The 72,089-nt window shown below is 36.6% G+C and overlaps 1 protein-coding gene across 1 annotated transcript; it reads left to right on the top strand.

The window, feature by feature from the left end:
* The first annotated feature begins 44,000 nt into the window (after positions 1-44,000).
* LOC131062365 (protein SUPPRESSOR OF npr1-1, CONSTITUTIVE 1-like) lies at positions 44,001-71,671 on the top strand. Its single transcript, XM_057996001.1, has 4 exons — positions 44,001-44,092; positions 70,126-70,225; positions 70,346-71,049; positions 71,161-71,671. The coding sequence occupies exons 1-4, from the start codon at positions 44,001-44,003 to the stop codon at positions 71,669-71,671; spliced, it is 1,407 nt and encodes a 468-aa protein (XP_057851984.1).
* The last annotated feature ends 418 nt before the right edge of the window (positions 71,672-72,089 follow it).

Below are 72,089 nucleotides of genomic sequence, written 5' to 3'. Positions count from 1 at the left end.
TATTTATTTAATTCTTAAAAACAGCCTAATTATGTTGGCCATTTGGAGGAATTGATTATGTGTTTCATTGATGTTTTGTGATTGATGTCATCACTAGCTGTTTTGGCTCCTTTACTAGTATCCTTTTGGTCCCGATAGGTTGATTGGTTTTTGGTTGGTTAGATCATGATGATCCGGTATACTCTGATATATTTTAGTTTATGGAATTGGCTTAGATCTTCTATTCATGCTACTCAAATTCATGATCAGTTAGTTTGTTTTGATTTGGTGATCGAATGATATCCTGTATGCTAGTAAGCTTGGTTTCTTGATCCGGTGAGGGTTTCACCGGCAAAACTTTGATGTTATGCATAAGTGGTGTTGGTGCGGCTTCTAGTAGAGATTCAGGATGCTGATGGTGATCGTGTTCGAGACTTGGCTGATTGGGATCATTGCTTTAGCATTTGCAGACCTAAATTGGGTCTGATTCTATCTAGGTTATGGACCAGCTTAATGTAACATGTTGTTTGGTCTTCTTGATGTGTTTCCAGGATGACTTATGGGTTGGATATTATTTGTTTGGTCTTTGGCCGACATGTTCTATAATTATTTAATTGCTTTATTGTTTGGTGGCCGAACCTATTGTTTGTGGTCGAGGGTTTGTATATATATGATGTAAGATCTCATTGTAAGATCATGTCGGAATGATAGGATGGTATAGGAGCGAATAATCTAATAATATTCATGTAGAGGATTTGGTCGATCATTGGTGATCGAGTTGGGTTTATGTAAGAGGATTAAGTCCTCTGCTATTGAGCTTAACCGGAACTATATTCAGGCATGGGAGATGCTATCATTCCAGTTAATTCTTCCTTCCAGATTGTAGTTTGGATTTTTATGTAGTCAGTGAGACTCCTTTTGTAATGAGCAGTGTGTTCTAGGCTGTTGGCCTTCTTGCAAGTGCAAGCCCCTCAATTTGTAATCACATACTTACTGCAGAAGTATTATTTGACTATGGGTAGGCTTCCCATCGTGGTTTTTCCTTTTATCGGGTTTTCCATGTACAAATCTTGGTGTCATGTGGATGGTATTTATTCTCTAATTGTTGCTTGTGCTTAATTATTATATCTGCTATTTCAGTAATTGGTTTATGCATTTTGTTATTGATCTTATGTGTTCGGGTATTAAAGTTTTAACTGCATAAGGTTCCGGTAATTTGGTGACAGCTAATTCACCTCCCCTCTCAGTTGTCTTCTGGTTATTTGAACTATCTAACAAATTACATGTTTCATTTTCATGCATTGGTGAATGTAATCTTATGAGGCTGACCTAGATATGTTCCAGTGGGTATAAATATGATGTTATGTAATCATTTGTAGAGGCAGAGGAAGTAGAACTTAGAATAAGGATTGAAATTTGCATGTTGTGATCTGGTTGATTCTTAAAGTCTCGATTGGATTGTATCTGGCTTGAAGCTTGCATGTAACCAGTTAATAACCAGATGTTCTTTGATGATAATAAGATGATTGTTGTATGATTGTCAAAATTTCTAAGGCTTTGATATGATCTGTTTATGTGAATTGGTTATGTTTTCTTGCTACTTTCGTTGTGTCTCTCTTGCTGCATAAGTCGGTTGACTCTTTGAGGTTTTTTACCAATTATGGCTGCATCATATTCCTAGTTGCTATTGTAGAGCATGAGGAACCGCGGAAACATCACTATTTGGATTATCATCCAACACAACAAAATCCTTTTCTTTCTTCTCATGTTGCTATAGCTGATCTTTGTATAACACCTTCTCATTGAATACAACATCCCTACTTCTCACAATTTTTTCAAATTTTCATCCCAAAGCCTATACCAAATTCATCAATGTCATATCCAACGAAAAAACATCTTTTTGATTTTGAATCTAGCTTGGTTATGTTTTTAGAATATACACGTGCAATTGCTTCACATCTGAAGGTTTTGAGAAAAGAATAGCTCACCTTCTTATTTGTCCATGCTTCCTCTGGAATACCACAACCCAAAGGAGCTAAAGGACCTCTATTAATTAAATATATAGCAGTATTGAGGGCCTCTGCCCACATATTTATTTAAGGAAGCCTAGCATGCAATCTCATGCTCCTTGCATGCTTCATTATTGTCATATTCATGTGCTCAACCACTCCATTTTCTTATGGAGTACTTGGAACCATTTTTTTCCTATGAATTCCATTAAAGGAACAATAATCCTCAAATTCTTTGTTGCAATACCATTGTTATCATATCTGAGACATTTTAATCTTTAACCTGTCTCATTTTCAATGATTCTCCATTTCTTAAATGTTTCAAATATATTGAAGATTTATGCCTAAGGAAATAAATCCAAACCTTCCTAGTTGCATCATCCATGAATGTAACATAATACCAAAAGACATTGAGAGAAGATACCTCATGAGCTAGTCCCCATACATTTGTATGCACAAGCTCCAACTTTTCATCTTTCTTTTTCTTGCCATCCTTGAGAAATATAACTCTCTTTTGTTTTCCATACACACAACTTTCATAGAAATCCATATTAATGCATTTCAAACCTAGTAAAACCCTTTTAAAATGAAGTACCTTCATACCTTTTTCACTCATATGTCCAAGTTTGTTTTTCCACAATGTTGTCTTAGAACCTGCAGCAACTGTTTTAGCCTCTTCATGCGAATCTGCAACAATTGTTCATGAATATGTTTGGTTTTTCTCTGCAACAACTAAAGTAGAAGGAATGGTATGACTTGTACAAAGATATAAGGTTCCTACTTTCGTACATTTTTCTACTATCAAGTCACCTCTTAAAACCTTCTAATTTTTATCATTAAAAGTAACTATGCAACCTTCATCACCTAGCTGCCCTACTGAAATTAAATTCCTACCCAGCCTTGGAACGTGCCTTACCTCTTATAGTAGCCAATGATTCCCATTCTGCAACTTAATATTAATTATTCCCTTTCCAACAATCTCACAAGGTTAATTATCTCCCAAATAAACCAACCCAAAATCCCCTTGGACATAATCAAGAAAATAACTTCTATAGGGTGTAGCATGAAATGAGGCCCTTAAATCTAAAACCCATGAATCATCAGCATTATCTAAGGAAAGAATCAAAGCATTATCTTCAAATTTAGTACTTATCACATTTGCCTAAGGGTGAGTTCACAATAATGGTTCTCACTTTCACCCACGAAGGAAAAATGTGATGGTAGGAAAAACAATTCGGAGGGGGTTTGAGTGAAGTGGGGGTGTTCAAACAAACTACCCTTTGGGGTTCACTTGAACCCCCTCTTTCGAGCGAACCATCTTTAATGCTTATTTATGTCGATTTTTAATTATTTTGGTGGGGTTTTCTTGAACCCCCTTTTATTTGAACCCCCCTAAAAAAGTGGGGGTTCGCTCGAACCCACCTAAAAAGGAAGGGTTCACTCGAACCCCCCTTCATTCGAACCCCTTTTTTTATACTTCTCTGAAACTTTCTACAAATTTTTGCAGGTTTTTGGCCTTCAAACCTCTAGTTGAAGGCTCAAATGGAACAATCTTCACAAACCAAAATGTAGTATGGTAGTCATTGAAACAATCTTTCCGATGACTATAGTTTTATTACATATTGAGTTTATTATGAACTTGTTTTTTCAATTTTACCAAACATAGGTGTTTCACCGAACATGAATTTCTTTGTTCAATGTATTGGGAAAAATAGTAAACTAATTTAAAAAAAATCTGAAAAATATCTATGCCCCTAGGTATTGATGTCTTCTTTCTAACAAAAAAAAAAGAATTTTGATATATATAGAACAAGTTATATGTGTTCAAATGTACAACTATGTCTAAAATATATAATTAGTCGGACTTCAAAACTTAATAAAATGAAAAATATTGAACATATCACTATCAAACCGACTACAAACCTTGGATATTGATGTTACAAACCAAAATTTGAAATAATTGGGTTTTTATCATTTATAGAAAATAAGTTATGTGTTTTGAGAGGCACATCACTCTTAAAAAATGTAGTTTGCTGTAAAAAACTACTTTTTGAGGGAGATGGACAAATTATAAAAAAAATCTTCAAAAAAGTTTGAAATATATATATATATATATATAAAATCTATAGACAAAATGCTACAAATGACCAATTTACATCATCTTCAAATTCTTAATAGTTTAAAAATTTATAGTTGTCAGAAGTTGAAGATTATTTTAAAAATGTTCATCTTAGTGTCAAAAGTGGCAAAAAAGTGGGAACCATTATTGTGAGTTCACCCCTAATAATTACCTTCTTGTTTGTCTCCTTTATTCTTCCAAGACTAGCAATCTTTCTTCAGATGACCTAGTTTCCCATAGTACTGGCAATCTTTCAGTCCTCTATATTGGGATCTCTTGTGCTTTGGTTTTCCTCATGACTTCGCATGGCCTCCAAAACCTTTTCATCTCTCCTTTTATTTACTCTTGCTTTCTGCATTCAAAACTCTACCTGACGTAGATCCACCTGAGGTTTTCCTATGAATTTCCTCACTAAAAATAACACCAACAACATGATCAACTTTCAAGGTATTTGAACCAGAAACAAAGTTACTAACCATCATTACCAAACCATTCCAGCTTTCCGACAAAGAACATAATATCAAGATAGCTCTAACTTATTTATCCAAATTTACCTTTGGAGAAGACAACTGATTGATAATCATATTAAACTCATTTAAATGATCTGTCACAAATCCACCTTCAATCATTTTTCAGATTAAATAGATGCTTCATGAGAAAAACCTTATTTTAGGCTTAGGTTTTTTCATACAATTTAGCCAGTGTCGACATCAGTTCTGCAATCATTGTTGCTTTTGTTATATTGAATGCTACAAATGATGCCAAGCATAACCAAATGGTTCCCAGTGCCTTTCTATCCATAATATTCCAATCCTCATCACGTATTGTGCCTTTCTTGTTTGTTCCTTCTAACTACCTCTATAAATCCTTCTGATAGAGATAATCCTCCATCTGCATCTTCGATAGCTAATAGTTCTTCCCATTGAATTTTTCTACCTTCAATTTACCCTCATCTACCATTGCTCCCACTTAACATTAGACTCCCACACAACTGTGAGACCTTCTTGTAGATGATAATCAAACACAACCAACTTGGACACCACTTGTTAGGAATTGCATGCAGAAAATATCAATTATATGCAAATAAAGATTAAACAGAGGAATGAAAACACATAAATAATAATTGAGAGGAGACAATTTTAACGTGGTTCACCCAAACTCAAGCTACGTCCATCAAACAGAGAGTCCAATATTATTATTATCCAATAAATCAAACTGATTATAACCAACAATCCCTTGCAACTCAATACCATTGCAAAATGCTACAAAATTCTCTACAAAAAACCCTTAACCTTAGCCATTTTATCAAGAATTATTTCGGTCACAAAATTAGGGTTATAATATGTCAGCCAATAGAAAAATAACACCTGACGCCTTTATAAAATAATAAAAGTCATTTCCCTTTGACCCTGCCTTGGGGGTTAAATAATTTGGGAGGAAATTGCACTATAGAAGGGGAAAATTTAACCTCTGAGTCTGAGTAGGCTCCATATAACAACACCTTCAATTAAGGAATCATGTTTATTATTTGTTATTATCATGTTATTGCATTGACACTTACAATATTTTCATGTAAAGAGCATATCACCACCTTTAAATGAAACTCGATGAGAGGGTTTCATATCTAATAGTCAAAGTGGCACATGATTGTAGAGAAGGTTGTTATAGGTTACATTAATGGACAAAAACACCTATAATAGGGTTCCCAACACCCCTATCTACTATTTTGGACTGGATTTTTAGGAGAGAGCACTTAAAAGCTTATTGACTACATTCCTGCTTAACATTGTCAATTTTAGACAGGTTCAAACTAGGGTGCTCAACACCCATGTCCAACAATTGTTCCCCCATTTTTAGATCAAGGTTCCTCTTTTTATCTCTGCGCTAGATTTGGCTTATTGTGTCTATAATTTAATGGTATTATTGAAATTATCACTCATTTTTTAATCATTAAGTCTATATCTCATTCACACACTTCACAATGTCAATTCCATTATATTAAAGGAATAATATGGATAAGTGTTCAACTCTCTTATCATAACTATTGTTTTACATATTCATGTTCCAATGCTATTGTATGGACAATTGAGATTATAGTTTGCATCCACAGGCCTAGGAACTCATTTTCATAAATATCATTTAGGTGAACCTAATGTGCCCTACATTTTTAAGCATTATGATTTATTTGCTATCTCATAACATTTAATTTGTAGGTTAATTGAATTGTATGCATTTACATAGCAATGTTGGTTCTTTGATTAGACATTTCTATTGCACATACATGGAATGTGTTAGTGTAATGATGAAAAATTAGAGTTTCACCAATTAAGGTAGCAAACCCCTTAATTTTTGCTTTAAAGACAATCACATTAAGGAGGAGAGGAATCTAATAGATCTAGCCTCTCTAAGATTAATATTCTAATTAGATTCTTAGTTCCTTGACAGGATTTTTTCTTCCTTAGATTGAATTGAAATGTTGAAAATACAAAAATTAGGGTAAATGGATGAATATTGAAGAGTTCGGGCATAAATGGTGAGATAAAATCGTTGCACAGAGCCACAAACTTGGATTTGATCTAAGGAATATTTTTCAGATTTGCTTCCTGAAATTTGGCCTAAATTCTCAGGATCATGCTAGTGGTCATACTGGTCCTCTAAAATTTCTACCGTAAAAAGGGGAATTTGTTCATCTCTACGGATATTGGCCATCCTCCTTAACGCAACTTTGTACTTGTTCTTGCACATAGTGAAAAGGGGAAAATTATTGGGAATAGGGATTTGCCTAAGTCAAACCCCAAATTAGGAATTAACCTTGAATGAATAATTGCAAATATTAAAATAAATATTGGAAAGATATATCTCATATTTGCAATTGTTGATGGTGATGCTTTGCTTCTTTAAATGTAATCACATATCTTGTATGGAATGCCACGAACATGAAAAAACCATAATTAGACACACATGCTTGCATAGGAATGATGTAATTTTTCTCCAGAATGGTTAAATGAAGAATATGCAACCTTGAAGATCTATGAAAATGCTTGACAATGAATGCTTCATGGATGCAAGGAATTGATTTCTCTATTGGATTGCTTGGATTAAATTAGGTTGATCAAATGTCTTTATATATGAGTATCTAGGTAAATTACCAATTAGGCCGACCTCCAACAGTCATGGGGAGCCACATAGATGAATTCCCATGAGAGAGATAGAACCCCTACTCCATTTCAAAATTAGGCCCTATTAAGAGGGACCATGGCATTGGGTGCCATGGTCTTTATAAAAAAGGGACCACAATGAAGCCTCATGGAGAAGGGTACCCCACTAGGGAATCAATCAGTGTGTGTTCATGGTATTAGAACTGAAGAATAAGCACAAAATGGGCCTAGATAGGAGATGAGGATAGGATACGCTAAAGTAGGGGCACAAACATGAGATGTAAATTGGCCTAGTGACAATTTATGATGCTACATTTAGCCCCCACATTAATGGGACTATGAGCTTATGAAAATACTCCCGGTAAAGTAGATGAAAGAGAGGAAAGAGAGGACAAACTAGGAGCACAATCACAAGGAGTATAAGAAATCACTAATTTCAAGGAACCAAACCCCCAATATTAGGATCTTAGCTCACTCAAATGCATGCAAGGGCACACAAAACAAGACAAAAACAAAAAGGGAAAACAAATGCAAACAAAGATAAAAGGAAAAAGAGACACAACACAAAAGCTAAAAACCAAAAACAAGACCTCAAGTCAACTAGCCGAAGATAGCTCGATATCAAAATGTCTCAATAACTAATATCATTCCTAAAATGCCATCTCAAGAACACAAGCTATCACATAAAAAGAGTCTAGATGTGCTTTTCTAGTTCCATTCACCGTTATGCATGTGTGCATGTGATGTTTGGTTTTAGGTGTTAATCCTTGAATCTCGTATAAGATTTTGTTTTCTTTGGTTTCAAGCATGCGATAACCTGTGTAAGACATAAAATAAAAATGTAAATGGTGTGTCTGGCATCAAGAACATCTCATATAAGAGTTTGTTTTCTCTAGTTTCAAGAATATGTAAACCCGTGTAAGACAAATATATGCCCGGTTTCAAGGACATCTTGTGTAAAACTTTGTTTGCTCTGGTTTCAAGAATGTGTGCCCCATATAAGACATATATGAATGCTATATCTGGTTTCGAGCACGAAGCATCTCATTTAAGATTTTGTTTGCTTTGTTTTCGAGAATGAACATCCTATTTAAGACATGCAAAAATATAGCACTATATACTACAAAGAGGGCGATATGTATGCCCCACTCTTGAGATGTCAGCATAGCCCTATGTTGATGTCTTAAGGAAGCTAGAAACAAGGATACAAACCTTCAACACCAAGGAGATATCCTTTAGGAAACAATGTTCATAAATTCAAGCTAAAGAGGGATTACTCTTATAAGCAAGGATAGGGTAGTTGAAAAAGAGATATCTTGCAACAAGTGTAAAGGGGTCCTTGGAGGAGAAGAAATATTTTCTCAAAAGACATCTACCTCCAAGAGGAGTTTCTTGAACAAACATAACATCTTCTACCAAAAGAAGGGAAGGAGAACAAGAATTCATAACTTCCTAGGGTTTGACACAGTTTTGACCCAAAGTGAAGGGTTTGTTTATAATATATATACATTTCAAAGTGAAGAAAAGGTTGTAGTAAAGGATACACACCTCTTTCATAGGATAGAATCCTTGAGAAAACAACAGTTTCACACAAGGAATGACATCAAATCATAAGCAAACACCACTCAAAAAAGGGAAAGTGGATCCTTAGAAAGGATAATAGATATCAATTCCCCCAAGAATAGGGACAATGAGAAGAATTACACAACCTCTAAGGAGAGATTAGACATAAGAAAATGCACAATGTACTCACATGAAGAAATATCAATGCAAGAAAAAACATTAATATATGTAAAATGCAACTCTAAAGAAGAGGTAATCTTCAAAGAGAAGAAGAGAGAACTAGAATGAAGGATAACAAATTATCCCAAGGAGAGATTAATCATAAGAGATATATCATTCCATACAAGAAAGAACATCAAAGTATGAAAAATACAACCCCTAAAGAGAATAGTGAAACCTTAGATAAAGAGAAGAAAAAGGATAAGATTCAAGAATGAATTATGTTGTTGCCCTAAGTTTATTATATTTGAAATAGCATCACCTCTTATGACAAAAATCCCCCAATTAAGCTAACTACTAGTTCCATAGGGTGAGGAGCAATATGGAGGGTTAATGTAGTGCTAAGACACTACCTCTTCACCAAGGAAGAGTGCAAGTTCGGTTGTAAGAGCTATGCGAGCCCTATCATATAGGTCTTGAACAAATGTTTTACATTTTCTAAGAGAATGAGAATAACTATGATGAAAAAGACAATATTCATCTCCTTTCTTATGCTTGTGATTAATTTTAATGATGTTAGCTGTAGACGTCTAAAAATGGTCAATGCTTACGGAATCATACTTTAACATTTGCGCATTTCCTCATTTTAGGTTTTTGTGTCGCATTAACATTTCTCCTATGATTCGCACTTGGTCTTTATCATTTGTGAGCGTTGAGTCATTCTTCTGCATTCTTCATTTATCTCGCTCTCAAATTTGGTCTTGTCGACAACAATCTCCAGTCATGATTTTGATCGATCTTATCCTGTCGCATCAAGGTGCATGCTCATTTGTCATCATTTTGGACATCGTCAATCCTAATTAGGGTTTTTTCCTCTATCAATCTTGTCATCTTGTGATCTATTTGTCATCAATCGTTGTCCTCTTTTCAATCTTATCATCATGTGATCGATTTGTCATCAATCATTGTCTTCTTTTCAGTCTTATCATCATGCGATCGATTTGTCATCAATCGTTGTCTTCAAATCATTCTTGTCATCTTGTGATCGATTTGTCATCGATCATGGTTATTTTCAATCTTGTTGTTTTGCAATCTATTTTGTCATCGATCCTTGTCCTCTTGTCAACTTTGTCATTTTGAGATCGATTTGACATCGATCGTCGTCTTTCTCAATCATGTCAATTTGGATCAATTAGTCATTGTTCCTTGTCAATTGGCACATTTATCAATAAAATCATTTATCACATTGGTCCTTTCTTAATCAGAATCATGATCGAGTCAATTATCTTTCATCAAGACCTAATTGTCATCCTTGCATTGCTAATTCATCTTTTAGGGTTCCATGATTTAATCATTTAACCCTGTTTGTCATTTCTCTAAGTCTTCTCATCGCAATTAAATGTTCATTTAATTGGCTAATTATTCCTCTTTTTGTGAATTAATTAATAAATGACAAATTATTAATTAATTTACCTAATTTCTCCTAAATTCCTAATTTCCTAATTTTCATCAATTTCTAATTCCTATTTTTCATCAATTTCTAATTCACCTAATTTCAATTCTCTCCTATTTTTCTCCTAATTTCATGGGAATGACATTCCAATTTGTCATAATTTGTCATAATTTACAATCAATCAATTCTTACATAGCAATTTGTCATAAATTGCCATGAATTATCAATCAATCAAATTTTGTATAGAAAGTGCATAATTTGTCATAATTGACATTCTTGATTTGCAATTTCCATTTGAATATCTTCATGCTAATTTGATCTTTTCTCCAATTTGTTTACAAATTGGATGAATTTCTTCAATCCCAACTAATCACTTCTTCAAATCACTTTGTCAAATCAATCACCCTTCGAGTACTCTTGCGCCACTATCTTGTCTACTTGCTTTCATCTCATGTGTATGCACTTGTAGGTGAGATCCACAAACAAAGGCTATTTGAAGAAGAAAGAAGGAAAATGGAGCCGCATGAAGGAAGCATTCAGATCTACATTTGGTTTGCTTAGTTTTTAGTTTTGAATGTTTTGCTTTCATGTCTTTATTGAGTGTGTTTAGGATTGATCATTGCATTTGAGCTTTTGTGATTGAGCTAGACTAATACTATTTGCTTTGATGATTTCCAAATTTACTAGCTTACATTAATTGGTGAACCTGATGTGAACTAAACCCCTAATCATGCTTTTGAGTTCTTTTGAGATGATTTGCAGGTCAAAAACCCAAGAAACAGGGTAATGCAGGGCTTTCTGGGGACTTCTGCGCCTGTATGAGACAATATGTGCCTGTGTGAGACAATCTGCGCCTGTGTCAAGGACATTCTGCGCCTGTGTCAAGCATTCTGCGCCTGTGTCATGCATTCTGCGCCTGTGTAAGTCTAGAAACAGAGGTAAAAAAAGCAGTGTTTTTACTTGAAAATTGTTTTGTTTTGCATTCTGTTTCTTCTTTTTGGTTTTTGGTACTGATTCTCTGTGCAGCACCTTGGCATTATGCATGGCAAAAGACAACAAATGAAACTACTAACATGTTTTATGCAGGTTCGATAGTCGAAGACTAAACATATCAAACTTCTGACTTGGGTTTTGCAGGTTGCCTTGGACTACAACTAAACTTTGTGTTTGCAATTAATATTTAGGCACCTAGTATGATTTCTAAATAGGATGGAATGAATGTATGTTTTCTTTGACTGTTGAGTTTGACATTGGAGTAGGAGAGTATTCTCTCATCTTTCTTAGGGTGATCAGAAATCCAGATCTTCAATACCATGCTCATGTTTTTGATTGTGTGTCACCTTTAGAGGGCCTGCCTTCCCGACCATTTGCTTTTGCAAGCAAGTGACAATCGTGAGAAGGGAATGACCCAAAGTGAGTACGGCTAGAATACCTTGGCATTCTAACTCACTATAAATAAATACCTGATGAGCGAAAGCTTTGAAGGAAGGGTTACGTAGGAATTGTAGTTACTTGGGAAGTGATGACCCTTGAACTCTTTCTCATATCAACATCTAAGTAGGACCTCACGATCTAAATTGTGCTTGCGCGACTACATTTGTTTGGTATCTTGGTGGGCTTAATGTATCAATCACGCTTGCGTGATATCAAGGAGTAACACTTAACAGAAATCCTTACTAAACACCTTGTTTTTAGAGGCCAAAAAGCCTTCTAGTTGCTTGAGAAGGACAAGTTCCGATACTTGGAAGAGATACTAAGTTCGCCATGGGGAGATTTCCATGGGGATTGATGCTTGGCTGCCCTGAGAAGTGAGTGCCGTGGAGGGGAGCCTGTGGGGTCAAGCATCTATGTATTCTCCTTGAATCCCATAATGAGTCTACCTCTCAAGTACCTAATGTCCTTGCCTACCATAAGAAATGTGGGAATGAGCATGATTGTCTTGAGTCTAAGTTAAAATATCTTGTCTTATTTGCTTGTCAAAAGTTGAATTGCATCTCATTTCAAAAACAAGACAAATTGATTCAAAACAAGGTTAAACACAAGAGCATTTCATCCAATAAAGTTCAAAACACCTTCAAACATGGTTGTCAAACATTTTTCAAAATCTTGTCTCAACATTCATGTCACTTAGATTTAGGTTCATCTTAGGTTTGCATTTTCCAAATTCATTGTCAATTACCAAGGTTAAGTTTCACCTAGGTCATACTCCTTTGCATCCATTTGCATGTGTCCTCTTGCATTTCATAATTCAAACTTAGGTTGACATTGTCATACATTTGCATTTGCATACCCTAGGTCTCTTCATTAAGTTTAGGTCATTATCATATCATATTAAGGTCATTTGAATAGTAATTGTCCCTTTGCATATAGTGTCAAAGCTAGGTTTTGTCATACTTGAGTAATCCAAATCTTTGATAAACCCTAAGTCATTGTTAGGAAGTCTAGACCTTATCAAACCTTTTGTCCTTTTGTCATCAATGTCATTTCGTCAAACCTAGCTTAGTATCCAAGCATATAGGGGAGACATTGTCATCTTGTCCTTTGTCACTTGGTCCTTTTGTCCTTTGAGGTCTAGACATCATTTCAATTTCCTAAGGGTCTCTTTTAGATTTGCATTTCAAAAAGTTTGTCAAAATCTTCAAAAACAACCAAAAACATAGATTGCATTCTTGCCATAGATTGCATTTTCATCTATTTAGTTTGCATTTAGCTGCATATCATATATTATCCTTGAAAATTTACAAAAATATTGCATTTGCATAAGTGACATGCCTGTTGAGACAAGGTCAAAATCTAAGAAGATGGGCGAACCAACGTATCAACCCATTGACAACATAGCAAATTCGCAGTTTCAAACTAGTCAAACAGTACAAATTGAAGGTTCATCAAACACATCATTACCACCATATGGAATGGTTCAACTTGGACCACCTCCATTATATGAACCAGTATTTGTACCCATGAAACCAGGACATGGGAGTGTTCCACCAACACCAAAAGGAAATGCACCTTTCAATTGGAATCAACCAAACCTGCAACATGACATTCAAACTCAAACATTACATGAGGAACAAACTCTTTCACAAGGATTTGGTTCAGATCAAGGCATTCAACAAGAAACAAATCCAAATGTCCAACCAGATTCTTCATCAGATTCTGATGCTTCTGATGATGTTGATATGTTCCTTCAAGATCCAAAGTTGACAAAAAAGATGGATAAATTCTTGAACAAGGTCTTTAAGATGTTCCTGCAAAAATATCTTAACATGATGAGTAATGTGGAATCCTCAAACGAGCAAATTAATGTGCAAATGCAACAAGGCAGTGAGCTGTTAAGTTTCTCTTCGCATCCAAATGAAGAAAATGTGCAACAGGAACTTCAACCTACCTTGATGAGTAAATGTGCTTCAAAGGCATTGACAGTTACTATTCCGCAAAAGTAACCATTTGAGACAATAAATAATCCATTATTCAACACAACACCTGTAACACAAGATCAAATGAAGACCACGCAAACATTGACAATTGTCCCTCAACAAGAAGTGGTTCCTTACATGCATAAAATTGGATCAAAATCTAAGATGCAAGAAAGCTTCACGACTGGAATGCCTGATATCACCAATGTCCAAAACAATTCCACAATGCAACAAAGTTCTTATGTCTCGTTAAGCTCAATATATTTGCCAAACACTATTGTGACAGATCCTTCGATAATGGCGACACAAAGAGCTATGGATAGTGGTTTGCACCAACAACAAATGTTGCAACAATTGAGTAATACACAAACGGTACAATCGAATGTGCAAACAAACAATGCACAACAACAACAATATCGCATTTGACAACAAATTGCAGTGCCTTTTGCTTCATTACAAGTTAATGCAAACTTGCAACCATCACAATGGATTGGACAAAGAACACAACAAGTTAATGCAAGTGCCATACCCCATCTTAAGGAGAAACAACAAAAACCACCTAAACAAAGTTTTTTGCAAATGATGGGATTTACACCGCAACGACAACAATTGGCACAAAGTCAGCAAATTCCAATTCGTCAGCATCAACAACAACATGTGCCTCAATATGTGCCAAGACAAACAAGTTATCATACTTCACAACCGCAATTGGCGCCTGTGCAATATCAACAACACCCTCAATTACAATATCAACCTAGGCTATAAGAAGCACAGTAACAAGGTCAATATCAAGGCATGGCACAACCACAACAACAAGAGGTGTACCAAGAACATTATATGCCGGAGACACCAAAGATGACAATTTTAGAGTATCAACAACCAATCGGAAATACGATGTATCGACAAAGAGTACCCACTGGGATTAATGATGGACCTCCAAAATCTGATACAATTGCGCAACAACTTGAGAAGTTGCAACGACAAGTTGACACATTGGAAACCAAAGGAACAAAGAAGCTATATACGGATCAAGATTTATGTCCTAATCCATTTGACAAGAGCTTATACATGCCTCCATTCCCTAAGCATTTTGAGGCACCTACTTTTGAGAAATATAAAGGGAATGGCAATCCAAAAGATCACATTCGAGCATTTTTCACGGCATGTACCGAAGTGAGTTATGAAGAAACATATTTAATGCGCTTATTTGCACAAAGTCTCACGGGACAAGCCATGGATTGGTATTCACATCTGCCGGGAAACATAAAGACTTGGTTGGAGCTGGCTCAAAAGTTTATATCTCATTTCACGTTCAACATCGACAGTGACGTGACCATGTCAGATTTATGCAAGACCAAGAAAAAGCAAGGCGAACCATTGGTGACTTTCTTGCAATGATGGTGAAGCTTGTATAGTCGTTCTTCCCTAGATATACCTGAAGAACAACAAGTGAATCTGTTTATCCAAAATTTGGTCCTAGAATTGATGTATGAACTAAAATGAAAAGTCCCAGTACTATTGAGAAACTCATTAAGAAAGGGATGAACATTGAAACTGCTCTTGTAGCTAAAGGAATCATTAAGCTTAATAAAGACAGTGACAACACAAATAATTCAGGGGACCGAAATAGATTTTGGTATAAAAACAAGAATGTCACTAATGATGGTGTTGTTGATGCAAGAGCGGTGAATGCAAATAAACCCTCATTCACAATCAAAAAATTGAGTGTTCCTAATATGTCAACTATGGAACAAAATCAAACACCAATGAGCAATGTTACTCAGCAGCTGCAATACCAACATCATACTCAACAATACACTCAACAATATAATCAACAACAAGGTCAGCAACAAAATCAGCAACACAAACCTTTTCGATCGAGGGATGGACCTCCTCGATAGTTTACGCCATTGGGAGAGCCTATTGAATCAGTAATGAAACAATTAATACAAGTGAAATTCATCAAGCTACCAGATATCAAGGCAGAACCAGTGGTAAAACCGCATTGGTGGAATGATAATGCATATTGTGAGTACCATCGATCAAAAGGACATAAAACCGCATCATGTTTTCAATTGAAACATATGATTCAAGACTTATTAGAGCAAGGAGTAATTGAGGTAGATCCACCCAATGCGACCTCTAACACTGATCATACAATTTTCAAAACTCCTTTGCTTGATCATGACAAGGGTAAAGCATCTTCTTCAAACTCTACCCAAACAACAAATTATGCAAACACTGGTTATAACAATGTCATCAATTGTTTTCAAGCATCAAATGAGTATGTTGCCACCCTAAGAATAAAGGGACAAGATCCTTCTTGCGCAGTCACCACTTGTCGATCCAAAATAGTCCTGAAAGGAGCCCTTGCAATTCCTCCCAAACCAACTCCTGCGAGTCAGTATAATCTCTTGGATCATCTAGGAAAGGCACCTACACATATATGGATCCTTGAGTTGTTGAAAATGTCCCCCATGCATCGTGTAGTCCTAGATAAAGCTTTAGTGGAGTCCACTATCTTGACAGACATTGATGTTGACCAGTTTCAAGCCCGAATTGGACATCTAGCTGTTTCCCAAAATGTTGTATTTTCTGATAATGATATCTCACCTGATAAGCTCCCTCATAATGATCCTTTACACCTTGAAGTCTTTGTCCATAATTGCAAAATCCGATGAGTCTTGATAGATGGCAGAGCGGGTCTTAATATTTGTACCTTGAGAGTGGTCATTGGCCTTGGTTATATAGAAAATGACATTGATGCTTCCAGAAGAATAACAATCAAAGCATATGATGATGCTGAGCGCCCATCTTAAGGGATAATTACATTACCTATCAGAGTCAATCCAGTGACAGAAAACACTTTCTTGCAGGTCTTAGACCTCGATCTCCCTTACAATATGATTCTTGGTTGTCCATGGATCCATGCAATGAAAGTAGTTCTGTCCACCTATCATCAATGTTTCAAATATCCTTACAATGGAACTGAGATAACAATTCCAGGAGATCCTAATCCATTTCAATTTTGTGCCACTCGAAAGGATTCCCCTCAGCAGCAAGTCCCAGTCAATAGAAAGGCCCACTCACACAGTTATGTGGATCCTAATGAATTGTTAGAAGCTGTCAAAGGAAAATTGAAGATACAAGACCAAGGATGTAGAGAATATTCCATGGATCAAACATTCCTCATCGAGAATTTACCAATATCTCCAAAATCATATGGCAAACCACATTTGTTGCAAAAGGAACCTAAAGTAGTCATTCAATATCAGCCTCCCACTACATTTCCAAGATGGGGTGAGCTTGACAAAGAAACTTTAGATGATGATGCCATAGATTGGCTTTATAAAGATCCAACTGAGACCCCACCTGTCAGGTTGCTAGTGGAATGGTACGACAAAGGATTTACTATGCTGCAGAAGAAAGGATATGATGGTTGCAGTGGCTTGGGCCCGAATAAGAAGGGAAGGCTAGAACCTATTATACCCAAGATGCGGCCTCCAAATTTAGGGTTAGGTTTTGTGCCATTGCGAATTGGATCCTCATCTACCAAAATGACCATGTGTGGAAAAGGGCGTAACTCTGATGATGAAATAACACTTGAGGATACCCGACCTGAAACTGATTCCAATGAATGGGAGTGGAGTTCTTTTTCTTCTAGCTCCTATGCCCTTGACAATATTTTCCTCGACCCCGATAATTTGCCTATGGAAGACAAACATGAAATAACTCCCCTTCCTAAAACATGTCCTAATGCTTGGATAGAGTCATTCTGGGACCCAAGCTCCGAATCGGATACCAACAGTTCAGACAGTGATACTACAGATGTTTACATCTTTACCATCTCAGTCGTCTCCCTCCTTAAAACCGATGATGACATGCCCCTCATCTATCTCCAGCTTATCCAACATGACCAATAAGAACCACTCACACTGGATTGTTTTCAAAATGACGAAGCAATTGCAGAATTCCTTGGACTACGGGAAGGATACCACAAGGTGATCATAAGGTAGGATTTGCTATTGATTTGGATTCCACAACATATTTTGGGGAGTCAACTCCCTCTTCCAGTCATCAAAATGAAAAAAGAAAAGAAAAAGAAAAAAATCAAAAGAATAGGTCTTTGAGTGAAAACCGTAAGGCACTCTTTGATCATACAAAAGTAAAAATAAAAGACGTACCTACGGGTGTGTAGCATCCTAAAATTGTGACACTTGCAATTTTGACCGCATTTGGGTCTTCACGATGGCGACGCAACACTGAACCTGAATGGAGACCCCGAAACTTGTTCATGACATCAAAAACTGCATTTTCCAGCACCCTGGCCTAATCCTCCTTGCACCCTACTATCCCTGGAGGTGGGACCATGGCGCCCAACGTCCTGGTCCCTGGCCCTATTTTGGGCCCGGTCCCTTTTGGGACCTCGGGTCTTTATGTTTGCAATTTGGAAAATAATCTTTCCTGGTCGGCCTAAGGTCGGAAAAATCAGTCTATCAACCCTAATTGGCAAGTACATAAACTACATTTCCTCTCCCATTTTGGTAAAATGGAAAAAAGGCGGAAGTGACATTCAAACATTCAAACATTCAAGCATTCAAGCATTCAAGCATTCCTTCAAGCAATTGATCATTCTAAGTCTCCATTCAAGACTAAGTGTTGCATTCAAGACAAGGATTCAACCATTGAAGAGGAGATCACATACTACAACATACAACATACAACAACATCTACACCTTCGCATGTAAGAATACAAACATTCTTACAACAAGGTACTAGTACTTGTTTTACATTACAATCATTTACATTTACAGCATTCTCATTTCTTGGTTAATTCCAAAACTGGGGTTTGACCTAAGGGAAAACCCCTAATCCCTAACCCCCCAATCGTCCTCACTTTTCTGTGTGTAGGTTGCAGGTACGCAGCTGAAATTGAAGATCTGGAATCCTTGTGCAGAGATGAACAGATCCCCCTTCATTTCGCGGATTTTTCGGAGGACCGTGTGCACGCCGAGCGCCATCGTCCTGTCAACTTTTGCTCAAATTTGCAGGACAGCGCCGTCTTGACATTTTACTGCTAATTCTAGGTCTGCAGCTTCATCCTATATCCCTATCTCAGTTTATAAGTGAATCTTTCTCACTTTTCATGCATTCCTAGCTTAATCCTTCTATCTACATTCTTTACAAAAGAGGGTAGCCTTGCTGTCTTAACCATTGAAACTCATTTAGAATCCAATCTTGCATTGAGTGGGATTGGATCTTGTGGGTTTCAACCCCTCTTTTGAATGTAAAGTCTCTCCTAAGTGAAAACCGTCAACCCTAGTGACCTCCTTCCCCTCTCCTTGGAGTGGTGGGGGGAACACTTAGGGTTCGCTCGCGATTTTCTGCTTTACATTTTGGTGAACCTGACGTGAACATCCTTTCTGATTATTCATGGTTAGATCTGAAAATTGGATGCCTTGATTACATTTTCATGTTTGTTATTTTGCAAAGTTTAGAGGTTAATTGCATGAAAACCCTAAATTTTCTTTTTAGTAATTGAGCTTGTGAAATGTCTAAATGTTAATGCTTGTTTCAGATCTACCCTTCTATTACAAATTATCAATTCATATTTGTGCTTTAATTCTAAAAATTAAGTGGTTAAGTGTCAAAACCCTAATTTTTAAAACCCTCTTGATTCAACCTTTGACCGACAATTTCACTAATCAAAACATCTCCAAATCAGCTATAACTTTGGATTCTGCAACAAAATCATAATATCTTTTATCCCTGAAAATTTGGAAAAAATTTGCGAGGACCGTGTGCACCCTGAGCGCCATCGTCCCCGACATTTTTTCCGAAATTTCGGGAGTTAGATCTTACTGTATTTTTCTGCTAAAATCCAGAATTTTGGCTGATTTTATCAATTATAACACTTTCAAAATTAAGGTCAAAGTTGGTCTAGTGATTGCTTGGATTAAGGCTCCTAATCATTCAAAAATTGGTGAAATTGAAATTTTGTGTCAAAATTGTGTTCTTACTGTCCTAAATCTGAAAAGTGTGTTGGCATTCATTCAAAATTTCAGTGCTTTATTCAAATTCTTGCAATTTGTGACATTTGAAATTAAGTGCTTAATTACAACAACTTTGATTTCCACTTTCAAAATTGAATTTTGGGTGAAATTGAGTCAACTTTTAAAATTCAAAACTTGCATTGCTTTTGGTATTCCCTCTAAAATCATAAAATTCAAAATTTCAGTTTCCCTCTCTTTTTCAAAATTCAAATTTTGCATTTTTCGACAATCTGGGTAGGGTTCAATTTTGAGATTGCAACTTTAATTTGGCCTATCTACAGATCGTAAAATCACTCAATTTTTTCAGATTAGCTCTAAAATCATCATAACTGTCATCCCTGCAAATTTTGAAAAAAGTTGCGAGGACCGTGTGCACTCTGAGCGCCACGGTCCCTGACATTTTTTTCGAAATTACGGGAGATTGTCGTGATTGCATTTAACAGCTTAAATCTAGGAGATTGGCTGATTTTACTGAAATTTGCTACCTCAAAATTCAAAATCTTCTTTCCCTCTCTAGTGCATGAGTTTTACAACAATAAGCCCTACTTACACTATTCCCGTTAGACGAAGCCTTAGAATTAAGTCTTTCCGAGGTTTAATTACTGAGGAGATGGAACCTAATTTGAATAGCCTTTTTAACGAGGACATGGGTAATTCCTCTAATCCTCCTAATGATGAAGAAGCTCTCCATGAGGTCTCTGTAGAACAACTTTTGAAATTGGATAACCAATTTGATGATTTTTGACAATGGATGTCTCAAGAATACCCCGATAGTCAAGCTCTTCCTTTAATTGAAGGTCTAAAACATATGCTTCAAAGTGATAAGAATGGAATTGATATTTTGCGTGGTATTGCACACATTGTGGATTCGAATATGATGCCTATGAAGAGTTGTGCCGAAACTTTAGGTTATACACAACCTTCCACTCAAGTCAATCATTCTATTCCTTTGACAACTTCTATTGCTAGCATACCTACCTTTACATCAAACATAATGACTACTTCTATACAAGACATTCCTCCTATGATCACCAGTCATGGGGGCAATCCTTCTTCTTCAATTAACCCTCTGCCTTCATTTAATCCGACTTCTTCATTCATTCCTTCAATGAGTGTTCCTATTACATCTCCACAAATGAACATGACGCAAGGGGGCAATTCATTCAACCATTCCATTCCTCCTTGTAGTGTTCCTCTTTTCCAATCCTCTCCTATGACTGATTATCATAGTGTCCCGCCAGCTTACTCTTTACCTTCTTTCAATAACATAACACCTCCATCTCAATCTAACACATCTAATATGAACTCTTCGACTGAGGCGACCATTAATAATCTTGCACAAACTGTCTCTTCTTTACAGCAACAAATTGCCTCTATGAATCAATCTAAGTTTAGTGTGCCCACATTTGATGTTGCGAGCCCACTTTCTCTTGACATTGTTCGAGCTATCCCTCCTAAACATGTTAAGACTTTTCAAACAATATGTACCGATTTTGCTTATGACCAAAGGTTGCTTGCAAAACTATTTACTAGGACATTAAGAGATAGAGCCCTACAATGGTATTGCTCGTTGCCTTCTTATTCTATTACTTCTTTCGAACAACTTGCAAATGCTTTTATTCAATAATTTCAAAACAATATAAGTCCTAAAGTTACTTTGATTGATTTAATGCATTGTAAACAAGGTGTTAAAGAAAAAGTGACTGATTTCATTGGTAGATATAAGCATTTGTATGCTCAAATTTCTTTTCCAGTGCCTGACAATGATATTCAAAGAATCTTTATTTCTAATTTACAAAAAGACATTAGAGAAAAACTTCTGTTTTCTGAGTTTACTTCTTTCCAACAGTTGTGTGCAACTCTTCACAATTATCAACTGACTGTGAGTCAAATGGAACAATCACATCCTATGGCTCCAAGTGATAAGGGTGATAGTAGTCAACAACCATTTGGAAAGTTTAAACCAAACAGAGAGACCATCAAATTCAATGAAAACATCATCAACAACAATGTGAATGCAGCATCAGGTGTGCCTCCTATTTCTAAATTTTTCAAGAAAGAAAGAAAGTTTACTCCTTTGAATGAATCATTGCATAGTATTATGAATAAGTTATTGGAACAAAATGTGCTTACTCTTCCTCCTATAAGACAAATAGATCCTGCAAAGATTAATTCACCTTATTTTGATAACAAATCTTTTTGTCAATTTCATCGTCAACCTGGGCATGATACTGAAAAATGTTTTGCTTTAAAGGGTAAAATTCAAGATTTGATTGATAATAATACTATCTCTGTTTCGGGAGTGAATGATAAAGGCAACACATCTGTAGCTCCTCCTAACCAAAATCTTCAGATTTTTACTGATCCATTACCTTCTCATACCTCTAATGCAATTGAGGCTAATGATTCTTCTTTCTCATCTGATGGTCTTGTGTCTATGACTCCGAATGTGATTAACTTTGTAGAGCAGCAAGAAAACCCTAAAGAACCTTCCATCACATTTGATTCTAGTGAAACTATCAGGGCACCTGATGGTCCTTTATACATAGTTACAAAAGTCAAGAATACACCTTGCCGTGGAGTGCTTATTGATCCTTCTTGCATGGTTAATGTTATTACTGAAGAATTTCTTTTTACTTTGCAATTGAATCAAGTGATCTATGACAAAACAGATGTGGTTGTGAAATTATTTGATGCATTTTCTTCTCCTGCAATTGGTTCTATTACATTACCTATTGAGGTCCATAACAAATCCCTTGATGTGAACTTTGCTATTATTCCTTCATCCGAACAATTTCGTGTGAAGCTTAGCTATCCTTGGCTATCTTCCATGAAAGCTATTGCTTCTCCTATTCACAAGTGTTTGAAATTTCCCCATAATGGTGAAGTTGTTACTGTCAATCATAGTCTCTTTAAACCAGCTGAAAGAACTTCTAGCGTTCCTATTGATTATTTTTGGCCTAAACAATTTCAATCTCTTCCACCGCGAAGTGATCATCTTTTTAAATCTTATCAAAAGTGGAAAAAAGATATGATCCTATCTCTAATTGAACCTAGAACACCCAAACTCGACATTCCTATCGTTCTTGAGAAGGAAGTTCTTCCTTTGAAAGATAAAACTAATGTCTTTCCTCAAAAAATTCCCAACCCATTCCCATGGATGTGACTATGTCTATGTCTAATAAACTTTCTAAAAGCAGACCTATACCTCCTCGTCATGATGGACTTGGTCTCCTTCCTAAACCAACTATTCCTCCTTTATATGGAGTAGTTCCTCCTCCTTTCTCTTATGGAGAGAAGAGACCTTCCTCTTCTCCTATTATTCAGCCTAAGAGACCACAACCTAACCACCCAAGTAATAAGGATGAGAACATTCCTCCTCCTTAATCTTCTCCACTTCCTACTAAGACTAGACGAAATCGTTCTGCACATGAACGCCAATGAAAACGTCATCTTAGAGCTCAGGCAGCTGCTTCTCAAACTTTGCAATCTCCAAAAACACCTTCAACAAGCATTATTCCATTTTCTCCAAAATCTTCTAAACATAAGATGCATGATGGTCTTGATCCTGTGCGAGTTAAAGATCCTTTTTTTATAAATCTTGATGATGATATAGATGAAAATGTTATTCATGATGAAAATGTTACTTCTCTTGCTTCTGATAGTGAATATGAACTTGTTGATATTGATAACCATTTATCTAACGAATTTTCTAAAGCACTTATCCTAGCTCCTAGACAAGAACAACGTGGCTTGGAACATGAACATAGCCCTTGTTTGGATCTTGTGATAGCTCCATCTGCTGTGTTGGATGTTCCTCCTCTAGCGTGTTCCCTGCCTTCCCGAAACATTGATCAGCAAGATCGGGGGGTAGATGACGTGCTAGACTAGTTCATTAGCATAGCAAATTCTCTCCTCCTCTCTTTTGTTACTTCTTCTATGTGTTATTCTCATTCTTCTATTTGTTGTCCTTATTGTTGTCTACTTGACGACGATGCAAAGCATTGAGATCTCTGTTGGTCTATCTCATGTTGACTCAAAAGACACATGTGTTCCCTTCTTCTAGGTGGCCTTCTTTGATTGGGGAATGAAGAACAATTATGCATACATACATATGATATACATGAATTATCATACAACATACTGACCTCGAGGAAAGCGAAGTCACCTCGTGCTTCGTGTTTTGTGTCTATTATCCTTGGGTTTATCTCACACTTGGGGGCTAAATCCTTGTGATAACGTGCTCCTTTCCCTTCTCATTTCTTATGTGTATCACTACCTTAAAGCAATCACCCCCGTTGAGGTGTGTGCGATCGCTTTAACGTAGGGGGGCATACACCCCGTCTATCCCTTCGGGATACTTGAAAATTTCTTGGCGAACTTAGCTTTGCCTTGAAAATTTTTGGTATTTCTCTTGCATGACTCATAGTGAGGGAACCTTACTACTAACAGTCATGGTTCTCCCTCATGATCTTCCCTTTTACTTTGTCAATTGAAGTCGTAAGATCCTTAGTCCACTGGGGGCTTGGTGTGTCTTGCCTCCTTGACGTGGTGAAAGTCTTTCAATGTTGTTTCCTTGTACTTTACCGGAAGTATGAGTGTACGCTTATACTCCCGCTAAAGTGGGGGCTAAATGTAGCATCCTAAAATTGTGACACTTGCAATTTTGACCGCATTTGGGTCTTCACGATGGCGACGCAACACTGAACCTGAATGGAGACCTCGAAACTTGTTCATGACATCAAAAACTGCATTTTCCAGCACCCTGGCCTAATCCTCCTTGCACCCCGCTGTCCCTGGAGGTGGGACCATGGCGCCCAGCACCCTGGTCCCCCAGGACCATGGCGCCCAACGCCCTGGTCCCTGGCCCTATTTTGGGCCCGGTCCCTTTTGGGACCTCGGGTCTTTATGTTTGCAATTTGGAAAATAATCTTTCCTGGTTGGCCTAAGGTTGGAAAAATCAGTCTATCAACCCTAATTGGCAAGTACATAAACTACATTTCCTCTCCCATTTTGGTAAAATGGAAAAAAGGCGGAAGTGACATTCAAACATTCAAGCATTCAAGCATTCAAGCATTCCTTCAAGCAATTGATCATTCTAAGTCTCCATTCAAGGCTAAGTGTTGCATTCAAGACAAGGATTCAACCATTGAAGAGGAGATCACATACTACAACATACAACATACAACATACAACATACAACAACATCTACACCTTCGCATGTAAGAATACAAACATTCTTACAACAAGGTACTAGTACTTGTTTTACATTACAATCATTTACATTTACAGCATTCTCATTTCTTGGTTAATTCCAAAACTGGGGTTTGACCTAAGGGCAAACCCCTAATCCCTAACCCCCCAATCGTCCTTGCTTTTCTGTGTGTAGGTTGCAGGTATGCAGCTGAAATTGAAGATCTGGAATCCTTGTGCAGAGACGAACAGATCCCCCTTCGTTTCGTGGATTTTTCGGAGGACCGTGTGCATGCCGAGCGCCATCGTCCCGTCAAATTTCACTCAAATTTGCAGGACAGCACCGTCTCGACATTTTACTGCTAATTCCAGGTCCGCAGCTTCATCCTATATCCCTATCTCAGTTTATAAGTGAATCTTTCTCACTTTTCATGCATTCCTAGCTTAATCCTTCTATCTACATTCTTTACAAAAGAGGGTAGCCTTGCTGTCTTAACCCTTGAAACTCATTTAGAATCCAATCTTGCATTGAGTGGGATTGTATCTTGTGGGTTTCAACTCCTCTTTTGAATGTAAAGTCTCTCCTAAGTGAAAACCGTCAACCCTAGTGACCTCCTTCCCCTCTCCTTGGAGTGGTGGGGGGAACACTTAGGGTTCGCTCGCGATTTTCCGCTTTACAGGGTGAAAACCTCTCTGAGGCGCCCAAAGGTGGAAGAGTGGACATACCCCTATCAAGTCAGGACAAATCAACATTGCTTGTGGAAATGACCGAGGAAATCAATTTGGGTACACCTGACAACCCTAAGGTCATTCATTTTGCTACTTCTTTATCAAAATAAGAAAAGATAGATTTTATCAATTTCTTTCTTGAGAAGAAGATCAGCTTTGCATGGTCCTATGCAGATATGCTTGGCCTCGATCCAGAATTAGTCCTTCATCACTTGCCATTGAAAGCAGATGCCAAGCCTATCAAACAGAAACTTAGAAAGATGCATCCCCAGGTGGCTCTTTTAGTCAAGGTGGAACTGAAAAAATTACTAGATGTGGGCTTTATTAGACCCATTGATTATGCAGATTGGATTTCAAATTTAGTACCAGTTAGCAAGGTAACTGGGGGCATCAGAATCTGTACAGATTTTAGGGATCTCAATAAAGCATGCCCTAAAGATGATTTTCCACTGCCAAACATAGACATCATAGTTGACAGGACTGCTGGATATGAGATGCTCTTGTTGATGGATGGTTTCTCCAGCTATAACCAAATTCGCATTGCTCCTGAAGATCAACATAAGACAACATTCACTTGTGCTTGGGGTACCTATTGCTGGAATGTGATGCCCTTTGGTCTTAAAAATGCAGGCGCAACATATCAAAGAGCGATGACGACAAATTTTCATGATTTCATGCATACTTTGATGGAGGACTATGTTGATGACCTGTTATGCAAATCTGTCACAAGGGATAGTCATTTAGCCATCCTGGGCCTAATCTTTGACAGAATGGTGACCTACAAGCTCAGACTCAATCCAAAGAAGTGTGTCTTTGGTGTCACAGCTGGCAAATTACTAGGATACATTGTTTCTCACAAAGGCATTGAAGTCGACCCTGCCAAGATTAAAGCAATAATGGATATGCCTCCTCCTTCCAATCTCTGGCAATTAGGAAGTTTGCAAGGAAAGCTCCAGTCAATCTGCCGGTTTATAGCTCAGTTGGCCGACAAATGTCATCCATTCCAGCACCTATTGCATAAAGGAGACACTTTTAAATGGACTGAGCAATGTCAATCAGCCTTTCAAGCTCTCAAGGATTATTTGTTGTCACCACCTATCCTAATGCCTCCTATAGAAGGAAAGCCATTTATATTGTATATTTTTGCAACCGAAATGGCACTAGGAGTTCTCTTGGCCCAACAGGATGAGAATGGCAAAGAGCGAGCTGTTTATTATATTAGCTGGACACTAGTAGGCTATGAGCTGAATTATTCAACTATTGAACGGGCATGCTTAGAAGTGGTATTTGCAACACAGAAACTCTGACACTATATGTTAGATCACCAAACATTACTGGTTGCAAAAATTGATCCCTTGAAATATTTGCTTAGCAGAGCAGCTTTGACAGGTCACCTAGCAAAGTGGGTTATGATCCTCAGTGAATTTGATATTGAGTATATGGAGCGAAAGGCAATAAAAGGGCAAGTCATAGTAGATCAACTTGCAGAGGCTCCTATTTATGATAATCATCCATGTTGATAGATTTTCTAGATGAATTAGTCTTTGCTCTTACATCTTCTAATGAATGGAAGTTATACTTTGATGGGTCCCATACCAAGTTCGGGTCCGGAGCAGGCACATTGTTTGTCACCCCTCAAGGTGATGCTATTTCCAAATCCTACATAATAACTTTTCATTGTACCAATAACATTGTAGAGTATGAAGCACTGGTCACAGGACTTCGAGTAGCGGTCCACTGGAACATCACGCATTTACAAGTCTATGGAGATTCTCAATTAGTCATCCGACAAGTGAATGATGACTACGAAACAAAAGATGAAAAGCTTATTCCTTATAAGCATATGGTAGATTTCTTCAAGACCAAATTCATGGTTATCCATTTTAGTCAGGTTCCAAGAATGCAAAACAAGTCAGTAGATGTGATGGCTACGATTGCTTCCATGTTGAATATGCCCCATAATATGGACAAATGTGAATTTTTGGTTGAACAATTGCTTGTCCCTTCTTTTGACATTCCGATAGTAGATGTGATGTGCGTTCTTGTTGGTCCTAACTCCCCGTGGTACAATGATGTATATCAATATTTGAAATCCCAAACCTTACCACCTAACCTTTCTGCTAACCAACGCCGAGCCTTCATTTGACAGACGACCAAATATGTCATCATCGCCGACACCCTTTACCGCTGTTCCTTTGACCATACCCTCCTCAGGTGTTTGGATTTTGACAAAGCACAAATGGCTTTACACGAGGTTCATGATGGTATATGTGGGGGCCATTTCAATGGTCTAAGCTTAGCCAAAAAGTTGATTCGTGCTGGGTATTATTGGCCCACTCTGGAAAAAGATGTTCGCGATTTTGTTAAGAAGTGCTACAAGTGCTAGATCCATGGAAATTATATTCATGCACCAGCCTAAGAGCTTCATTCTGTCATATCTCCGTGGCCCTTTTCTCAATGGGGATTGGATCTTATTTGCAAGATTCACTCGACATCTGCAAATGGACATAAGTTTATCATTACAGACATAGAGTATTTTACAAAATGGATCAAGGCTTTCCCCATGACCTGTATCACTGGTGTCCAAATTTCAAAATTCTTGTTGAATTATATCATATGCAGATATGGAGTACCCCTTGCCATAGTCACAGATAATGGTCGACCTTTCAAGAATAGAGATGTCAAGGAACTCTGTGAAAAGTTTCATATCCAACATCGTTTCTCTAGTCCATACTATCCACAGGGTAATGGTCAAGCCAAAGCATCAAATAAAACCATTATCAAGATCCTGAAAAAGGTTGTCAATGATGCTAGTCGAGATTGGCATGTACAGTTGAATCCAACACTATGGGCCTATCGTACTTCTATCCGCACACCTATTGGCGCAACACCTTATTCCTTGGTGTATGGTGCAGAAGCCATTTTACCCTTGGAAGTGGAGATTCCTTCCTTACGTGTTTCCTTGCAACATCTGATTGATGATGAGACACATAGAGTCTCTTGGTTGCATCAGCTTGAGATGTTAGATGAGAAACGTCAGACAACCCTGACACATTTGCAAGCATATCAAAACCGTCTCCATCGCTCTTATAATAAGAAGGTCAAAGGGCGACACTTCGAAGTGGGAGATTTGGTTTTAAAGGCAAACCCCAAGAATGCACAGTCTACTGACATCATCAAAGGCAAGTTTGAACCTAATTGGATTGGGCCTTTCATAGTGATTGCAGCTTATGGCTCGGGGGCATATCAACTTGCTACTCCAGAAGGTGAACCTTTGTCTGATCCAGTAAATAGCATGCACCTTCGCAAATACTAGGCATAATTTTTTATCAGCATTTCTTCAAGTATGATCCTGAAAAAATACAAAAAAAAATCAAAAAAGAAAAAAAAAGAAAAAAAATAAAGAAAATACAAAAAAAAAGTGAAAAAAACAAAGAAACAAGTGCAAAAAAGTAAAGAAAAATGATTCGCCCTCTAGTGAAAACCTAGCAAACAGGCGCTTTGGGCAAGTACCATGGTGAAAACCTGGCAATCAGGCGCCATGAGTAATGAGATCATTGCTCTGTCATCTGTCATGATTTCTAGCTATGCTTTCTCTCGGCCGGTTTATCATGTTTATCTTTGTCTTGACCCAATGTTCTATTTTAGGCCTGTTATTGGTCAACATCATTGTCTTACATACTCCAGTTTCTTGTACATATGTTTTGGTCCCGGTCTATATATGTCTTTCAGATGCGCATTGGGTGCGTTCCCCTTGTCATGATCAATCACTGGAACTTTTGAATTTAAAAATGTCTTGAAATAATCCAAAAAAATTAAAAAATGTCTTGAAATAATCCAAAAAAATTGAAAAATGTCTTGAAATAATCCAAAAAAAATTGAAAAATGTCCTGAAATAATCCAAAAAAATTGAAAAATGTCCTGTAATAATCCAAAAAAATTGAAAAATGTCCTGAAATAATCTTAAAAAAAAAATCAAATAATGTCCTGAAATAATTCAAAAAATTTGAAAAATGTCCTGAAATAATTCAAATTTTTTTTTTGAAAAATGTCCTTAAAAAATCCCTAAAAAGTCATAAAAAGTCCTAAAAAAAAAAAAATGAACACAAAAACATTGTAAAAACTCGACAAGCAAAACAAATAAAATATCCCCTTTATGCATCGATAGATCGTTGAGCATACATCCAATGACAATCCATCACGCATTGTGCTTTAATGAAATCGCGCATTAACAGATGACCTTTTTTCAATCAAATCAAACATTCAAACTGATTAAAATTGTCTTATCAATCAAACATCCACATCAACCTTATCTATCCTTGTCAACATTATCATGGGTCTTATATAGGGTGTGGTATACTTGAAACCAGACTGTGTCCTGTCTTAGACGGGGTACCACATGTCCTAAAACCAGACATCATGATCGTCCTATCAGCACTTTCAACTTTTGACGATGAAGATCAAGATGTTTGTTTGACTTGTTGAAATTAGCGAGTCTTATCATTTATTGATTTATCTTCGATCATGTTCCTGTGTTGCTCGATGATGTCACTGAGTGATTTAGAGTGACCGGGATGGTTCATGGTCCCTTTATTTCTTTTTGTTGTGATTGTTGTTTGTCTGCGATGTGTCTATCTTTTGCAAAAAGGGTTGCATTTCAGCTTTGGCCTTCAATGCCATGATGCTACGCATCCATTTTGCTACTTTAAAATAAAGGTTCTCACCTACAAAGTGCATTACTGAAAGCAAGTTTTTCTTCGTCTCTAACTGTCCTCTATCTCATTTCTTCTTACTAACATTTCTTCCGTCAGTTCAGATAGTCAGTTCGGTCTAGTGCTCCGAACACATAAGCTGCATCCTGCATCCATTGGTTAGTACATTTGCATTATATCAAACATCACATCAAGCATCATATCAAGCATTTTATTCATTTCATATTATAAATGCATCAAAAATACATAAAAAATATATCCATACATGTTCCACAATGGTACATAAACAGTGCATAAGTCATCCATACATAGAAAACAACTATAAGTCATAACATATTACATCCCATCATATCAATGCATATCATATCACATATCACAATAATATCGGAGTAAAAAATTGGACTTTCTGTCTTAAGTATGGCCCGCAGGCTGACTACATAATATCAAACTACATATGTCATCTGTCTGTCATAAAGGAGCACGTGCCTCTGTCATTGGGTGCTCCCTCTGTCCTCCTCATCCTGGACATGTCTCATGGATGATGTCCCTCCTGTCCCTAGTCCTGGCTGTGGTGGTCTCATAGATCCACTCACCCCCATGCTGCTCAATGACCTCCGAGAGCGTGCCCTGCTCTCTATCCTCGATCGTGCCCGATATGAAGCTGCTCTCTGCTCTAGTGGAATGACACCCTCATATAGTGTCCTCTAATGGCGTATCTCCTCTCTTGTCTCTACCAGCATCTGTGCCATCTCCCGTGCAATGGCATCCCTAATCGACCCAAAGTACTCAGTGACTCTCTGTTCTTCCCATTATGTTTGAGCTATTGCTGCATCTCGAGCTGCTGTGAGTCTGGCTATCTCTGCTCTGAACTGCCCGTGCTCTGTCCTCAAGATGGCATTCTGTCTCTCTAATGTCGCAATATGATCCTGCTGACTCGCTATGGTAGCCCTGCACATCTCCATCTCCTCTATGCTAGCTGTCTTCGGCTTTATGGGTATATCCTGCAGTGACTCCTGATCAGCTGAGTCTGGCTCATCATTGTCATCCCCCTCATCCTCATCGCCACCCTCATCCTCCTTGTCCTCATCATCTCCCTCCTCCTCTCTTGTGAGTGGGAAGTCCTCCTGTCGCCTAGGTACTGGAATATCTGGATCTGTCAATGGCACTGGCCGTCATCGTGCAAACCATCGCTCATACTCCTCTGTCGTCCCGGCGTCTGCCACATCTGCCCTCCAATTCCACTATCTCTGTTGTAGCTGTGTGAAGTCAGTATATGCTACATGTGGCTAAATCATACTCCCCCACTGACTCATCTCTTTGTGAGATCGGGCAAAGTATGCAGTCCTTCTAGGTACATCCTGCCTCTCTCCCAACTATCGTCTGACTCTCTCTCGCAGGTACATCTCAATCACTCTCTTGCGATTCACTGGTCGCCCAATCAGGTATCTCTCTTGTCTGCAATATGATAGCTCATCATGATCATTTGACCATCTAGGGCAATCAAGATATGTCCTCCATGTGAACTCTCTCAGTCTGTCTAGCTCATGTCGCCAATACAATATGTTTCCAAACAGACCCTATCTCAGTGCTTCTCCATAGCAATACACATACGGTCGATGTGGTACTACCTGTCTCTCTGTAATCGGTCAACATATGGCTATGTGCTCAAATGCCCATACCTATAACAGTGTGACTCCACAGCTCAAAGTCTGCACTCCCTAATATGCTATCTGATGCAACTAAAAATATAGCATAGCCAATACACATGGTCCCCATGTGTACACCGTCCCCTCTGTCGCCATCTTCTCTAGCACTCTTCCCCTTCCAATAGGGAATCCATGTCCTCGTCTGTCTCCTGCTAATAAGCATGCTATAACCACTGCTATCACCACATATCGTCGATCATACTTTGATGCCATGGTTTCCAGCCAATCTCCCTCTCCACGATATCTAGATCATCTGCGTCGCACTCAAATAACCTGTATAACGCATCTCTCCCTGTCACTGGATCATACTCTACCATCTCCCCATGTATCGGAATGCGGAGGATGCGCCATACATCCTCTAATGTCACAGTCGCCTCTCCAGTCGCCAGATGGAATGAGGAGGTCTCCGAATGCCATCGCTCTGCCAATGCGGTAAGCAATCCTGTGTTTGCCCTAATCTCGGGCATAAATGTGATATAATATATCCCAAGTCCTGCTAAGGTATCTCTATCCGTGCTCCTGAGTCTATGTCATAACATGAAGCAGTCTGGTCGGTTCTCCCGTGTGATCAATGGATATTGTCGACTCTGCATCACAATTGGGGCATATTTTGTCAGTATTAGGGTTTTCTCCTACAGGCTGCATTTCCTTGTTTCATGGCCAAATCAGGGCGTTCTTTATCTATTTTGACCTATCCTACCCTTCTCCCCTCTTTTCGGATCATTTGCATGCCGTTTCGAACCAAAATTGAGTTACTAATGCACAACTGCGCCTGTGTGCTCACTCCTGCGCCTGTGTAACATAACCTGCGCCTGTGTACCCTACACAAGCGTAGAAGACCTCACACAAGCATAGGATTCACCTAGCAAAGTGGGTTATGATCCTCAGTGAATTTGATATTGAGTATATGGAGCGAAAGGCAATAAAAGGGCAAGTCATAGCAGATCAACTTGCATTGGCTTTATAAAGATCCAACTGAGACCCCACTTGTCAGGTTGCCAGTGGAACGGTATGGCAAAGGATTTACTATGTTGTAGAAGAAAGGATATGATTGCTGCAGTGGCTTGGGCCTGGACAAGAAGGGAAGGCTAGAACCTATTATACCCAAGATGCGGCCTCCAAATTTAGGGTTAGGTTTTGTGCCATTGCGAATTGGATCCTCATCTACCAAAATGACCACGTGTGAAAAAGGGTGTAACTCTGATGATGAAATAACACCTGAGGATACCCGACCCGAAACTGATTCCAATGAATGGGAGTGGAGTTCTTTTTCTTCTAGCTCCTATGCCCTTGACAATATTTTCCTCGACCCCGATAATTTGCCTATGGAAGACAAACATGAAATAACTCCCCTTCCTAAAACATGTCCTAATGCTTGGATAGAGTCATTCTGGGACCCAAGCTCCGAATCGGATACCAATAGTTCAGAGAGTGATACTACAGATGTTTACATCTTTACCATCTCAGTCCTCTCCCTCCTTAAAACTGATGATGACATGCCCCTCATCTATCCCCAGCTTATCCAACATGACCAACAAGAACCACTCACATTGGATTGTTTTCAAAATGACGAAGCAATTGCAGAATTTCTTGGACTACGGGAAGGCATACCACAAGGTGATCATAAGGTAGGATTTGCTATTGATTTGGATTCCACATCATATTTTGGGGAGTCAACTCCCTCTTCCAATCATCAAAATGAAAAAAGAAAAGAAAAAGAAAAAAATCAAAAGAATAGGTCTTTGAGTGAAAACCGTAAGGCACTCTCTGATCATGCAAAAGTAAAAATAAAAGACGTACCTGCGGGTGAAAACCTCTCTAAGGCGCCCAAAGGTGGAAGAGTGTACATACCCCTATCAAGTCAGGACAAATCAACATTGATTGTGGAAATGACCGAGGAAATCAATTTGGGTACACTTGACAACCCTAAGGTCATTCATTTTGTTGCTTCTTTATCAAAACACGAAAAGATAGATTTTGTCAATTTCTTTCTTGAGAAGAAGATCAACTTTGCATGGTCCTATGCAGATATGCTTGGCCTCAATCTAGAATTAGTCCTTCATCACTTGCCATTGAAAGCAGATGCCAAGCCTGTCAAACAGAAACTTAGAAAGATGCATCCCCAGGTGGCTCTTTTAGTCAAGGTGGAACTGAAAAAATTACTAGATGTGGGCTTTATTAGACCCATTGATTATGCAGACTGGATTTCAAATTTAGTACCAGTTAGCAAGGTAACTGGGGGCATCAGAATCTGTACAGATTTTAGGGATCTCAATAAAGCATGCCCTAAAGATGATTTTCCACTGCCAAACATAGACATCATAGTTGACATGACTGCTGGATATGAGATGCTCTCGTTGATGGATGGTTTCTCCAGCTATAACCAAATTCGCATTGCTCCTGAAGATCAACATATGACAACATTCACTTGTGCTTGGGGTACCTATTGCTGGAATGTGATGCCCTTTGGTCTTAAAAATGCAGGCGCAACATATCAAAGAGCGATGACGACAATTTTTCATGATTTCATGCATACTTTGATGGAGGACTATGTTGATGACCTGTTATGCAAATCTATCACAAGGGATAGTCATTTAGCCATCCTGGGCCCAATCTTTGACCGAATGGTGACCTACAAGCTTAGACTCAATCCAAAGAAGTGTGTCTTTGGTGTCACAGCTGGCAAATTACTAGGATACATTGTTTCTCACAGAGGCATTGAAGTCGACCCTGCCAAGGTTAAAGCAATAATGGATATGCCTCCTCCTTCCAATCTCCGGCAATTAAGAAGTCTGCAAGGAAAGCTCTAGTCAATCCGCGAGTTTATAGCTCAGTTGGCCGACAAATGTCATCCATTCCAGCACCTATTGCATAAAGGAGTCACTTTTAAATGGACTAAGCAATGTCAATCAGCCTTTCAAGCTCTCAAGGATTATTTGTTGTCGCCGCCTATCCTAATGCCTCCTATAGAAGGAAAGCCATTTATATTGTATATTTTTGCAACTGAAACGGCACTAGGAGTTCTCTTGGCCCAACAGGATGAGAATGGCAAAGAGCGAGTTGTTTATTATATCAGTCGGACACTAGTAGGCTATGAGTTGAATTATTCAACTATTGAATGGGCATGCTTAGCAGTGGTATTTGCAACATAGAAATTCGGTTGTAAGAGCTATGCGAGCCCTATCATATAGGTCTTGAACAAATGTTTTACATTTTCTAAGAGAATGAGAATAACTATGATGAAAAAGACAATATTCATCTCCTTTCTTACGCTTGTGATTAATTTTAATGATGTTAGCAATGGAGACATTTATAATTTATAGTTTAATAGCTAGTTAAGACAATGATAAATCAGATTTTTAATTTGATATGTCACCTAAAAATTGAAGTACAGTAGAAAATGGGTAGCTATGGGATGGAACCAACTAGCCATGCGATATTGTAGATTGATGCTTGCTGATCAATATTATTAGTGATGCTTGATGTGAAACTGTTATGCATTTTAAGATTCAATGACAATATAGTGTAATATGATATCAATGCTTAAACAAAAAAGGTATGGTCCCTTTAGAAAACATAATTTTTTTGATAATTATGCATGGAAATGTTTTTTGTTTACTTTATTCAACACTTATACAGTAGGGATGTGAAATAGTAACTAAACAACAGTACAAACCTAACACTTATTCTAGTAGGGATTCATGGTCGAAACCTTCGAGGTCAACTAGATGTGGTGGTGTAGCTAGACCAGGTTCTTTCCAAAGAATTTGTTGACTGTAGACTCGGCAAGACATATTAGAAGAGAAAGTAGTTGGTTTAGTACAAGGTTGAATGTATACCTTGGTAGAAATCCAAGATGGGATTTGTTCATTCACTACTCTTTGAAGCCTTGTTGCCATGAAATATTTTTTAACCTTTGTCAGACTTGTGGACCATAATTTTCTAAGAAAAATCTATTTAGATAGTTGGTTTTCCATGATTCAAGAATGACCTTAAATAATTTTGAATAGAAACAAGATTTTGTCAGAAAGACAAGATCATCATAGGGGTATGGACCGACAAAGAATTGGTCAACAAAATGAGCATAGTTGGCAATCCATTCTTATTGTGCTCGAATGTGTGAATATGGGAGCACTAGCCATTTTGTGGGGGGATTGGTCTATGGGGTGAGGAGGAAGATTCCCAGAGATATGTTAGGGTTTTATCATCTGCATCATTTGGAGAGTAAGTTGCAAGAAGACCTTGACTTGTTAGTGTGCGATGGGCCTTCAAATAGTTTTCTTTATCATTTTCATAATTTTTAACAATTTGATAGTGTTGATCTGTGTTATAATATCCAGGCTCAACTGTGTCCATATTTGTTGTCTGGATTTGATCATTGTGAGTTGTCCATGGCCATCTGTATCATACTTTAGATTAAAAATCTAATATGTGATGTGAAAGTTGAAGTATGAAACAGAACAAACAAAACATTGTGATTTAGTATAGTGATGCCTAGTGATGAAAGTGAAACAGTGATTGTTGATGACAAACACTTAGGTATTTTGATATTTAATGGCAATGTATCTATGTAAGATGTCAGTGATGCTTCAATAGAATCGACAAAATGTTTGTTTTGTTGACATCTATGTATGGGCATATTATTTGACATCTTACTCATATAGTACTATAGAAACAATGTGAAACAATAATTCAATTTGTAATGAACATCAAGTAAACAATAGAAAGAACATAAAACTGGAAATGAATTGAACATCAAGGAAAAAATAGAAAGAGTAGAAAAGTGGAAATGAATTGAACGTCAAGGAAACAAAAGAAAGAATACAAAACTGAAAATGAATTGAAGATCAAGGAAACAATAGAAACCATGAAGATGTGACACCAATCTATTTGACTTGTAATTGAGATAGAAATGCCCCATTTATACTAGGATGACCATCATTTGGATATTTGATTCACCCAAATAATCATTATGTTACTTTATGCATGAATGACCATGGAGGTAGTGTCTCCATAAAATGACAACCATAAAAATTTAATGAGACCTAATGGATGATGAACAATTTATTCCATATAGTCTACAATTTCACTGTATCGCATGCATATTGTGTCCATGTAGTCTTCCATTTCATTGTATCACATGCATATTGTTCTTTAATTGATCAAACTCATACACAAGAATACCAACTTATCCATATGGAGTATTACTTTATTCTATAGACATTTCTAAATATAATATTAATAGGTTTAAATGGATTCAAATTTAACACTATAGTGATGCCTGATGAGCAATGAAAATAGTGATGGTTGATGAAAAACAATTATGTATTAGGATATTCAATTATGATATATCCATGTGAGATGATAGTGATGGTTCAATAGAAGTCAAAAAATGTTTATTTTGTTGACAGTTATGTATGGGCATATTATTTGATAGCCTACTTAAAGAGTAGTACAGTAATGCTATGAAATAGTAATTGAAATTGAAATGAACATCAAGGAAGCAATAGAAAGAATACAAAATTGGAAATGAATTGAACATCAAAGCAATAATAGAAAGAATACAAAACTGAAAATGAATTAAGCATTGAGGAAACAATACTATCCACGAGGATGTAAAACAGTAAGGGTATAGAAAACTAAAAATGAAATGATCATCAAGGAAACATAAGAAAGAACATTATGTGCAGATTGTAAGTATGTAATGATATGAAACAGTATGTAAGGGTTAAAACAACAAACTAAAAAATAAGGATGTAAAACCGTAACTAAGGGTATAGAAAACTAAAAATAAAATTGAGAAGGAAACAATATGATGAACATTTTGTGAAGACTGTAAAACTACGAGGTTGTGATGCAATGATGAACAAAATAACCATTTTGTCAAAAATAAGGATGTACAATGTTTCCTGAAACATTAAGGGAGACTAGCATGATTGTATAATAGTAAGGATCTGAAACAGTACGGATGTATATCAACAGAAGTGTTTGAGGATATATAACAACAAGGGTCCACATAAAAAACATATCCTTAAGGTCATCAAACAGTAAGCAAGACTTTAAAAAATGAAGGGTAGGAGGGAAAAAAAGCATGTGTTTAGAAAATTGAAAAGGAAAGAAACGGCAAGTAAACAGAATTAAAAACTTTCCATTCTAGACAACATGAGGATGGAAAATAGTACGTATTCAAAAAACTGAGAACAATACAAATATGAAGGAAACAACAAAAATATATTTACTTAAAACTAAGAATAATACGGTTATGAAGGAAACAGTGAAAGCAATAAGAAACATTTTAAATACTTAGAACTACTTTGAATTTGTCCTCCTCTTCAATGGATGTTGTGTCTTGTGAATGACTTAAATGGGATGAAAGAGATGCTTTCATGTATACTTGCATGTTTGAAGCTTGCTGTGTTGGTGTGGCATATTTAATGTTTGTACTCTTATCAATTTGAATTTTGAATTTCCATTGAATTTTTCAGAGTTTATCTCCGATTGTTGCTTTTACTTCTAATTTGATTACCCTTCAATGAAAAGTGGTTACCTTGAACAATTTAATTTGTGGATGCAAGTGGGTTTATGTTGAAGTGACTAGTAGCTATGCGCTTGAGCTAGAAAGATGGAACAAGGTGGTTGGATAGATGGGACAAGGTTGTGCAACAAAGTGTTAGTCTGGTCATGTCGTAGTAGGCACAAGTTGTCTTATTACTTGCATTGCATCACCAATTGTCATGTATTATTTTGGGTCGATGGACACCCACGTGGCACTATTAAGTTTGTAGTTTTTGTTGACTTGGGTGGTGAACCTCATTTGACTTTTACGTCATGTCTATATGTGATTCACACGGATATGGTATTTTGGATTATACAGCGCACTGTTGGGCACAACAGAACTTGTAAGTGAAAAAGACAGGTGGTGTTTATGTTGGGCTCACTTGAATGACCAAACAAAAATATACTGTATGTTTTTATTAATACATATGACGATAGAAATTATTTACTAAAATGTGTAGTGTTTGTTATTAATTATTAATTGGTTTTTCTTTGGACAACTTTTCAAACCTATACTGACACGTATTGGCGGTTAGGTAAGTAAGTTTGGGCACCTAACCAGCCCACTAATATCACACGCTTTAGACCCCACACATGTTTTGGCTCCTCTCCCCTAGAATAAGAATCAAAGGTAGTTTAGATAGGTTCATTTGTACCTCGAACCAACAAAGAAAATAGAAAAAAGACTTCTTTGTTTTTTTAAATAGGTTTTAATTCGTTACAAATGGATTTTAGGTTGCTGCATAGATGTTTCTTGTTTACACTGCGAAATAAAAATGCTTATAATTTTCCGTACTCCTTAAGCCCTCTCGCACAATTTCCCTCATCTTTCTTTACAATAGACAGCCACTACTTTTGAAGACAATTTGGTTTTTTTTGGAAGTAAAGCAAACACGACAGAAAAGACACGCATATACGTGATGGAAAATGGGTGAAGCCAAAAAGATGGCGTATCTCGCAAGGTTATCCCATTGCGTTACAAAAGACAGTCACTAACTCTAACGTACGGTGAATTAAAACCATTACTACAGAAAAAAGACAGACATGTGAATAGGTATTGTAGCATCCTTTGAAGCTTGCGTATTGCATGCGATGAGATTCCTTACTCTACAATAGACACTAAGTTTTTCTGTACCTGGTGGAAAATTGGCATGAACCGGTCAAGACAAAAAGATGGTGGTGAGTCCCTTCCCTCTAAGTTTCACCTAATGTTCTTGCATAGACACTTACCTAAGTTTCTTGCCCTGTTCAAAATTCCATCTAATTATAAAAGCAAAGTTTTCCCCGCTTCTTCAAGGAAAAGCTAGCCTTATAGAGGACGTCGCTTAACTGCTCTCGGATAGGGCAAAACCCGAAGATTTATGGCGTCTTAGTTTGTAACCTACATAAGGATTGTCATGTGCAATAATTTGGAGATGACTTTAGTTCTATAATAATAATTGAAAAAAATATACGTAAAGATGTGCATTCTCATTAAAGGAGAGAGGAGAGAGGCTTATAGTTGAGGGTCTAATAGGGAAGTTTATCATTAGTCATTGTAGCTAACGTCGTGTACCTACGGATCTTAAATGGTATATCGAATTGCAATGATTTTTTGTTGTTGTCTTCCTATGCATCTTAACAACTTATGACTATTGTTTTGGCTTCAAGATAGTGACGCATGTTGTGGGATCTGTTATAATGTGTGTGAGCGTCAAAAAGTGGTCATTTCAAAGTGTCACCTAATACCTACTTAAAGACGCTCCAATAATTGTGCACTACAACAACCTCAAAAATGACCAATACTTATGCATAAATGCCCCATTAGTCATGCACTATAGGTACCAATAAAGTTGCACGAGTCCTCAAATCAAAGTCCAAAATTCTAACTATTGTGGGTAAAGTGAGTGGAATTGTCTATGCAAGCAACAAAAGGGTTTTGACAAGGCAATTTATTGTATTTAATAATTAAATTAAAAATCAGAGAAGCGAAGCTAAAAATTTCTCCTAATCAACCTTCTAAGGATGTGGAGGTGTTTAAATCCAAAGAAGAGGAATCTTATGAGGAAGTCGATGAGGAGTTTGATTATTCCTCAGATTCGGAATTAGATTGGTCCCCTATGGCTTTGGAGGAGGTTGCCCCCTTTCCTGCTATCCAGAAGGCTCCTAACCCCAACTTGACCCTTTCTACTTTGGATTTTAAGGTGCTGAAGCTAGAAGAAATTATTGAGAAGAAAAACTTGGTTATTAAATTTTTCTTTGCTCAATTTGATTTGGCTATTACGAAGATTAATGGACTTGAGGCAGCGACTAAGGCGAGAGCTAGGGTAGATAAATGGGCTATGGAGGAGAAGGACGAACAAGTCTGGGAAGCCACTAGTAATATGGATAGGAAATAAGATAAATGGGACAAAATGGAGGGGATGTTGAATGACTTTAGTGACAAGATGTCTTAGAAGAATGAAAGAAAGGTTGTGATGGAGCTAAAAGAAAACTAGGAGATCGTACAACGAAAAATTGAGGATATGTTCGAGATGAGCCTAATAGCATCAAGTCTTTCTAAAGAATTATTTCATTTGATAGGATCATAATTCACACCAAGCACTAGCTACCATTCCCAAACCAATGGAAATATAAATACTAAATAAATGGTTGAGGGTACTTAAGAAACAATGTTTAATGCTAGCAAACTTCCTAGATCATGTGGTTGCATCTACGTGAATATTGCTTTAATAATTCACACCACAAACCCATTGAGATGACACCTTATAGGGTTATCAATAGTTATGATGTATTGTCCTTCATTGATCTATTTCTCACAGATAGTAGAGTAACAATGTAGGGACCTAATGGAACACAATTAAGAGATATTGAGGGTACTAATAGATAACTTCCAGCAAACATAGAATTAGTAAAAGACTTTACGCGAATAGGAAAAGGATAAATTTGCATAAAAAATTTCCTTCATTACACAAACAAAAGAGACTAAGATAATTCATAGTATTGAAGAAGTCTCTACATTTTACATATTTAAAAGAAAAAGAAAAAGAAAAAACCTTATCACTTGCCTCAAGTTAAGAAAATAGATATACTTAGAGACTTCTCCACATAAAGATAAATGCTTTTGTGCTTATGTTTGCATAGATGGTTACTATATGGATAGTTATTATACACTCACACTAACCTTAGATCCAAGTTAATCATAAAAAAATAGAACTTAACCAATGTTCACACATTATCCATCTCTCAAATCGTTAAGTATATCTTAAGATCTAATTTATGGTTGCATACATATATTAGGTTAGTTTGTCATGTGAATTTGATGGTTGTATTCAAAATTTAAATTCAATTTCAACTCCAAGCCACCCACCTTCAAACTATCTCAAAAATTATTGATCGACAAGTTAGGGTTTAATATAAAGAGAAATATCTAGAATTCATCCATTACTAAGATGACCTCACTCCATGTAAGTATCAGTCATTATTTAGCCCTCCACATTAGCTCTTGCATTAACATATGATTAAATCTTAGCTTTTCAACTAGGTTACTACTATATATGTTGCATTGCACATCATCTACACCAAGTCTCAAATGTTAATCATTAATATCATTAGACTAAATTTGTACTCCTCTTGATAAATATATATACATTTTACATTATTGTTAATCATCAAACTAAATATTTCCACTCTTAAATTTCTTAAAGTTTAAAATTCATAATATAATTTAATATAATCTAAATTTAAATCAATTAAATCATACTAATAAATATAACCATTAAACTAAAATTTAACTTTAAAAAACTCATTTATAAAGACATTTAGCACATCTAAGTTCAATAGCTATATGTACTCATATCTAAAGATGTGTTTAGGCCAGGTTGCGATTATTTTCTGCACAAAATGACAATTCGTACAGTTTCAAAAATCTGCAAAACACAACGGATTTGCACTGAATTTTTAGTTGGTCAATCCTCATGATCTGTCTCCATATTGTTGTTAAATCACAGAAAAATTGAAAAAAAACAATTTTTTTAATGTAGATTTGGGTTTTTCTATAAGATGTGGAGAAAAGTCGCATGCACGTGGTGGGAAATGGGTAAAGCCAAAGAGAAGGCGTATCTCGCAAGGTGAAAAGAACGCAAAAGACAGCCACTAACGCTAATGTACAGTTTGTAATGAAGAAAAACAGAGGAAAAGACACAGCCATGTGAATGAATAGATAGGTCTGGTAGATCCGTGGCTCTCCTTCGTAACACATGGGTTTTCGGTTCCTACGTCGTTCTCACCTTTTCTAAGTGGCCAACAAAGTAACTTTCAAACCTCTCTTCCGTTCATTCCTGGTTTTAATCATGCAATTTCTCCGTTTGTACAGCTTACAAGTCGGTCTTCTCCCTATTTTCCTCGTTGCTTCTGGGTACTAATGAACCTGCCCGCTTCTTATTCTATCTATGTTAACTGCAATCTAGTGCAATTCACTCTTCTCTTCCTCTTCCACATTTCTAAAAGTTCACTAAGCATTCGAGCTAAAACCAATGGCATCTTCATCGTCATCATCCCACTCACAGAAAAGTATAGATCGTGGCTTCTCAGGAATTGAACCTCCGGGCATGAGGCGAAAGGTTTCTGAATCGACAACACTGTATGATGTGTTTATCAATCATAGAGGCTCTGATTCCAAGCAAACTCTGCCTCTTCCGCTCTACGAATCTCTTGAGGAGTTAGGAATACGGGCCTTTCTTGACAAGGAAGAGATGGAACTTGGTCAATCCTTTCCTTCTGCCATTGAGACTGCTATCAACTCTGTGCTAGTTCATATCGCTATCATCTCCAAGAGATATGCAGAATCCCCGTGGTGTTTGGAGGAGCTGGTTCTCATGCAACACTAGACTGAAGCTAAGATTATTCTTGTTTTTTATGGGGTGGAACCCTGGGAAGTGCACCACATAGAAAAGGGAGCGTACGCTGATGCATTCAATCAATACCAGAACAAATCCAGGTACTTGGAGAAGCTTGATGAGTGGAAGGAAGCTCTTCGATCTGTTTCATTTACCGCAGGTCACGAAATAAAAGATTTGAAGTAAGATTTCTTTGTTTCCATTCTACTTTGATTTAAGCCTTTGCAAATAATATTTGGTTGCTTTTAATAAGTAAAATTTATTCTCATCAAATTCCCCTTTCCTTTTGTGAAGAGATACTGACTCCAAAAGGATAGTAATGGCATTGCAAAAGGAAGTTCAGAGGGCAAAACCTTTGCATGTGGCCAAATATCCAGTAGCACTTGACAAGCTTGTACACGATCTTGAAAGGTGATGCCTTGATAAGGTTGTACAAGATTTTGAAATCCGGCGTGGACCTAATTAAAGGAAAGGGAAGGCTGAGATCGTTGGCATTTTTGGAATGGGTGGGGTAGGAAAAACTCCAAATCTAAAACTGCCCCTGTTCTTATAGTCAGCTGATCAAGACAATATAACAACAGAGAAAACAACTAACAGCAATAAACATTGCTAAGATAAAATAAAACACAACTCATATTAGAACAGCACACACATTCTATATTACTCCTTAATAAAAAGAATACAAAGATTCCCTATAAGTAGAGTTTTCCAACTTCACTAGCAAAAAGAATTCAAAGTCTCTGAAAATAGAACATGCATGGCATGCAATATTTGGTGAAAAAGAAACCAACAGTTCTAAAGAAATCTCTAATCTAAGAGTAGTCTAACTGTATGCATAACATACTTTATTTGCATGAGAAATAAAAAACTATTAACTAAATTAATCTAGCTGCATGTTAGTGTATGGTGGTGGAGGCTAAAAACAATTATGAGCTACATGGAGCTGCATGCTCGAGCAGCATCAGTTATCAACATACTCCCCCTTGATGTTGAGAGGGCTCACAATCTTATCTCGTAGTGCTAAAACCCGAGCTTTTGCAACTGCTTTGGTGAATTTATCCGCTAGCTAATCCTGGGTGTTGATGTGCTTCAATTCAACATCCTTCTTCTACACCAAATCTCGTATGAAGTGATACTTCATATCAAAATACTTTGTTCTGCTGTGATGAACCGGATTCTTAGCTAACTTGATGGCACTCACATTGTCACAATAAATTACCATAGGCTGAATTTGTTTTTCTCCAATTTCTTCCAAAACTTTTTTGAGCCAAAGAGCTTGTGTACCGGTTGAGGTAATTGCAACATACTTTGCTTCTATAGATGAGAGGGCCACAATGTTTTTTTTTCAAGCTCCAAGTAATTAATCCAAAACCAAAAAAGAAACAATTCCCAGATGTAGACTTACGGTCATCCATACTACCTCCCCAATCTGAATCACTAAAGCCTAGAAGATTGAACTTTTTTAGAAGAGTAGTAATGAATACCAAAACTTAAATTCCCTTTCACATACCTCAAAATCCTCTTGGCTTCCTTCATATGTATTTCAGATGGATTTGTCATATGCCTTGAAACAAGTGAAACAGAATAGGCAATATCAGGCCTCGTGTGGGTTAGAAACATCAAGCTCCCCACAATACTTTTGTAAGTTGTCTCATCAACTAAATTAGCACCATCATCTCTACATAACAAAACTCTATGAGCACTTGGAGTGGAGGTAGGGTTACAATCAATCATATCAAATTTCTTCAGCATATCCTGTGCATACTTTGTTTGACAAATGAAAATCTCATCTTTACTTTGATAAACCTCCATTCCTTGAAATTATTTCATCAGACCAAGATCTTTCATCTCAAATTCTTTCATCATAGTAGCTTTGAATTCATCTTCAATCTTAGAACTACTACCCATATACAAAAGATCATCAGCATACAAACTTATGATGAGGATATCAATAGCTTCTTGTTTGGAGTAAAGGGTAGGATCAATCTTACTTCTCTGGAAGCCATTCTCCTGAATGTATCCATCAATCCTAGCATACCATGCTCTTGGTGCTTTCTTGAGGCCATACAAAGCCTTCTTCAACCTATAGACATAATTCTCTTTTCCTTCCACTTCAAAACCTTGTGGCTACTCCACATATACTTCCTCTTCTAAGTACCCATTCAAGAAGGCACTTTTCACGTCCATATGATATATGCTCCACTTCTTTTGAGCTGTTAATGAAATTAGCATTCTTATGGTCTCTTGTCTTGCTACCGGTGCAAATGTCTCTTCATAATCAATTTAATACTTTTGTGTGAAGCCTTTAGCAACTAATCTTGCCTTGTGTCTTTCAACACTCCCATCATTGATAAACTCAGTCTTGTAGACCCATTTGGTGCCAATATTTGTCTTGTCATGCGGAAGTTATATTAACTCCCAAGTATCATTCTTGTGAATGGAATCCATCTCTTCTTCCATGGCTTGCACCCAAACCTCATTAGTACATGCATATTCAAAACATGATGGTTCAAAAATCAGCCTTGGCTAATAAAGACAAATTCACTGTCTCACCTATTGGGTTTTCTTCATGTACTTGATTTCCACTCTTCTAGTAGATATCACTCAATCTCCTTACATTCCTTGTAGAACTTGGAGAAGAAGTTGGACTTGAACTTGGTACTGAAGAACTTGATGAAGGGCTTCTTGGTGGAGTTAAACCACTAGATACAGAAACATTAGTTGGTTGCTCATGATCAATATCAACAATTATATCATCATTCAAAATAGATTTTGACTTCTCAACATGGCCTTTTTGATGACTATAAACTCCCCTTTCATCAAAATTCACATCTCTTGAGACAATAAGCTTGTTAGTGATGGGATTATACAATCTATAAGTCTTGCTTTTCTCACTATACCCAATAAAAATACATGACTCACTCATTGTATCTAACTTCTATCTATTCTAATAAGGTACATGCACATAAGCCAAACAACCAAAAACTTTGAAATAATTAACATTAGGCCTTTTTCCATACCAAGCTTAACAAGGAGTCATATTTTCTAGTGCACTGGTGGGGCTACGATTGAGGATGTACAACGTTGTAGCAACTGCATCTCCCCAATAAGAATTACTCAATCCCCTGGTTTGTAACATGCACCTTGCTATTTCAACCATAGTATGATTCTTCCTTTCAGCTACTCCATTCTATTGAGGTGTGTATGCAGTAGTAAGTTGCCTCTTGATGCCATTAAGATCACAATAACTCTGGAAAGCCTTTGAGAAAAATTCTCCTCCATGATCTGTCCTTAAACATTTGATGTTGCATGCTTTCTCATTTTCCACAAGGGATTTAAACTTCTTGAATGTATCTAGGGCTTCATCTTTGGCCTTCAAAAAATATACTCAACAATTTCATGAGTAATCATCAATAAAAGTGATGGAATATGATGACTTACCCAAACTCTTAGTCTGCATAGGACCACATATATTTGAATGAACAAGTTGAAGTGGGTGATGAGCCCTCCATGCATTGCCCTTTGGAAACTTTTCCCTTGCATGCTTTCCCTTAGCACAACCTTCACAAACGTCCTTGTGTTCCTCAACCTTGGGCAAACTGGAAACTAATGTATGTGAGGTTAGAAACTTCAAACTATGAAAATTTAAATGTCCATACCTGAGATGCCATAACAAACTTAAATCCTCATAAGCCATATTTGCCAAACTGTTGTTATGTTCACCAAACCTCAAGGGGAACATCCTATTTCTTATCATAGGAACAACAGTGATCACCCTATTACCCTTATTCTTATCATAGATAGTACATGTCTTATTCTCAAAGACTACTTTATAATTTTTCTCACATAGCTGCCCAACACTTATCAAATTGTGCTTCAATTGCGGAGTATAATAAACATCATGAATACTCTTTATACCTTCTTTTGTTTGGACCTCCATAGCTCCTTTTGCAGCAATCTCCAACGATTTTTCATCACCAAGCTGGATCTTGGATTTGAAACTTCCATCCTTTGTTGAGAACAACTTCTTATTCCCTATCATATGGTTAGAGCATCCAGAATCTAGGTACCAAACATGTTTACTAGTATTTTTACCCTTGGCATAAGATAAAAATAAGTGATCAGGAGGATTCTCACTACTTTCTTGAGCATAGTTAGCACTTTTACCTTCTTTCAATGTGCATTCTCTTTCAAAGTGGTCATACCTGTTACAATGGTAACATTGAACATTTCTCTTATCAAATCTGCCTCTACCTTTTCCTCTAGAACCACCTCTTCCTCTTGAGCTACCTCTACCTCTTGAAAATTTTTGGCTTTTCCCTTTACCTTGGCCTTGATTGATTTTGGCACTACTGTTGCTTGCATCTTCATTTTTTGTGTTTAGCAATTTAGAGGAAAACGCTTTCTCTACACCTTCAAAAAACATCTTTCAATGTTTCTTCATGAGACATCAGGGATCCAACCATTTAATCAAACTGTAGTTTTGTCAAATCCTTGCTTTCTTCTATGATTATTGCTACATGATTCCATCTAGGTGTCAAAGATCTCAACACCTTTTTTATCAAAACTTCATTGCTTACAATTTCCACAAGTGTAGCCATTTTATTGACCACATCTTTGACTCTAACACAATAATCACTTATACTTTCAACTTCTTGCATCTTCAAATTTTCAAATTCTTGCTTCAATGTCTTAAGCTTGACCACTTTAACTTGATCACTACCCTGGTAAGCTTCTTGTAGAGTCTTCCAGGCATGTTTGACAGTTGTTGCTCCTGATATTCTTGGAAATAAGCTCTTATCAAGAGCTATCTAAATATGAAACAAATATTGAGCATTCATTTTCCTTACTTCCTTTCTTGTTGTTCTTTCATTGGTCATAAGGGCATTCCAATCAGCTGGCTCCTCATAACCTGATTTAATAATCTCCCACAAATCTTTTCTAATAAAAAAGGTCAGCATCTTAATGCACCAATAATCATAATCATTCCCATCAAATTCTGGAATGGGCATATGGTTAAAATTCCACATGATTAACTTTGGCGAAATTCCAACAATAAAACTTTAACCCAAAACAATTTTACCTGCTTTGATACCACTTGTAGAATCTAAAACTGCCCATGTTCTTATAGCCAGTTGATCAAGAAAATATAATAACAGAGAAAACAACTAACAACAATAAAAATTGCAGAGATAAAATAAAACACAACTCATATTAGAACAACACACACATTCTATATTACTGCTTAATAAAAAGAATACAAAGATTCCCTATAAATAGAGTTTTCCAGCTTCAATAACAAAAAGATTTCAAAGTCTCTAAAAATAGAACATGCATGGCATGCAATATTTTGTGAAAAAGAAACCAACAGTTCTAAACAAAGCTCTAATCTAAGAATAGTCTAACTGCATCCATAGCATGCTTTATTTGCATGAGAAATAAAAAACTATTAACTAAATTAATCTAATTGCATGCTGGTGTATGGTGGTGGAGGCTAAAAATAGTTATGAGTTGCATGGAGTTGCATGCTCAAACAACATCAGTTATCAACAAAAATAAAGAGTTGTTTAACCGAAACCGTAAAAAATATGATTGAGCCTGTTTTCTATTTGATCTACAAGAAGCCTCAGCTAGAAGCAAGTTACCTTCTTTGCAAGAGCAACTCCTCAAAGATCTCTTTGGTGTAAAAGAGCCCAGTTTTCAAAGTCGAGAGAAAGGGTCAAGTTCTATCTTTGATCACATAGAAAGAAGCAGATTTCTGAGCTTCCTAATTGTTCTTGATGATATTAATCACCTGGAGCAGTTAGAGGATTTCATGATAATGGCTATATGCTAAAGAAACTTGGTAATAGTCTTATAATTATTCCATCCCGTGATGTAGGGGTACTTGAAAGGGCCAAAATTGAGGTTTGTTATCACTTAAAAGGAATGGATAAAGTTGATTCTAGAGTGCTTTTTAATTTGCATGCTTTCTCCCAACCACATCCAGTTATCGGATATGATGATCTTGTTGATGCCTTTTTATTTGTGTGTGGAGGCTTACCTCTGTCTCTAAAAGTTCTGGGAAGACATGTTCATAATCAAGATTTAAATTACTGGAGGATAGCACTAGATAAATATGGTGAGACACTGCATGTGGACACTAAAAAAATACTTAAAATAAGCTTTGACACTTTAGAGGCAGAAGAGAAATAGATTTTCATCAACATTGCATGCTTTTTTGTTGGTTAATCAAAGCATACTGCCATAAGAGTATGGAAGGCATCGAGGTGGAAAGCTGAATATGGACTAAGAGCATTACAAAAAAAGTGTCTTGTTGAAGAAATAGAAGGTCTTGTACCTATATTGAGGATGCATGACCACCTACAGGACTTGGGGAGAGAAATGACAAATGAGCTCACTCAACCTCATCATCTGTGGCGTCCTCGGGATCTTAAAGAATTGGTATGTGTATTTCTCCTCCATATTTCTGTTGTGTACCAAATTAAAATTAAAATGATATTTTAAATCCTAATCTTTTACTGAGAGTAATGATTACCCAAAAAAAAATATTCTCTAAAAAAATTTTGTTAAAAGTAAATTTGTAAAATAAAAAATAAATTATTAATTATTTTATATATATTAAAAAAAATCTTATGTTTTTTATGTATTAAAATATATTTTGATTCAGCATATTGCATCTACAAAAAATAAAGTCTAATTTTTCATATTAAATGCAGCTGTTACAATAGTAGAATTAAAAAGTAAATCAACAAAAGTTATTTGTTGAACGACAAATATCTTTATTTGCTTTCTTGATGACCTATATGGGTAATTTGTAACTAATGTCTCAAAGCTATAAAATTGTCTTTTGAAAGAGATTTATTGAAGATATTAGCTATTTGTTTAGATGAAAGACAACATTATAGTTTCACTTGTCTATTTTGGACCAAATCTTGAATGAAATGATAATAAATCTCTATGTGTTTTGATCTAACATAAAATATAGGATTCTTGATAAATTGAATGGTGCTACTATTGTCACATTAAATATTAATTAGGTGTTCTTTAAATATATGTAATTCCTTCAATATCCTTCTAATCCATGGATTAAAAACTTGCTGCTACAATAACAATATATTTTATTTCAATCGATGAAAGAGCCACAATTCCTTGCTTCAACTGCTCCAAGGTACAACTCTAAGACCAAGTGAGTAAATATAAATAGACCATGTTGATTTCCTATGATCTATAAACTAGCCCGGTTATAATTTGTTTAACTAATTGATTTATATTTTTTAGTAGAAAAATCACGGATACCAAATATTTTAGTACTACTCACATACTTTAATATTCTATTAGTAGGCTCATGAGACTCATGTGGGTCTTATATTCAAACCAAAAGATGTGTCTCACAACATAATAATATCAGGTGTACTTGTAGTAAAGTGCATGAGACTCCCCACTAGACTTATGTACAAAATAATATCCACCTTGATCTTCCATTGTCTTGGTCAAATTATCACTAAGTGCTTAAAGAGTTGCAACTACCATGCATATCATTATTCTACAAATTTTCAATAATTTTTTACATATACTTTGATTGAGAAATGATTATTCCTTTTGATTGTTATTGCACTTTTACACCAAAAAAATAAAATAATGTATGAGTTCTAGATCCGTCATTTCAATTTTCTGTATTTCTACCAACCAAAAAAAATCATTAGAGATTTTTATATTACCCACTTAAATAAGATCATCAACATAAAGGCAAATAATGAAAATTTCATTACCAATATTGTTGATGTACAATATTGATTTTAAGTGGCTTTTGTTGGGACCTCCTTCCAAGAAATAACTATCAATTCTTGCATATCAAGTATGAGGGGTCTCCTTCAACTTGTAGAAATCTTTGTTTATTAAATTTATAAAGCAATTGTTCTTTATCTAGAGTTTCATAACTAATGGATTGTTTCATATAGACTTCCTCATCTATGTATTAAGAAAATTTAATTTTACATCTATTTGATATATAGACCACCTATATTGTGTAACAATTGCTAAGATAATTTTAATGGAATTAAGTTTTGCAATTGGAGTGAATATTTTTTAATAATTTACTTTAGATGATTATGCAAATCCCAAGTGATAACTAATCTTACCTTGTATTATTTCATATAATGATTAGCTAGTATTTCTTTTTATTAATCCATTTGAGATCAATCACCTATTTATATTTGAAAGGTGTACTAATTCTTATGTATTATTTTTATCAATTGATTTCCTTTATCATTCATAACATAAATCTATATTCTCTTTGATAACTCAATGATGAACGGATAGCACCAAACCGGTACTGAGAGGGGGGGGGGGTGAATCAGTACAGACAAAAACACAATCCTAAACCGGTTTGACAGTAGACACTGTGCTTAGGCAGACAAACAATAACACCAGTCTTAAAAAGAGTACAATAGGCAAAACCCAGAGTAACTGAGACAAGCATAAACTGGTTGACACTTATCTTCTCATACAATCTAATACTTCATTTCCATTTCACCCTAGTGCATGAACAGGTAATCTACCATCAAAGATATATATATATATATATAAACAACTAGATCAACATGATTCACCATTTGACAGAAAACAACATAGCATCACATGAAAAAGACATCACATATGACACACATATTTTTCACATGGAAACCCAACTGGAAAAAACCACAGTGGGGATGAATACCCACAAGCTTGTTTTTGAACTCTTTAGAAGTCCGCTCTGTTAGGAGCCTTGTCCGGTTAAAGACTGATACAACAGGTTCTGTTAGGAACCGATCTTGTTAGGGATCACTTGGTTAAGGGATGGCTAGAATACCCAGTTAAGGGTTAAACCTTGTTAGAGGATTTCAAGAACTCAATGGTTTTGAGTCACCCTGTTAAAGGATTTACAGTAAGCCAGTTAAAGCTACCCTGTTAAGGGATTTCTCAACTGTTGAAGTGGTTAGAGATCAATAGGTATTATAATGATCTGGTAGCAGCACTTAATGCCAATGCAGATCCGCTTTAGCTCCTCTTCACCTTCTGCACTTACACTCTGCAGGTATCACTTCTCTCTTCTGGTCTGGCAAGAATCACGTATCTCTTCTCTTGGATACACACACACAACTTTTGCCAACAACCTCAGAAAGAAACACAATATCGACCTTATAGGAAACAGATAGGTCGGTAGCTTAAACCTTAAACCCTAAACCTATTAGGTTAAGCAATTCAAATGGTTCAATCCTAACCATTGAGCACATTGCATTAAATGCAATAGTCTTGAACCAATCTTAAGACGTTCTCCATCATTCATTTTCCACTGATTTCATGGTGGCTGATAACCCATCACATGTTATCACCGTTTACAGACTTCGCACATTCCTGAGGTAGATAGGGACAATTTCTTTCATGCAAGATCCTTCACGCGCACAAGGCTGACGTGGCAACATGACCTGTTCTTCGTTATAATGCTAACTCATCACACAAAGTCACCAATTGAGTCACACAGGCTTGAGACACTTCAACCGGAAACCTTGAAGTTGAAACTACCAACCAGTAGTCATACAAAGCTTCCATGTGCTGGTTCCCATAACCACATGCTGGTTCACCTTAAACAAACACACCGCTTCACTTTGGCACAAATGCCGGTTCATAGTGTTATACTGGTTCTCATATATACTAGTTCTTGGTAACATACTGGTTCTCACATATACCGGTGTTCTCCTCTCCAGCATATTGGCATCAATGACAACATACAATGTCATTATGTCCTCATACCGGTTCACATAATGCTAACAATCTCCCCCTTTGGCATTGATGGCAATATACAAAGATATCTCTCTGCTTCACATCTTCTCCCCCAACTTCTACAGATATCTTCTCCGCTTCTCTTCTTCTCCCCCTTTGAAACAATGCCAAAGTGGAGGCACCAACTTCCCTGTTCCATTATGCTGCTCCCCCTGAGGAGTAGCATCCTTCAACACATCAATCCTGAAGAAAAAATTGACTATGCAATACTTGATTGATGTGGATCATATACCTTTAGTTTACTTCCTGAAGGGGCAACACCCCTAATTCACCTTTTAAGTACATAAATGTAGCCTTTGGAAGAGGCTTGGTGAATATGTTTGCTAACTGCTCCTTACTGGAAACATGTTCCAGTGCAATCTCTTTGTTTTGAACCTTTTCCCTCAAGAAATGATATTTAAGTTCAAAGTGCTTGGTTCTAGAATGTAAAACCGAATTCTTGGAGATTTTAATTGCACTAGTATTGTCACAAAATATACTTACCAGTTCAGATATAGGAACTTTGAAGCCATTCAATACATGCTTCATCCAAATTGTCTGAGTGCAGTTCATGAAAGCTGCAACATACTTTGCTTCCGCTGTAGACTGAGAGATACAACTCTGCTTCTTACTCATCCATGAGACCAGTCTACCACCGAGAAAGAATGCACCACTAGTTGTGCTCTTCCGGTCATCTACATTACCAGCCCAATCATCATCTGTGAACACTTTCAGGTTAAAATCATTATTGTATGGATACCATAACCCATAGTCAATAGTTCCCTTCAAATATCTAAGAATTTGCTTGACTGCAACCAAGTGGGATTCTCTTGGGCTTTTCTGGAACCTTGCAGTAATGCCAACTACATGTGCAATATTTGGTCTTCTATGCACTACATAATGCAGCTTACCAATCATTGATCGGTATTCCTTCTCATCAACCAATGCTGAGTTATCCTCTTTGGATAGTTTACAACCGGTCACCATTGGTGTACCAACCAATTTTCTATCTTCCATGCCAAAGGTCTTCAACACCTCTTTGACATACTTGGACTGAGTGATAAAGATTCCATCTTTCATCTGCTGAATCTGCAGTCCAATGAAGAACTTAATCTCCCCTATGAGTGACATCTCAAACTCTTTCTTTATCTCATTTGCAAACTCATGACTCATCTTGTCATCTCCACCAAAGATAATGTCATCAACAAATACCTCACAGATCAGGATCTGATCTACTTTAGACTTCAAGTAGATATTGCTATCTTCGCTTGTTCTCTCAAATCCAATCTTCACAAGATGGGAGTGCAGGCATTCATACCATGCTTTAGGTGCCTTCTTTAGACCATATAAGGCTTTATGTAGCCTACACACCATGTCACTGTCTTCAGATAGGGAAAACCCATCTGGTTGCTCTATATACACTTCCTATTCGAGTACACCATTTAGGAATGCGGATTTTACATCCATTCGATATACTTTGAATCCTTTAAAAGCTGCATATGCAAGAAGCATATTAACTCCTTCCAATCTGGCTACAGGAGCAAAGGTTTCTCTATAGTCTTCTCCTTCTTTTTGGGCATATCCTTTGCACACTAGTCTGGCTTTGTTTCTAATCACTGTGCCATCCTCATTCAACTTATTTCTGAAAACCCATTTGGTACCAATGACATTTTTATGCTCCAGTCTGGGCACCAAAGACCATGTACCATTTTTATCTATCTGGTCAAGCTCCTCTTCCATTGCCTTGATCTAGTCTTCATCTTTATGTGCCTCTTTGAATGATTTAGGCTCAAATTCAGAGATCATACATGAGTTTTCTCTGACCTTCCTTCTTGTAAGAATCCCTGCATCCTTATCTCCTATGATCTACTTAGGATCATGATTCAACTTGACATATTGAGGAATGGTCTTAATAGATTCTTCTTGTTGTTCTTCTTCATCCTCATGTCCATCAGTATCAACATCTACATCTACTGGTGTAGGAACACTATTACTGGTACTTGGTTGACTGACAACTGGTTCCCAAAAGGTTACAACCAGTTCATTTACCGCTTGCTCAGTGTCAGTTTCCTTAGTTTTCTTAGAGGTTTCATCAACTCTTACATTGATGCTTCCATAATTCTCTGAGTCCTATTATTGAAACACTTGGTGGAATACCCTAGGAATATTTCCTCATCACATTTCGCATCAAATTTGCTTTGGTGTTCGCTCCTCTTGATGTAACATTTGCTACCAAACACTCTAAAGTAGCTAACCACATGTGTCTTACTGGTCCAATACTCATAAGGAGTTTTATCCTTACCTTTCTTAATGAGTACCCGGTTCATTGTGTAGACTATAGTGCTCACCGCTTCTCTCCAAAAGGTGTGAGCTACCTTTCCTTGAATCAACATAGTTCTAGCTGCTTCAATGACAACCCAGTTATTCCTCTCTGCTAGGCCATTTTTCTATGGAGTCCGGGGGGCAGACAGTTGCCTCTTGATGCCATGTTCTTCATAGTACCTGTTGAATTCACTGGGAGTGAATTCCCCTCCTTGATCAGTTCTTAGGCACTTGATCCTTTTACCGCTTTCCTTCTCCACTAATGCTCTAAAAGCTTTGAACTTTACAAAAGCTTCAGACTTATCTTTCAAGAATGTGACCCACATCATTCTTGAGCAGTCGTCAGTGAGAATCATGAAGTACCTATCACCCTGCACACTCCTAGTTTTCATAGGACCACACAAATCTGTATGCACAAGATCAAGCAAATTGTCAGCAGTGAAAGGTTTACCTTTAAAGGTTGAGGAAGACATTTTCCCCAATTGACACTCTCTGCACAAGGTATTATCCGGTTTGCTTAGCACCGACAACCCTCTAACTGCCTTGATCTTACTGGCCTTCACAATGTTATCAAAGTTTACATGGCAGAGTCTCCTATGCCATATCCAGCTATCATCAAATTTAGCCATCAGACATGTACTTATATTTGCATTCAGCCGAAATAGGTTATCTTTGGTCTGCATGCTGGTGGCCACCAATTCACCATTCTTTCCTTTGATTCTGCACACTCCATTCTTGAATTCTAGAGTGAGACCACTATCATTCAGTTGGGCTACACTCAGAAGGTTGTGTCTGACACCATCAACCCAATACACATTATCAACACTACTCTTTCCATTCAGAGAGATGGACCCTCTTCCTTTGACCATGCATGGTGCACCATTACCAAAATGAACGACACCACCATCATACTCTTCCAAGGATAGAAACTTGCTCCAGTCACCAGTCATATGGTGAGAACAACCACTGTTAATAATCCACTCATTGGAATTATCAAAGAGGGAGACAAGAGCCTTCTTGTCTGACACATCTTCTTTGACAACAACAAACACATTATCTTCATTTTCTTCATCCTCTGATTCCTCATCTGTGACACCTTCATCAACTGCCACAAAATAGTTTCTCTGGTTTCCTCCTTTGAATTTCTTAAACTTTCCTGGTTTGTCCTTGTTGTCGCCATTAGGACAGTTTACAACAATATGCCCTATCCAGTTACAAGAAAAACATTTCAAAGGGAGCTTACCTTTGTATTTACTGGTTCCTTTAGGAGGTTTCCTGGCAAGAAGAGCTTCAAATGCCATCAAAATCTCCTCATCATCCATTTCTCTACTTTGTCTTGGTTCACCACTAGTGCTAGCTTCTTTTCCTTTTCTGGATGGTACAATAGAAGCTTTAAAGGCTAATTTAGTCTTTTGAACACTGCCATCAAAACTATTTAGCTCATAGGTTGTCAACTTTGCAATGATGGAGTCTAGGGATACCTTAGTCTTGTCTATTGATCTCAACTCCTGAATAGTAGCAACCCTTATTGCATAGACCGGTAATAAGGATCTTAGGACTTTGCTTACCACAGTGGAATCTTCCATTTTACCACCTATACTCTTGATATCTACAACAATAGTTTTGATTCTTATTCCATACTGTTGAATGGTCTCACCTTCAACCATCTGCATGTCTTCAAAATTCCCTCTAAGGCTTTCTTCCTTAGCTTGTTTTACATGCTCATCACCGCCATAGATATTTTTAAGAATATCCCATACCTCTTTGGGATTTACCTTATCTTGGACATCAATAAACTCAATGTCAGATAAACTACAAATTAGAGCTTCCATGACTTGCCCATTCTCCTGCATCTCTCTCTTTTGGGTATTGGTGAGAGTACCGGTAGGGGCAACATAGGCATTCTCAACATAGCTCCAGTGTTGAGCACCCATGCTTCTGATGTATATCTTCATTCTATATTTCCATATACTGAAATTTTCTTTGTTGAACTTTGGACCTTCCCTCTTCATCATTAGACTGGGATCTTTACCTCAAGCGGTTAAGCTTATAACACAGAGGACCTAGAGGACGCTCTGATACCAATTGATAACTTAATGATGAATGGATAGTACCAAAATGGTACTGAGAGGGGGGGTAAATCAGTACAGACAAAAACACAATCCTAAACTAGTTTGATAGTAGACATTGTGCTTAGGTAGACAAACAGTAACACCGGTCTTAAACAGAGTACAACTAGCAAAACCCAAAGTAACTGAGACAAGCATAAACCGGTTGACACTTATCTTCTCATACGATCTAATACTTCATTTCCATTTCACCCTAGTGCAGGAACATGTAATCTACCATCAAAGATATATATATATATATATATATATATATATATATATATAAACAACTAGATGAACATGATTCACCACTTGACAGAAAACAACATAGCATCACATGAAAAAGACATCACATATGACACACATATTTTTCACATGGAAACCCAACTGGGAAAAACCACGGTGGGGAGGAATACCCACAAGCTTGTTTTTTAACTCTTTATAAGTCCACTATGTTAGGAGCCTTGTCCGGTTAAAGATTGATACAATAGGTTCTGTTAGGAAATGATCCTGTTAGGGATCACCCGGTTAAGGGATGGCTAGAATACCCAGTTAAGGGTTAAACCCTGTTAAAGATTACCTTGTTAGAGGATTTTAAGAACTCAATGGTTTTGAGTCACCCTGTTAAAGGATTTACAGTAAGCCAGTTAAAGCTACCCTGTTAAAGGATTTCTCAACTATTGAAGTGGTTAGAGATCAACAGGTATTATAATGATCTAGTAGCAACACTCAATGCCAATGCAGATCCACTTTATCTCCTCTTCACCTTCTGCACTTACATTCTGCAGGTATCACTTCTCTCTTCTGGTCTGGCAAGAATCACGTATCTCTTCTCTTGGATACACACACACAACTTTTGCCAACAACATCAGAAAGAAACACAACATCAACCTTATAGGAAACAGATAGGTCGGTAGCTTAAACCCTAAACCCTAAACCTATTAGGTTAAGCAATTCAAACGGTTCAATCCTGACCATTGAGCATATTGCATTAAATGTAACAGTCTTGAACCAATCTTAAGACATTCTCCATCGTTCGTTTTCCACTGATTTTATGGCGGCTGATAACCCATCACACATTATCACCATTTACAGACTTCGCACATTCCCAAGGTAGATAGGGACAATCTCCTTCATGCAAGATCCTTCATGCGCACAAGGTTGACATGGCAACACGATCTGTTCTTTGTTACAATGCTAACTCATCACACAAAGTCACCGATTGAGTCACACATGCTTGAGACACTTCAACCAGAAACCCTGAAGTTGAGACTACCAATCGGTAGTCATACAAAGATTCCATGTGCTGGTTCCCATAACCACATGCCGGTTCACCTTAAACAAACACACCGCTTCACTTTGGCACAAATGTCGGTTCACAGTGTTATACCGGTTCTCACATATATTGGTTCTTGGTAACATACTGGTTCTCACATATACCGGTGTTCTCCTCTCCAACATATTGACATCAATGACAACATACAATATCATTATGTCCTCATACTGGTTCACATAATGCCAACACTCTCACACAACTTCTTCATGCACATATGGTTCTTGAACTTGAATTTGACTAAAAAAATAAAATTAGTTTGGTTCATATTTATACTCAAATAAATTTTATTCAAACTTCATATATTTCTTGAAGAACTTATTTTTGGATTGATGTTGAACACTAAAAAAATATTATCACCACTCCAAGCTTATTTTTGGATTGATGTTGAACACTAATTTTGTGGGGTTTCGGTTCAAGATTGTAAAGTGGTGAAAAGGTGATGAGAGGAGATAAAGTGGAAAGCTTTACCCTCCTCAAGAAAGGAGTGAAAGTTTCACAAAGGATTCCCTTCAACTTCTCACTTACATTACATTTAAAAGAGGGGTGGTTGAATTCACTAGATCCAATCTCAATGGAAAGAGATTGAATTTAAAATGAATTGACAATAATTTTGGAAAGTAAGGTAACCCTCTTTTAAAATAGACAAGTTGAATCAAGTGAATTGAAACTAAACATGAAGATGACAAAGAAATGATTACATCTTGAGATAGAGATACAAGATGAAGATGTGCACTTGGATTTAGTAGTAAAATGTCGAGATGAAGGTCCCCTGCAAATTTAAGCAAAATTTGTTAGGACCGAGTTGAAAGTGTACTTGGGCCTCTGAAAAATCCATGCTTCGAAAATGTTTTTCCCGTCTCTGAAAATGAAGTCTAAACTTGCAATTACAACTGTGCACCTGGAACCTACATACAAAAAAGAGAGGAAATATTGTTGGGTTTGGGGGTTTGCCTTCAAGTCAAACCCTGATTTGGAATTAACCAAGTGATGAAAAATACTTACAAGTAAATTAAAGGAAATGTCTAAAGTAGAATCAACTCAAGAGAGGATGTAATTGAAATGTTGATGGAATGGTTTGAAAGCATATGTGGATTTGAATGTCTTGAATGTTGGTAGAGATATCCTCTTCATTGGTTGAATCCTTGACTTGAATGCAATGCCTAGACTTGAAAGGGAGACTTGAGATGCTCAATGGATGCTTGAATGCTTGAATGATTACACTTGATTTCTCTTATTGAACTTATTTGAACTTAATTGTGCTTGTATGAATAGAAGGGGAAATTCTCCTTATATACTTGTCAGTTAAGGTTTTTAACTAATTTTTCGTCTTGGGTCGACATAGGAAAACTTTTTCCCACTCGCAATTGACAATCCCAATGCAAGAATAGGTCAAGTGAACCCCAAAATAGGGCAGGGATAGGAGTGCCACTCGCTTGTCCTAGGAGGAAAGGGGCACCACACCCTTGTCCTAGAGGGGACAGGGGTGCCATGCCCTTGTCTTGCCCTAATTTAGGACAGACAAAGAGAAAGAGTAGTGCAGGGTGCAATTTTTAGGTGTTTTGAGCATGTCTTGGGTCTCCAATCAGGCTTAGGGATTCGTCTATCAATGCGAAGACCCAAATGCGGTAAAAAATTGAAAGATTGCAATTTTATGACGCTACATTTAGCCCCCACTTTAGTGGGAGTATAAGCGTATGCCAATACTACTGCTAAGTACAAGGAAACAAGATTGAGAGACTTTCATCACATCAAGGAGGCAAGATACACAAGCCCCCAGTGGACTAAGGATATTACAACTTCGATTAACAAAGTAAAAGGTAAGATCAAAAGGGAGGAACCATGATTGCAAGTAGTAAGGTTCCCCTCACTATGAGTCATGAAAAGCAAGGATACCAAAAATTACAAAATAAAGCCAGGTTCACTAAGTAAATTTAAGTATCAAGAAAGAAAATATGAGTGGAGTGTATGCCCCCACGTTAAAGCAATCGCGCATGCCTTATCGGGAGTGATTGCTTTTAGGTAAGGATACACCCAAGAGAGAAAGAGAGAGAGCATGTTATCGCAAGGACTTAGCTCCCAATTGAGGAATAAACCTAAGGATAATGAACAAAAAACACAAAAAATGAGGTGGTTTCACTTTCCTCAGGGTCAGTATGTTGTATGATAACTCATTTATATCATGTATATATATGCATAGAATGGTCATCATTCCCTAAAGAAAGGAAACCGCCTTGGAAGAAAGGGAACACATGTGTCTTTTGAGTCAACATGGAAGAGACCAAAAGAGATCTCAATGCTTTGTATCATCCTCAAGAAGACATCACTAGGGAAAACAAATAGAAGAACAGGGATACACATAGATTAATGGTCACAAAAGAGAAAGAAAAGAGAGAGAGGTAGAGGATCTATGGTGCTAATGTATCTAGTCTAGCATGACATCCACCTCCCGATCTTGCTGATCACTATTTTGGGAAGGTGGGAAACACGCTAGAGGAGTGACATCAGGCATAGCAGATGGAGCTATCACAAGATCTAAACAAGGACTATGCTCATGTGCTAAGTCCCTTTGTTCATTTCTAGGAGCTAGGATTAAGGCTTTTGAAAATTCCGCAGATGAATGATTGTCAGCATCAATATATTCATATTCACTATCAAAAGCATTAGGAGGTGTATTTCGATCATGAATAATGTTTTCACCTATTTCTTCATCAATATTTATAAAATGAGAATCTCTAACATGATAGAAGTAAAACCATCACATGTTTTTTGCAGCTTATGATTTGGAGATTTAGGTTCAACATATTTCTTAGGAGAAATGGGAATCATGTCAACTATTAGAGTTTTGGGAGATTGAATATTTTGAGCAACAACTTCAAGAACTCGAGCACGATGCTTTCGTCGGCGTTCTCTCGCATAACGATTCCATCAAGTCTTAACAGAAGGCTGTGAAGGAGGAATATTCTCATCTTTGGTAGTTGGAGGTTTAGGTTGAGGTCTTTTAGGTTGAGCAAGAGAAGAGGCAAGTCTCTTCTCTCTATAAGTGAAAGGAGGTGGAATTGCACCATATAAAGGAGAAAAATTTGGTGTAGGGAGGAGACTAGGTCCATCATGAGGAAGAGGTATAGGTCTAACCTTAGGAAGAATATTATTATTTTTATTTGGAGAAGTCATAGTTTCATCCATAGGAATAGGTTGAGAATATTCCTTAGGAGGAATATTAGTTCTATCCGTTAGAGGAAGAACATCATCTTCAAGAATGATGGGAATATCAAGTTTTGGACTGTGAGGTTGTCTTAAGGATAAGATCATATCTTTCTTTCATTTTTGATAAGATTGAAAGATAGCATCACTTCTTTGTGGAAGAGATTGAAATTATTGAGGCTAAAAGTAATCAATAGGAACACCTAGGCTTCTTTCGGTTGGTCGAAATAAGCTATGGTTAACAGTTATGATTTATCCATTGTGGGGAAATTTCAAACACTTATGGATTGGAGAAGAAATAGCCTTCATGGAAGACAACAAAGGGTAGCCTAACTTCACACAAAATTGTTCAGAGGAAGGAATGATAACAAAGTTGACATCTATAGATTTAGTGTGAACCTCAATAGGGAGTGTGATAGAACCAATGGTAGGACAAGAAAATATATCAAATAACTTAATGACCACATTAGTGTTATCATAGATTATTTTATGCAAATGTAAAGTATACATATATTCCTTGGTGATGACATTAACCATGCAAGAGGGATCGATAAGAAAACCACGACAAGGTTTGTATTAAATCTTCGCAACTATGTATAAAGGGCCATCAGGTGCTATAATGGTCTCACTAGGGTCAAATGTGATACATCAATCCTTAGGTATTTCTTGTTTCTCTACCATATTCACCAAATTTTGAGCCGTGGTAGTGAAATCAGAGGGAGATAAAGAGGTATGTTCAGTCTCAATCACCTTAGAGGTATGAGAGTGTAAAGGATCGGTAAAAATCTTAAGAATTTGATTAGGAGGAGCTACTAATTTATTTCCCTTATCATTGACACCTACCACAAATATAGTATTATTATCAATCAGGTCTTGAATCTTACTTTTTAATGCAAAACATTTCTCATTATCATGATCAGGTTGATGATGAAATTGACAAAAAGAATTATTATCGAAGTAAGGTGAGGTTGTCCTAGAAGGGTCAACTGGTTTTATTGGAGGAAGTTTGATAATATTTCTTTGTAACAACTGAGACATGATGCTATAGAAAGATTCATTCAAAGAAGTAAATTGTCTTTCTCTTTTAAAAAACTTAGAAATAAGAGGCACACCTGTTGTAGCATTCACATTGTTGTTGTCAATGGTGTCATTGAATTTGATGAAGCCTTTATTCGGTTTGAACTTCACAAACGGTTGTTGAGCACTCTCACCCTTATCACTCAGAGCCACAGGAGTAGATTTCTCCAATTGACTCACCGCCTGTTGATAATTGTGAAGTGTTGTGCACAACTATGGAAAGGAAGTAAACTCAAAAAGGAGAAGTTTTTCCCTAATGCCTTTTTGCAAATTAGAAATAAAAATTCTTTGAATATCATTATCAGGCACTAGAAAAGAAATTTGATAACACAAATTCTTATATCTATCAATTCAATCAATCACTTTTTCTTTAACACTGTTTACAATGCGTTAAATTATTCAAAGTGATTTTAGGACCTATGTTGTTTTGAATTTTTTTAATAGAAGGATTTTTTAATTGTTGAAAAGAAGTAATAGAATAAGAATGCAAAGAGCAATACCATTGTAAAGCCTTATCTCTTAATGTTCTAGTAAACAATTTGGCAAGCAATCTTTTATCATAAGCAAAGTCAATAAACAAAGTTTGGAATATTTTGATATGTGTTAAAGGGTCACCTTTTCCATTATAGAGTTCCAATTGAGGGACTTCAACATGTTTAGTAGAGACAACTCTAATAATATCAAGAGAAAGTGGGTTGGCGACATCAAATATGGGTACACTAAACTTGGATTGACTGATAGAGGCAATTTGTTGTTGCGATGATGACACATTTTGAGCAAGGTTATTAATGGTTGCTTTGGTTCAGGAATTTATGTTAGACATGTTTGATTGAGAAGGTGGTGTGATGTTATTGAAAGAAGGCATTGATTGAGAATAAGGTGGTGGGACACTATGGTAATTAGGCATAGGCGATGATTGAGTAGGAAATGGGACACTGAAAGGAGGGATAGAATGATTGGATGAATTGACCCCCTATGTCACATTGATTGGTTGGGAGACAATAGGAATACTAATTGAAGGCTTAGATAACTTAGATGGAGGATTGAATGAAGAAGAGAGATTTCCCCCATGACTAGTGGTTGTAGATATGACATTTTGAGTTGATGTAGCGATGATGTTTGAAGTGAAAGTAGGAATGCTAGTCATTGAAGTGGTCAAAGGAATAGAATGATTGATTTGTATAGAAGGTTGTGAATAACCTAATTTCTAAATACAACTCTTTATAGGCACCACATTAGAATCAACAATGTGAGCAATACCATGCAATATATCAATTTCATTCTTATCACTTTGAATCATGTGTTTTAGACCTTCAATTAATGGAAGAGCTTCACTATTAGGGTATTCTTGGGGCATCCATTGTTGGAAGTTGTCAAATTGATTGTCCAATTTTCAAAGGTGATCTATGGAAACTCTAGTGAAAGCTTCTTCTTCACCATTGGAATCATCAATCGGGTAGAAAGGGATGTTATTAGGATGGGAAGAATTGGTATTATCCTCATTGAAGAAGTCACCCAAATTAGGCTCCATCTCTTCGAGAATTAAACCTTGAGAAGCCTTAATTCTAATGCTTCATCTAAAGGGGATAGTATAGGTAGGACTAATAGTGGTAAAACTCATGCACTAGAGGGAAAATTTAAATTTTGAATTTTGGGAACAAAGATTGACTAATGCAAAATTCAATTTGAACTTTGTGGAGAAAAGAATGACACAATCTCCAAGAAAATTTACGATGAAAAAAGAAATTGAAATTTAAAATTAGGGCCAATGGGATACCACTTAATTTCAAAATTGATAAAATTAAGATTTTAAAAACTGGGTAGATTATAATTAACCACTTAATTTTTAAATATTTCCTTGAAAGTTGTGATGTTGAAATTGGGAAGTATTTTTTATTTTAGAGGGATCAAAATTCGAAAAAATCAACCAATTTTTTGGATTTAAGCAATTAAATACTGTCAAAATAGCCTCCCAAAATTTTGAGAAAAATGTTGAGGACCAAGTTGAAAGTGCACTTGGTCCGCCCAACTTTTTCATAAAATTTTAGGGATGAAAGCTACGATGATTTTATGAATTTTAGATAGGTGAAATTAAGGCTTAAATTTCAAAATAGGACCCTATTAGGGTTTTGAAAAAGATAAGAAATTGAATTGCAAATTGGAAAAAGGCCAAACCTAATGGATAGGGCCACCTTGAATAATATTTAGAAAATTGAAATTTATTGAAATTGGTTGAAATTTACAAAAAATCCAAGTAAATTTGAAAATTAGGGTTTTAGAACCTAACCATTGAATTTTAAAATTTTGAATTTTGGAAAAAGGAGGGAAATTAAAATTTTGAATTTTAGGCAAGAGGACAAATTTGAAAATTAAATGTAAATCCAATTTTTGCACAAGTTCAAGTTGATTTTTGAAAATGAGGGTTTTGACAATTAACCGCTTAATTTTGTAAACTTGATTTGCAAATTAAACAAGACAATGAAGAAATTGAATTTGACAAGAAATGAAATTCTTGGATCTAAAACAATAGATAGCAATTTTTGCAAAACACGAGTTCAATTTCAATTTTAACAACTAGTGTTTGATTGGATTAACCACTAAGTTTTATAAGAAAATTAAACTTGTAAATGAAAAATATACAATAATTTGGAATGTCAATCATGTAAGATGTCGGGTTCACCAAAATGTAATGTAGTGAAAAGGTGATGAGAGGAGATCAAGTGGAAAGCTTTACCATCCTCAAGAAAGGTGTGAAAGTTTCACAAAGGATTTCCTTCAACTTCTCACGCACATTACATTTAAAAGAGGAGTGCTTGAATTCACTAGATCCAATCTCAATGGAAAGAGATTGAATGCAAAATGAATTGATAGTGAATTTGGAAAGTAAGGTAACCCTCTTTTAAAATAGACAAGTTGAATCAAGTGAATTGAAACTAAACATGAAGATGACAAAGAAATGATTATATCTTGAGATAGAGATGCGGGATGAAGTTGTACACCTGGATTTAGCAATAAAATGTCGAGATGAAGCTCACCTGCAAATTTGAGCGAAATTTTTTAGGGCTTTGAAAATAAAGCCTAAATCTGCAATTATAGTTATGCACCTGCAACCTACAAATGTAAAAGAAAGGAAATGTTGTTGGGATTGGGGGTTTGCCTTCAGGTCAAACCTTGGTTTGGAATTAACCAAATAATGAAAAATACTTGCAAGTAAATGAAAGGAAATGTCTGAAGTAGAATTAACCTCAATAGAGGATGCAATTGAAATGTTGATAGAATTTTTTGAAAGGATATGTGGACTTGAATGTCTTGAATATTGGTAGAGATCTCCTCTTAAATGCTTGAATCCTTGACTGGAATGCAACACCTAGCCTTGAAAGGGAGACTGGAGATGCTCAATGGATGCTTGAATGCTTGAATGGTTGCACTTGATTTTGCTTCTTGAACTTATTTTGAACTTATTTTTGCTTAATTGTACTTTTGTGAATAGGAGGGGAAATGCTCCTTATATACTTGTCAATTAGGGTTTTTTAACTAATTTTCCATCTTAGGCCGACATAGGAAAAATTTTTCCCTCTCGCAATTGACAAGCCCAATGCAGCAATAGGGGGAGCTCGACAAGAAGAGACAAAGAGTAGTGCGGGGTATAGGTTTTAGGTGTTTTCAGGATGTCTCGGGTCTCCAATCAGGCTTAGGGATTCATCCGCCAATGCGAAGACCCAAATGCGGTTGAAAATTGCAAGGTCACAATTTTATGATGCTACAAAGATGTATATTTTTTATGCCACTACTTCTATCCAATAACAACTTGGGACGTTCTTTCAACACAATATACTTCATGCCACTTTCATAATGGTATGGTTCTTTCATTTTACAAAGCTATTTTTTGGGAGGGTATAGATTTCAATAAGTTATCACTTGATACCATATTTGTAACAAAAATTAGAGACCCTTTTAAACTAAATGCACTCACTCTATTTTTTCTAATAATTTCAAGATAGTATGCACTTTTCTCTCTAGCAATGGCTTTGAAATGTACTTGAAGCATTCAAAGGATTTAAATTTATTCTTCAAAAAAATTATCGATATATGGTGAGAAAACAATATTAATAATGTTAAACAAATAAACTCTTAGGTAGTGATTACCTTTGCATATCATCACAAATGCTAGCATGCATATACTAAAGAGGATCTTTCTTCCTTCCTTGATATATTCACCAAAAAATATCATAGTATTTCTTGTAAAGTGCACTCCTTAAGAAATTTTTTTTTCCATAATTGATAATCTTCTAACCATATTTTTGTTTTGAAGCAACCTCAATCCTTGGAAATTTAGATATCCATAAATCTAGTACCATAACCATGATTCAAATTTTGTTGCTTTAGGGGCATGCACAATAGCACAAAGAAAAGGGAAAGGAATTGTCCTACTATCTATCTTTGAAGCATTTGATAGGAGATGATAATTAAATTATTTATCAAATGCTTTATAGTAGTTATCTTAAAACATAACTCTATATATTTTTGCTACAAGTTTCCTAGTATCAAAAGGAAGCTTATGCTTTACTTTTGGCATATGCAAAGTATCATGAATAAAAAATTGTTATTCATTGCTTAGTCTTTGTAATAGAAGTACATTTTTTTATTACATCATTTTTTTTTATAATCACCAAATTTACCTTGAGTGACTTTAAATAAATTTAAATCTAATGTGACAAAATAAAATAAAATTTAGCTTTCATATTATTTGAGGGGTTACTATACGAATCACACATTTTTATGATATTCTTTTGGAAAATTACATATAAATAATATGAAGTCCTTTGCTTCTACAAAGGGCTCTTTTGTATAATTGTCTCTTGAATTATTCAATTCAAATTTCTTCTGAGATTTATATTATCAATAACCTTCACAACACTTGCTTTGGATGCTTTTGCAATCCATATTGTTTCTTTTACTTATATTAATTTTTCTGCCTCTTCCTCTTCATTTTTTTCGTACTTTCTATTAGTAATAGAACCCTTGAGATTTTTTTGATTGAGAGGAAGGAGCAATAGATTATTTTTCAATTATTATAGTAAAAAAGAAAGCTTGCAACAATCTCTTCATATAACATTGCATGCACTCATGAGATTGCAGAGAATTTACACCAAAAAGAAATTGAACACCTATGTGTTGCATTGATCGACTCTATCTTTGAGGAGCTTAAGTGCTTCTCTAAACTTCATTTCCTCCTTTGTGGCCTTGATGTCAATCATGTCTACTATCACTCCAAATAGTTCTCCAAGCAATTAGTATAATAAAGGCACAAGTAATCAACTTTCCCCATAGTTTCCTTCTGAAGAACAAGATAACCATCAAAAGAAAATCTTCATATGTCCTCTTTAATGCACATGAACTTTACCATTTTTTGGTAGTCCAAGGATCTAAGTAATAGCCTTGGACATCCTAATCTCCTTAGCCTTGAAGAGACACCAAATTTGATCAAGAGGCATCTAAGAAATACAATTAAATATTTACTTCTTAAAATTGCTGCATATGACCATTAGATTAAATTTTGGAAAAAATGATCTCATAATCTTTTCTTTATAGCTATGTTTTATTATAGCCTCTCCTCGACTCCTAAGTTGGCTCACAATACTTTGAGCTCTTGTGATAAAAAAAATAAATGAAAAGAATCCATCTCTTTTCATCTATAATTTTTTCAAAATCTCTTCTAAAGGTTTGAAGCTTCACTAATTTAACATTGTTAGATACTTGGTATGCAATTTGTAAATCCTTCCATGTATCTTTTGATTTTTCCATGTCTTTGACATGGAAAAAATTAAAATATGCAATGCATTTTGAATAACATTTAATTGTCCTTCTTTTAGTATCTTACAAGTGACTTCGTTGATTTGTTGTACAAACATTTAATATATTTTAACTTCCACTAATTCTCAAAGATCTTAAGATAATAAGAAGGTCTTTATTTTTATGCTCTAATACTTAATTTGTTTTCCTTCTAAACAATAGAAGTTTGAATGGTAAGGTAATGCCATTAACCAATACTATCACCTACACAATAAAATTTTCACAACCAAAAAAAATTATTAAGAATTTCTCTCATTCTATATATTTAAAAGCACTTAAACAAATAGCATATTTTGATATTGCGGACTGTACAGCTACAAAAAGACATGCCTTTTTACATTACATGCAGCACCATGACTGGCGAAAGAACAAGCAAATCCAATATAAAATTAACTATAAAAGAAAGATTACATGCAGTTAGCATGAATAGAATTAAAAAAACATCAATAAACGCTGTCCGTTGAATAGCAAACATTTTGACTCACTACAACACTATCTGAGCCTCTTCTCTTAATGGAGGAATCAAAGGGATTTGAAAACATCCTTGCCCAAACCAAGGGAAGGTGTTCCCATTCTATTTTTGACAAGTCCCTGAATTTTGAAGTTCAATTCTTTCTAGGGGAATCGGATAATAATGCAGAAACGTCATCATGTTTGTTATGGCTTCACCTTTTGTACCCCTATTATTACAGACCATATTCCTCCAATTTAAATCATCCAAGTCATCCGCATTAACTGAGTTTCAGTGTACAGCCAACAATTCCTTCATGGATTCCGCTTCAAAATATGCAGTGTTTGAGAATCAGTAATGGACGTTTCAAAAGATTGTGGCAGCAAGATGAAGAGGTATTCTGTTATTTTCCATTAAAAATTGAAGTCTCCATTAATGAAATACATCATGTTATCGTAGATTCCCGATTATTCCTACAAATTAAAAGTTTAAAACAATTTTGTTTTGAATTTCAGGCTCCATCAGGAATGAAACAGCTGGAGATTTGCGGAACTCTTTTAGAAGGGTATCCAGATTTCTTAGGAATATCAACTCATGTGGAAAAGGAATTCAACGAGGTTCAACGCATGTCAAAAATGAAGTCATTGATGGTGAAGACATGTAGAAGATTTTCAGGCTCCCTCGCTACGAATTCTGCTAGTAAGTCTTCTGTTAAGGCCCAATTGAACGGTGGCCAAAAGTCTGCTACGGCTAAGGCCCCATTGAACTTGCTTGAAGATCTAGTAATCAGCGAGCAAGAAAACATAGAAAAAATTATACTTGACGGAAATTATTGTCCAAACCTTCAATTCTTGGAACTTTATTCCGTTAGAAATCTTATTGAAGTGCAATTTACAAGAGTTGAAACATTAAATTATCTTAATATTAGCAAGTGTGGATATCTCAAAGTTTTGTCAGTGACATCTGATCTTACAGAACTTGAAGAATTGAGCATTACTGCATCATGCCCAATGCTGGAGGAGCCAAATCTTGGCCATTTGAGCTGTCTGAAAAAGATAAGAATCACAGATTTTAATATGAATAGTGTGCCAGGAATGTTCAGTTTCAAGATGCTCGTAGAATTGAATCTTAGTAGATGTCCAAACCTTCATGAGTTATGTCTTGCACATTTGAGTTGGCTGGAAAAACTTACAGTTCACCACTGTGATGATTTGAAAAAGTTTGATAGGACTATCTCATCTCCTTAAGCTTGTAGAAGTTAGCATTTCTTGGTGTTGGATGGTACAGCTTGACCTGTGCCTGGTGGGTTTGAAGTTTTGAACGTTCTCAGGAGCATAACAATTGATAGGTCTGTCAAGGTGAAATGTTTTGAGCTAAACGATTGTAAAAATTTGGAAACGGTTCCAGGAATATCATTCGAAATGATTCAAGTGCTAAAAATTTGTGGCTGTCCAGAGCTTAAGAATTTCCCCGTTATTTGTTGCCGAAGGTGCCTAGAGTTGATTATAATTGATGGATGTGGGAATCTCAAGTCCCTCACGTTGACTGATTGTGCTATTTTGAATGGAGTGTCTGGTAACCTCGATCTTGCTGGATTATCCAGATTGTCCATATCGGATTATCCAATGCTTAAATTGCTGCCATCGCTTGGGCATCTAATTTACCTTGAGGAAATTCGCATTCTCCGGTGCGCGAGTCTGCAAAATATGACTTTACCAGCGACTCTGAAGCGTCTTGAATTAAATTCTTGCAGAGAACTAAAAGTAACGTTAGGAATTTCTGTTCTTACAAAACTTACAGAGCTAAATATAAAAACGTGCCCCCAACTTCGGTTTGAATAAAACCTTTCTGGCTTGAACCCCCTGCACTAGAGGATTACCATTGTTGAATGTTGGAACGTGCACAACATACCACTGCCAACTACACTCATCGAGCTCAAAGTGCAGCGGTGCATGAAACTACAAATTAATGCAGGAATAGGCCATCTTACAAAGCTTACAGAGCTGCATATAAGTGAGTGTCCAGAGATTGAGGAGATGCCAGTTGTTTGTGGTCTAAGTTGCCTGGAAAGAGTTACGATTGATGGATGGGGGAAATTCAAATATCTTCACGTGATTGATCGTGCGATTTTGAAAGTAGTTAGGGGGAACTTTGATCTGGGCCATTTGACACAGTTGTGGATATCCGATTGTACGGAGCTTGAGGAGCTGTCTTGTTTTGCACGTTTAACTTGCTTGATGGAGATCCGAATATTCAAAT

The sequence above is a fragment of the Cryptomeria japonica genome, chromosome 7 (assembly GCF_030272615.1).
Source record: "Cryptomeria japonica chromosome 7, Sugi_1.0, whole genome shotgun sequence".
NCBI classification, from domain to species: Eukaryota; Viridiplantae; Streptophyta; class Pinopsida; order Cupressales; family Cupressaceae; genus Cryptomeria; species Cryptomeria japonica.
The sequence above is the reverse complement of the archived record's forward strand: the minus strand, read 5'-3'. Positions and strand labels throughout refer to the sequence as shown.

Bases quoted from the DNA above. Each gene is read 5' to 3' on its own strand.
- LOC131062365 (XM_057996001.1), top strand. From the start codon at position 44,001: ATGGCATTGCAAAAGGAAGTTCAGAGGGCAAAACCTTTGCATGTGGCC. The intron at 44,093-70,125 runs GTGATGCCTTGA...ACTGAGTTTCAG, and splicing joins CTTGTACACGATCTTGAAAG to TGTACAGCCAACAATTCCTT. The intron at 70,226-70,345 runs GTATTCTGTTAT...TTTGAATTTCAG, and splicing joins TGTGGCAGCAAGATGAAGAG to GCTCCATCAGGAATGAAACA.